This window comes from Squalius cephalus (genome assembly GCF_949319135.1).
Source record: "Squalius cephalus genome assembly, chromosome: 10".
NCBI lineage: Eukaryota > Metazoa > Chordata > Actinopteri > Cypriniformes > Leuciscidae > Squalius > Squalius cephalus.
Window position 1 is genome coordinate 37,356,917 of NC_137131.1, and position 59,779 is coordinate 37,416,695.

General features: G+C 38.1%; 3 protein-coding genes across 5 annotated transcripts; all 3 read left to right on the forward strand.

Annotated features, from left to right (window-relative positions):
• The first annotated feature begins 8,513 nt into the window (after positions 1-8,513).
• Positions 8,514-23,022, forward strand: cyp27c1 (cytochrome P450, family 27, subfamily C, polypeptide 1). 2 transcript variants are annotated; one of them, XM_079884747.1, is made up of 9 exons: positions 8,514-9,011; positions 12,548-12,738; positions 14,053-14,252; positions 16,012-16,221; positions 16,333-16,496; positions 18,311-18,474; positions 18,635-18,713; positions 19,058-19,261; positions 19,805-23,022. In XM_079884747.1, exons 1-9 carry the CDS (start codon positions 8,718-8,720, stop codon positions 19,919-19,921), a joined length of 1,623 nt encoding a protein of 540 aa, XP_079740873.1. In that variant the 5' UTR covers positions 8,514-8,717; the 3' UTR covers positions 19,922-23,022. The 2 variants fall into 2 exon arrangements, with proteins under 2 accessions (XP_079740873.1, XP_079740874.1); XM_079884748.1 differs by lacking the exon at positions 8,514-9,011 and adding an exon at positions 10,970-10,990.
• A 3,424-nt stretch (positions 23,023-26,446) lies between these two features.
• On the forward strand, positions 26,447-39,445 carry map3k2 (mitogen-activated protein kinase kinase kinase 2). 2 transcript variants are annotated; one of them, XM_079884781.1, is made up of 17 exons: positions 26,447-26,482; positions 27,931-28,003; positions 28,346-28,461; positions 30,373-30,413; positions 32,019-32,118; positions 32,236-32,349; positions 32,466-32,562; positions 33,192-33,322; positions 33,432-33,511; positions 34,318-34,385; positions 34,483-34,575; positions 34,688-34,906; positions 35,798-35,946; positions 36,035-36,166; positions 36,595-36,724; positions 38,460-38,637; positions 38,783-39,445. In XM_079884781.1, the coding sequence occupies exons 2-17, from the start codon at positions 28,000-28,002 to the stop codon at positions 39,000-39,002; spliced, it is 1,872 nt and encodes a 623-aa protein (XP_079740907.1). In that variant the 5' UTR covers positions 26,447-26,482; positions 27,931-27,999; the 3' UTR covers positions 39,003-39,445. The 2 variants fall into 2 exon arrangements, with proteins under 2 accessions (XP_079740907.1, XP_079740906.1); XM_079884780.1 differs by having other exon boundaries at positions 26,470-26,978.
• A 4,416-nt stretch (positions 39,446-43,861) lies between these two features.
• Positions 43,862-58,237, forward strand: cyp27a2 (cytochrome P450 family 27 subfamily A member 2). Its single transcript, XM_079884785.1, has 9 exons — positions 43,862-44,313; positions 46,415-46,605; positions 47,078-47,277; positions 47,376-47,573; positions 49,228-49,391; positions 51,433-51,599; positions 57,110-57,191; positions 57,306-57,512; positions 57,618-58,237. Exons 1-9 carry the CDS (start codon positions 44,026-44,028, stop codon positions 57,732-57,734), a joined length of 1,614 nt encoding a protein of 537 aa, XP_079740911.1. The 5' UTR covers positions 43,862-44,025; the 3' UTR covers positions 57,735-58,237.
• Positions 58,238-59,779: the final 1,542 nt, after the last annotated feature.

The window sequence follows — 59,779 nt, forward strand, 5'->3', positions numbered from 1 at the left end:
ACAATTCTTTGTTCTGTGGAACCCAAAAGATATTTTGAATAATGCTGGTAAAGTAGTTTTGGCTACCATTGACTTGTGAACACAAAAACAACAACACTAAGACATTGCTCAAAATCATACATTTTAGGAATGGTACGAGGTTAAGAAAACGAGGAGGGGAGCAAATTATTCCTTTGACATTATAGCTACTACATGGTACGTTAACTATGTTCATAGCCATATTGTAAAGTTTGCACCCGTGTTGATGGAGTGGAGTCTGTTGTGTATGTCTCGTGAATGCCGTGTTATTTCACAATGAGCTTTGTTGATGCCTGCCCACATTTGCTGAATCATATAATCCTCCTCCCGTCTCCCACACCAGGAGGACTCCGGAATCCCTATTCATCTTAAAACCTGAGTTTGTAATCTTAGCCTACATATTAGCATTTTAAAATGAATGTTCTTGCCTTGCAAATCTAAGGTGATTCATCATATATGAAATATTGCACATTACTAATGCCATCCTGCCAGAAGTTGTTTCAGGTTCAGTTCCTGTGGTTTGCCCTCAAAATTAATACATAATTCTGCCAGAAGCTAGTTATTTTTGTCAAAGTTTTAATTTTTCTTACGCAAACACATCGCTTCACTTCAGAAAGCCTTTATTTAGCCCTGGAGACGCGTGGAGCACTTTTATGATGGATAGATGCAGTTTTATCATGGATGGATGAATTTTGATGGACTTCAAAAAATATATGGCCATTCACTGCCATTATAAAGCTTGGAAGAGCCAGGACATTTTTTAATACAACTCCGATTGTATTTGTCTGAAAGAAGATCTATCCCTCTAAAAGTTGGGATAAAAAAAAAAGGATAAATGATATATACTTAATGGGGCATGGATTAAAGGCAGTGTAGGCAGGACAGATAACTGACAATTAATCATGCCTTTTCCCTGTTGTAATATTTTTATTGTTTGGTTTCATTCAGGTATGTGATATTGATGAAGCTTGGGCACAAGTATCTGTTGGTGTGCTGACTGTCATTGATGAAGAACCCCTCTCTCTAAATAAACTCTACGTTTGCCCAGTGTCTACTGCCATCATTGTTGAGAGAGGTATTGTAATGGATAATCTGCAGAACCTGCCTTAGGCAGTTTGCATCTATTTTGGTCTGTCTTATGCTTTAAATTTGGATTACCCAAAAGACATGAAAAACACTTTTAACTTCAAATGTGAGTAATCAACTGTGCAAGATTGATGATGTTTGGCATTAGATTACATTCGTTTATGACAGTGGAATTAGATTAGTTGATAGAAAAATAAAAGGGAAGCTGAGGCACTTGTTTAAAACTGTCAGCCCATTGGTTCATGAGCAAGTTAAAGGGTTAGTTCACCCAAAAATGTAAATTCTGTCATTAATTACTCACCCTCATGTCGTTCAAAACCCGTAAGACCTTCGTTCATCTTCGGAACACAAATAAAGATATTTTTTGATGAAATCTGAGAGCTTTCTGACCCTCCTTTGACCGCAATGTCATTGCAACTTTCAAGGCCCAGAAAGGTAGTAAAAACATTGTTAAAATAGTCCACGTGACTAGTTCAACCTTAATATTATGAAGCGACGAGAATACTTTTTGTGCGTAACCACCTTGAACCATCCTTTACAACTTCTACAGCATTTATTAATCTTAGTTAATATTAATTTCAACGTTTACTAATACATTATTAAAATCAAAGGTTGTATTTGTTAACATTAGTTAATGCACTATGAACTAACAATGAACAGCTGGATTTTTATTAACTAACATTAACAAATATTAATTAATACAACAGCAAATGCATTGCTCATTGTTAGTTCATGTTAGTTAATGCACTAACTAATGTTAACTAATTTTTTGGTTTGTTTGTTTTTTAATTAAAGTGACTATTTACATAAATTGTATACCCCAATGCAAACTTGTGTGGACAGTTGTTAAAGCTACACTGTGTAGGATTTTCTCCCATCTAGCGGTGAAATTGTTTATGACTACCAACTGAATACTTTCTAGCCCCTCCCATTCCGAGGGCGTTTTAACACCTACGGTGGCGTATTATTTCAAATCTGCCGGCAGTCGCGAGTAATCTCCCCCTCGCATTCGTCACGGTGCCACTGAGTGTAAAAACATGAAAAGCGAAGCTTGAATTTCCAGGTATGTCCCTCTTTGGCTAATGTATTTTCAAGATGGAGGCGCAACATGGCTGCCGCCATTCGACCGACTCGCTCGTATGTATTCTAAATGGCAGACTCTACACTTACTAGAATACTTGATTACTTGGTAGAAGTAATTACACATTAATGAGCACATACCATTTTGAAAGAACAAAGTGTTTTTTGCTAAGAATCAATTTTACACAGTGTAGCTTTAAGAAAACAAATACAATAAATTTACCTTTGAACTGTATCATTGCCTTAAATTTATTTGTCCAGTTGTAAATGTTATCTTTGTAAAATTGTGAAACCATTCTCAATGATTTATAATAGATGGCATTGATAGCAAATCCAAGTTGTATGCAGAAAACATCAGAGTTAACACAAGTAGCATAAATGAGTAGTTAGGAATACTCACAAAGCGTATTTTAAATGATTTAGTTGTTAAAAATAGTAATTCTGAGTAGTCTATAAGACAAGCACATCTAAAGTAAATGATCAAGTATACTATACAAATGAGTTTTAAGTTACTGGAACTCTATTGTAAGTGCACACTACTAGACTACATACTATTCCTATTTCACTTTACTTGTTTTTTTCAAGGCAATCGTTTTGCATGCTTTTTAAAGTAAGGTTTACTAATTGGATTTTACAGTGTACATTAATTATTTGTAGGCTGCTAATAGGCTACCTAATTTGTCATCGAAACATTATTTGGGAACTGCAAAAAAAGTTTCGTATGTATGCTATATGGTGTAAAACAAGCGTTTGAATTTTATAAACCTTCATACGTGTGTGTGTGTTTGTTGTTTGGACATCGTATCATAAGTCATGGGCCAAGTCTCATTCTTCAGATGGTATTAGAACAAATGTTTTTTTTTGCGGGCTTTTGAGTTTATGTCAGTCCATGCACTGTGAAACAAGTGTGTTGTTTGGGGCCACCTGGGGGTAAGAACCTCTATTTTACACAAATACAAATCTCATCGGAACATTCCTCAGCTCTGGGCAGGACACTGTTGGCCACTTTCCCACAGGCCTGTTTTTGAAATCCTTGAATAAAAAGGGGGGTCATCCCCTTGGAACTGCTTTGGGTTGTACTGAGAAATACAACAGAATACCAAAGAATATCCCCCCTAAATGTTCCTTCTCATACACATCTATACACTGATCCCCATCCTCCTCCTCCATCTTTTCTTGTAAGACCTTTTACATAACCATGTATTGTTCCTTTTCTTTTATTGTAACATGCATAATCTAAATACCCCATTACTTAAGTGTTTCCAACGTACATTACTTAAAGTACGCAACTTATGAAAAGACTTAAAGTCCTGCTGAATGTTTGAGGCCTTTTATTCTAGACCCTCTGTTTGATCCTCTTTGAAAGAAAAGAGAGAATCAAGCACAAGTGGAAAAAAAAAAATGTTTATGCAAGATTCTCATCTTAATAAGAATTAAACCTGAACCACCAATTAAAATTCTGTTTACTCTTTCAGAAAAGAACTTTTGCGTTGCATTACCACCTGCCTTTATTTAAATCTTTTTGACTATTGCACCTACACATGCAAACACGCAGAAGGAAAGCCTGTTGCTTATCTTTTCTAATAAATTCACATGATTTCTGGGTTAAAACTGACGACTCTGAGCCAAGTGGATATTTACTTATAAGGGAAAAGCCTCACACAACACCATCTCAGCAGAATCAATTTTCGTCCACACAATTAGTTCTCACTGAAAGACTGTTTTGCCTCTGTGTTCTAATACCAGTGTTTGGCAACCATATGCATGAGGCTTCTGACCACACTTAACCATAATCATATTAACAATTATAATCCCTTAATCTACCTTCATTGTTTTATCATGTAGCGTTTTCATTGTTATGTGCGCGTGCATGGAGCAGAATGGGCTCAGGTGCAGCGTTTCAACAAGCAGTTTAACAATCTGCATGGCACACACTAAACAGGGAAGGAAATGTGGAGGTAATGAAGTGGAGCAGGTAAGATTAATAACAAGGTAATGAGGGGGCAGAGCCTAACATGAGACCAACAGAACAGCACATGGCAAACGGCAACAAACAAAAGTGTCCCACAAACACAAGTCAAGAGAGCACATGGCAAATGAACTCCATCATCATGTGCTCAAACTGAAAACACCTCATGAGTTCACCAAGAAGGCAACACATTCCAAGCAACCAATCAGATTTGAGGGACAAGTTTATAGTTTAGATTATTCCAAGTTTAGGCTTAAAACCATGGTTAGGTGCTTCTACATCAGTGTTGTTTACCTATAATTTATATCTGATTTTAGGGATAAGTTATAGGTACTAGGGTTAGTTTAGGGGTAAAGATATGGTAAGGACTAGATTTTCAGAATGCTGTTCCATGTCTTGGGAACCCTATATATAACTGGTAGTTCTCTTGAAATATTTAACCTAATTTGTTTCAATATATGACATGAGCCCCTATATTCTGGTTTTAAACATATTTCTTGGAAAGAAATACCTTCATTTTGAATACGGAAGTAAGCTATTTTCTGTGTGTGTGCCTGAGACTTCCGTTTCATTTGCCACCACCGGTGTTTCGTTTCTCGTCTGGTGTGCAACCGGCTTAACAAAGTGCAGTAAACGGTGAAATTGTTTGCGTTAAACAGAGTGTATTACGATAATACATTAAAATAATAGGAAAACATTAACAAATACCAGTTTGAAACATTATGCAGCATGATAAACTGTTTTTGCACAGCTAAAATAACTGAAAGCGAGTTACACCGAAAGTATTGCACGTTCGAGTTTAAAATGGCCACGCCCGAATCATTTCCATCCCAGTCAGCAAATTTCTTTTGGCACAGATTTGGCCCAAATAAACCGCTGAGCTGTGGTCCAGATTAGATTGTGTTTGTTGGCCCAAATATGCCACATCTTCTTAAACTGAACCAAAGCAGTGCCATAACTCCACCAAGCATGAGCCAAATCTGCTACATCTGCTAAAATCCACTACACACCTCTCTGTTTGCTAGGAGAACAAAAAGTTTTAAGTTAGGCTACATTTTAACAGCGCTCTGATATAGCATATCAGATCAAAGAAAGCAGGTTTTACTGTTTCCAGTGCATTCAAGTCATATTGTAAAGATCATATTTTACGAGTTGAATGCACCTATAAACAAGGTGCATGGCAGTGAGAATGTCATAAAGGTAGGCTAAAATAAGCGAATTGCCTGAACTCAATATTATAACAATACAATAACAATAAAGTTTAGGGTACATAAATTAATTAAAAACATAAAAAGCAAAACACACCCGATGCTAGGGGTGTAACGATACACCAATGCCACGGTTCAGTTCATATCACGGTTTTGGAGCCACCGTTCGGTTCGGTTCGGTTCTGTTTGCTGTGGGGGCAGGGTTCATGGCAGGGCACCACCAGCAATAATAACACTAGATTCACTTTTAACTTAATAAAAACAACAACAATAATTTAACTTATTAACTTTATCTTTATTAATTTTATACATTGGCTTCACGTTTTCTTTAGAGCAGTTAACACACCTGAGTTAACTCAAATGAAATAAATGTCTCCACTGACTAGTCAGAAATAAACTGCACACCTGCCAACTTCAGAAAAGTTAAATGCGGGACAATCGTGGTTCTTTATAGGGAAATGAGGGACACTCAAAATATTTACTGTATCGCACAATGTACATCATTTCAGTGTCTGCAAACTGTAGTTAAGGTTATCAGACAAACACATTTGTATTGCTTAACCTATTTATGTACAATTTAATTCTAAAAATAATTTTAATGTCATACAAACAAAATTTCACATTACAAACAAACCACCATTCAAAATAACAGCATTTATCTGAAATAGAAAGCTTTTTTAACATTATACATAGGCCTACAGTTCAAAAGTTTGAGGTTAGTAAGATTATTTTTTTGGGAAAGAAATTAAAGAAAGTAATTGCCTACTTTTATTCAGCAAGGATGCATTACATTAATCAAAAGTGACAGTACATTTATAGTGTTACACAAGCTTTCTATTATATCTTATGATCTTTACATTTATCAAAGAATCCTGGGGGAAAAAAACAAAACAGTTTTAAACATTAATAATAATCAGAAATGTTTTTTGAGCATATTATTCCCTAAGGTAGATTACATGTTTTCTTGCGTGGCTGGATGTTAGACTCATGAACAATAATCACGTCGTTGTTTGCATTCGCCAAAATTGATTTGCCGAATTCAAAACGTGGACAGTGAAAGGGAATTACCGTTAGCGCGAGACGAGTCCGGCTTGAAGCGGAAGCGACCAGACGGCAGGCAGAGGATTATGTTCGCAAATCAAACAATGATTAAAAAAGCTGTGATATGTCATCATATTGGATGATGACAGGTGTCGGTGATCATTCTCAAGTGTCGTGATCAGCACTGCTGCTGTTGCTGCTGTATCACTATCAGTCGGTGGTTGTGAGTGACCGCCATAGATATCTATAGTGACCGGAGGGTCTGCAATCTCAATACGCCGCGGAGTTGCCATCCTGAAGTGCGTATGTAAACTCCCGAGCGTGATCGATCACCCCAATCACGTGACATGCACTTTATTTAGTAAATAATATTATAATAATATTTATTAAAACTACAGCTCTTATTAGTTGTTAAAAGTGTACTCATTAATTACTATTTAATCAAATGTCAAGGAAGAAAAAACATTTTTTGTGAAAAAGTGAAGTGAGAGTTGGGCAGCAGGGGGCGGGGCGCGTTCGGTTCGACATGAGAGTATCGCGGTTCGAACCGTGGCTTTTGTATCGCGGTTTTTCGGTTCGGTTTGAATATCGTTACACCCCCAATGCACATTCTTTGTTCATTAGAAGGGCTATAGTTTAAAACCCGAACGTGCTGTATTTTTGTGTGGTTGATTAAAGGTGTTCTAAGCGATGTCACGCGTTTTTTAGGCCGAAACATTTTTTGTCACATACAGCAAACATCTCCTCACTATCCGCTAGCTGCCTGTCCCCTGAACACACTGTAAAAAAGCGCGGCCTCTGTAGACACCTCAGGCTCCAAATGGCAACAAAAACAAACTGGCCCAGCCTGGTCGAGCTAGCCTCGATTTTGTTTGAACGAGGTCACCCAACATCGCTTAGAGAACCTTTAACAGAAACTAATATTCACTATATACAATTAAAATGAATTGTGTTAGTAGTTAATTTTAACTTCTTAATTAAATAATACCTAAATAATTAACTACCTACAGTACAGGTCAAAAGTTTGGAAACATTACATTTTTTTATATTTTTGAAAGAAGTCTCTAATGCTTATCAAGGCTGCGTTTATTTGATCAAAAATACAGAAAAAAACAGTAATATTGTGAAATATTACAACTTAAAATAATAGTTTTCTATTTGAATATAGGCTAGCCTACTTTAAAAAATAATTTATTCCTGTGATGCAAAGCTGAATTTTCAGCATCATTACTCCAGTCTTCAGTGTCACATGTGACATCCAGTCTATCACATGATCCTTTAGAAATCATTCTAATATTCTGATTTATTATGAGTGTTGGAAACAGTTCTGCTGCCTAATATATTTGATGAATAAAAGGTTAAAAAGAACTGCATTTATTCAAAATAAAAAATAAAAATTCTAATAATATAAATCTTCTTTACTATCACTTTTTATCAATTTAACACATCCTTGCTGAATAAAAGTATTGATTTATTTCAAAAAAAGAAAGAAAAAAATTACTAACCCCAAATTACTGACCAGTAGTGTATATTGTTGTTACAAAAGATTTATATTTTTTAAAAATATGCTGCTGCTTCTTTTTTTTCTTTTTTTTTTACTTTTTATTCATCAAAGTATCCTAAAAAAGTATCACAGGTTATGAAAAAATATTAAGCCGCAGAACTGTTTCCAACTTTGATAGTGAATCATCATATTAGAATGATTTCTAAAGGATCATGTGATAGACTGGAGTAATGATCCTGAAAATTCAGCTTTGCATCACAGAAATAAATGATAATTTAAAGTAGGCTATAATAAATTGAAAACCAATTATTTTAAATTGTAATAATATATCACAATATTACTTTTTTTTCTGTATTTTTGATCAAATAAATGCAGGCTTGATGAGCAGAAGAAACTTCTTTCAAAAACATTAAAAATAGTAATGTTTCCAAACTTTTGACCTGTACTGTACCTACTGTACCTAAAACAATTTCTAAAACTAATTTCACTTTGGGTTAAACGAGGCTAGAGTCTGGCTACTAATGCGGTCAGCCACAATCGATTTATGTAGCTAATATCCAAATTAATTTTGCAACAATAGAAATTCCTTCACTCCAGCTTTTCATCGCACATGTCCAATGCCTCGTGGGGACTGCTGTTCACCCCAGTGCCAAAATCCAGTGTCCAATCCCCTTCTCTGATCCCGCAGATCTCCCGTGGACCTTTTAAAAGCCGCTGAGCACCACTCATCAGTGCGCACTCACTCCAGTCTGCGAGCACTTCCACACCTACAAGAACCTCCTGACTTCAACTTGGTGGCACAGACTTTGAGATGGCTCTTCAAAGCTCTATTCTACACTTGGCCCACAAGAATCTGCTCCAGGAGTCATGCAAGCAGTTTCTCCGCCAAGCCCGCGGGCTGCACAAGTCCACGGCGAGCGGCTCTCTGGAGATCGCGGCGCACAGTCAGGCGGAACTGAAGGAAGAGAACGAGGTGAGCCCGGCCGCGGAGGCGCTGAAGGAGACCACAGTGAAGACCCTCCAGGAGATGCCCGGACCCAGCACTTTCTCGAACCTCGTTGAGTTCTTCTACCGGGATGGATTCAGCCGCATCCATGAGATCCAGGTGAGTGGAGACGGTAGATGTCAGATGGGACGCGTTTTAGTTGAAAAGAGCCCTTTGTGTGTTTGCATTTGCATTTACACCTTCAATACACGTTCAGTGGAACATACCCAGACGCAAGCATAGACTCGTATGTTTTCATTTACGAACAGGCTTTCTATTTCATTCTCTTCGTGTGCTCTGTATTAACAGTAACTTTACCCTCTGTAACGTTTTATTTTACGAGCTGGCAGAAACAGCAATTTCTGTTGCAAGAATGATACATAAACTTTGATTTGATTGGAACATAGCCAAAATTCGGGGTGTTGAATTACTTTTGGAGTTGCATAAAATAGCGAGTTGAGTCTCCACCCCACCATGAGGGACAGTTACAAAACTGATATGTTTTCCCAAACCCAGACGCATAGTAGGCTACCCCAGAGTGAAGCCTGGACTATGGGGCGGGGTGACACGTGTCGCTCCGCCTACACCCAATTTAATTGGTTTATTTTACAGCAATCTTATTGGCCTAGACGATTCAAGCCTGAGCAGCCCATTGTTTTATGTACTGTTTTTTGAATGATTTGGCCATATTAAAGAACTATTAAAATGCTAACTCTAATCGTATCTTATTATCGGTTTACCATGGTCATTTTAGTCAATCTATAACAATCTATCTATTGGCTAATATTTTATTGTACTTAAGACACAGAATAGATGAAGTTATTGTTTAAAAACGTAATATCTGTTTTTATAGGCTATATATATATTCACTTTTCAGCACTGCAGGGTTTTTAATTCCAACTGTATGCAAAAAACAACAACAAAACAACAACAACAATGGCCAGGGCTTGTATCATTTGGTAGCCTTGTCTTATTTGCCACGTGTGGTTTAAAATAAAATAAAACACACTTTCGGAACTGTGTCTTACTGAAATACAGTGAATTATCATCATTTGTGTAAAATCCTGAGTTTGTTTTTATTCACCGATCCTAATGGAAAAATGAAGAAGCATAAATTAATGATGTAAAATTACGGAGCCCTGCATGACATTCGGAAAATATTGTCTACCATCAGCCTAATAGGCTTTCTTTGGGCAGTGAGAAAAATCAGATCGCTGAGGAGACACAGAGGTGCCTTTGTACTGTTTTAGTAGGAATGGTACCGGGCAGGCGACTTGAGAAGGGGGTGAAATTGGGCAAGCTCACATTGAAGGCTGTATTTGCAAACAGCTTCAAGTATTTGCAAATGGGCCATCTATACCAGGAAATGTCTTCCCATGCACACTGAACAGTTGGCGAATAGCCATACGGTCTTTGAGATATTGTCAGTCAGGAAATGACTAGTGTGAAATGGGAAAATATATTTTAATGCTGTATCACGGTTGTGTTGTCTCCCATATAGCTGTTCTTATTTCACTAATGCATTTAGAGATTAAAGGAAAGCCAGCATTAGAGTACATAAAGTACATCAGTAACAGTAAGTAATCAAACTGATCTAAACAAATGACCGTTAGGACCCAATTACAACTCTTTGCTCTCTACTTTCACTATTTCTGTGACAAGGTTCAAAGTGTGGAAGGAAGAAGACAGGGTCAGCATGTATGGAACTCATGCTTTTATTTATCTCCAAACAAAACAAAAATGGCACACACTGTGCATTTACCTTAGTCTACTACAGCACACAGATACAAAGTCCAATAATGACTGCAGTCAGTCCTCCCGGGCAGCACGAGTTCCCAGTCCTCTCTCTCTCTTTCTTCCATCTCTCTGGTGGTATTTATGCGACTGATGTACAGCATCGGCCGTTCCTCACCCCCCACCTCCTGAGACAGGACTGCTCTAAGCCCCTTGTCCGACACGTCCGTCTGCAATAAAAAGGGGAGAGAAAAGTCAGGAGAATGCAAGAGCGGCCCGCCACACAGAGCAGCCTTTAACTGGGTGAAAGCCTGCTGGCACTGCTCCGTCCACTGGATCGGATCTGGCGCTTCCTTTTTAGTGAGGTCAGTCAGCGGGCTGGTGAGGTCCGAATAATTAGGTACAAACGTTCTATAATATCCCGCCAGCCCCAGGAACTGCCTCACCTCCTTTTTGGTCTTCGGTCTCGGACAGGTTGCAACTGCTGTCGTCTTGTCCGTGCCCCAAGTGGAAGCCCAGATACCTGACCTCCACACGCCCGACCGCACACTTTTTCAGGTTGGCCGTTAATCTGGCCCCTCTCAGCGACCCCAGAACCGCCAGTCATTACTATAGATGATAATGTCATCTAAATAGGCAGCGGCATATTCAGCGTGGGGCCGGAGAATCCGGTCCATGAGGTGCTGAAAAGTGGTAATCCTTGATTATCCTTGAGCCTCGAACAACCCGAAAGGAAGAGTAACGAATTAGTGTAATCCAAATGGTGTTGTGAAAGCTGTTTTTTCTTTAATAAAGTAGATAATGGGATCTGCCAATATCCTTTCGTTAAATCCAGTGTCGAGTAAAATCGAGCAGTACCCAGCCGATCAAGCAATTCGTCAATCCGCGGCATTGGATATGCACCGAATTTCGACACAGCATTTACCTTGCGATAATCCCCCCAGAATCGGATCGAGCTGTCCGTTTTAGGTACCAAAACTATCGGGCTCGCCCAATCACTGTTGGATTCCTCCATTACTCCCATCTCTAGCATCGCCTATAATTCAGACTGAACTACCTTTTTTTTGTGTTCAGGTAATCGTGCACTACCACACCCGGCTCTGTCTCAATGTGGTGCTGAATGAGGTCCGTTCGACCTGGCAGGGGCGAGAACACATCTGCAAATTCTGCTTGCAACTTGGCTACATCAGTGAGCTGGGAGGGCGAGAGGTGATCTCCTCCCGGGGCCAGAGCAAGAGATTGGTTCTTGGTGCTCACTTCTGGCCCGAGATCCTCCTCTCACCGCCATCGCCAGCATCACTGACTCCGCCTCATTCCAGTTTTTTAAGGAGATTGAGATGGTAAATCGAATGTGCCCTGCTCCTGTCTGTTCGTACCACCTCATAATTGAGACTTCCAACTCGCCGTGTGACCTCGAAGGGTCCTTGCCACTTCGCGAGTAATTTTGAACTAGAGGTTGGGAGTAATACAAGCACTTTATCTCCCGGTGCAAACTTGCGTAATCTGGTTCCCTGGTTGTATAGCTGGCTTTGTTTGTCCTGAGCCTGTAACAAATTCTCCATGGAGAGCTGCCCCAAAGTGTGGAGTTTTGTTCTCGGTTCCAGGACATACTGAATTTCGTTTTTTACTGTCCGAAGGTCCGTCCTCCCAAGCCTCTCTCAGGACGTATAACACCCCGCGGGGCTGACGCCCATAGAGAAGCTCGAAAGGGGAAAACACCGTGGAGGCTTGCGGGACCTCGCGCACAGCAACAAGAGGGGTTCCAGCCATTTGTCCCACTCGCCACAGTGTCTAATGTAGATTAGCCTAAACTCAGCCTTTAAAAAAAAATCCACTGGAAGTAAAAAAAAACATTTAAATGACTAGTGCAAGCTATAAATGATTCAGATCCATGCTAATCAAGTTTACAAATCTTCTTGTAGACGGAGCATTCGCAGAAGTATGGGAAGATCTTTAAATCTCGATTTGGACCTCAGCTGGTGGTGTCCATCGCTGACAGAGACTTGGTGGCACATGTTCTCAGGTCTGAAGGTGTGACTCCTCAGAGAGGCAACATGGAGTCCTGGAAGGAGTACAGAGATATGAGGGGAAGATCCACTGGACTCATCTCAGCGTAAGTACAGACTGCTTTCTCAACGGTAGAGGTTCAAATCTGGGCTAGTAAACGTTTGTCACTTTGGATTAAAATGTTACACTCCATTCAAAAGTTTCAATAAGACTTTTGATACTTTTATTCAGAAAGGACAGATTAAATTGATCCAAGTTGGCAGTAAAAACTTTTACATTGTTACAAAAAAAAATCTATTCCAGTAAATGCTGTTCTTTTGAACTTTCTATTCGTCAACGAATCCTTAAATAAAAGACCACAACTTTAATAATAATAAGAAATGTTTCTTGAGCACTTAATCAGGACATTAGATTGATTTCTGAAGGATCATATGAGACAGAAGACTGGAGTAACGATGCTGAAAATTCAGCTTTGCATCACAGGAATAAATTGTTTAGCTAACAGGGAACGTTGTGGCAAGGTTCTCTAAAAGTTAGGAACAAACGTTTTTCCAGTAATATTAAGAAAACATTTGTTCAAAGTTATCTGGCCTTAAATAATGTTCTCAAAAAGGTGTCACGCAAACATTTTTTTGGTCACAGGCAAAATGTAGATTAGGGTCCAGTTCTCACTATTAACTAACTATTAACTATGACTTTTGCCTCAATAAACTCCTAATTACTGCTTATTAATAGTTAGTAAGGTAGTTGTTAAGTTTAGATTTTGGGTAGGATTAAGGGTTGTTGAATATGGTCATGCAGAATAAGGCATTAAAATTTGCTTTATAAATACTAATAAACAGCCAAAATCTTAGTAATAGGCATGCTAATAAGCAACTAGTTAATTATGAGAATTAACTAACACCTTAAACTAAAGTGTTACCCTTTTTTTTTACATTGTTCATGGATTGTTTTTACCTGAAACATTAGGTTGGGTGAATGTTTTTTAAATGTTATTAGTTTCTAAATGTTAAGAGAACACAGACAATGGAATGTTCCCTTAACGTTTGCATAACCAAGAAAAAAACAGTTTTTAAAATATTTAAAAAACTGGATATTTTAAAGAAATAACATTTTTATAACTTAATGGGAACGTTAGCAAAACGTTCTTAGAACATATTTTTGTTAGCTGTATGGGTACATTTTAAATTACATTAAAATACAAAATAGTTATTTTAAATTGTGATAATGTCACAATATTACTGTTATTACTGTATTTTTAATCAAATAAATGCAGGAGATTTCTTTTAGAAACATTAAACATTCTTACAGACCCCAAACTTTTAGATGGTATTATAGGTAAATGACACATTAGTAATGTCAATATGTTCATTTTGATTCCTGTCTGTGCTAACAAATATCTGATGATTTCTCTGTCCAGCGAGGGTGATGAGTGGCTGAAGATGCGCAGTGTTCTGCGACAGCTGATTATGCGGCCCAAAGATGTGTATGTTTTCTCATCTGATGTTAATGATGTGGTGGTCGACCTGGTGAAGAGAGTGAAGACACTGCGCAGCCAGCAGGATGATGGCCAGACTGTCCTTAACATCAATGACCTGTTCTTTAAATATGCCATGGAAGGTGAGCTTGAGGGCATTGTGTGTGTGTGTGTGTGTTTTTGTGGAAAAATCTAGTTGTTATGTACTAAAGGTGCCCTGGTCTGATATATTACATTTTACACTCATGATTTGATTAGAGCACAGGATTTGGATTTCAGTCAACATCAAGGTTTTCCTTTCATAGGGGTTTGATTTCCGTTACCCTTAACTTGGGGATTTTTTTTTTAATTAAGAGGAGAGTCAGGTATCATAGTGGCCTTTCTAGAAAGGAATATGAGGGCTTTGTATAAATGAAATTAGATCCAGCTAAGGAGTTTGAGTCTTGGGGCCCAATTTTAATGGTCTAAGCGCATGGTCTAAAGCGCAGGGCGCAAGTTCACTTAGGGCGTGTCCGAATCCACTTTTGCTAGTTTAACGACGGGAAAAATGGTCGGCGCACCAGGCACATTGTCCCTATTCTTTTAATGAGTAATGGGTTTGTTTTGGGATTTACGTGCGTTAAACCAATCAGAGTCTCATCTCCCATTCCCTTTAAATGCCAGTTGCGCTCGCCCATGGCAGATGATTGCTATTTACATGACGGAATTTGATAGTGGAAAGACCAAAGCCGTCTCCAGAGCGCAAATGGATCTGCTCGTGCGCGAGGTTAAAGTGCGCAAGCAGACCATCTATGGACAAGCCGGATTCCGCCATATCTTTATGTGCACTATAATAATCTTTTACATTGTAATCCTTTTAATTTTAATATTTGCCATGTTTGTGTGCTGCTGTGCGTCCCTGTGTGCTTAATAAGCAGAATGTACGCACTTTGTGGACCCGCCTATAGGCGCACATTACTAACACGCTCTTTAAATAACAACAAAAAATATTGCACCATTGACTTTAGACCAGGTTTTAGTTGGTCAATGGCGCAGTCTATTTCAGTTGCCTCAAAATAGCAACGTGCCAACAATGCGCCAGAACACACCGCACAGATGCATTTGCTATTTAAACAACATGGCACAGGACGTGAAAATGATAACTGCGTCAGACTAAAACTAGCAAAAAAACCACTTGCATCGCGCTTGGCCCTGCATTGCGCTGGGTGTAAGATAGGGCCCTTGGTGTTAATCAGATGTTCCACCAGATGAGGGTTTTGGGATTTGGAATACAGTATTTTTTTGTCATATTTTCACATTTATTTAAATAGTGCTTTATACAATAAACAGTGTAAAATAACCGTCAGTGTTGCAAAGTTAATCGATGATAAAAATAATAATAAAGCAGCTCTACAAAAGACAATAGTGTAAGGGGTTTTACAGTCAAAGACCCAGAACCAGATATGATGAATGAAGACCTGGAGTCAGAATTATAAATTAAAGAAAAGTTTACTGAAGATAGTTTGCAGTTTCATCAGCAGAAGTCAGCTTCAAGACTCACACAGGAGTTCGTAGGCCGCCCCGCTTACAGTTACAAAGATCACAGCAGTTCAACTTCAATTTACAATAGTGTCATTATTGCATTCTGAATATTAATGGTCTTTTATTTGTCTTTTGTTGTTGTTAAAAAACCGCCAACTAAATTCTCACATAGCCCTCTGATCAGCCCTCTCTAGTTTGAGAATTTGTAGATTTCACCAAAACAGTAGACTGAAGATTCAGGTCAGATTCAGATTAACGCATGAAAACCTTAGCAAGTAATTGATTTTAATTGTAGGTGATCATTTTCAATAGGCAAAGCACATACATGTGAAGCAATATGATACAAAACCCACCCAGTTTAAATGTTTAACTCTTTCCTAGGTGTTGCAACCATTTTGTACGAGACTCGCCTGGGCTGCTTGGAGAATGAAATTCCCACGATGAGTCAAGAGTACATTGCTGCACTGCACCTCATGTTCAGCTCTTTTAAGACCACCATGTATGCCGGTGCCATTCCTAAATGGCTGCGTCCCATAATTCCCAAACCCTGGGAGGAATTCTGCAGCTCATGGGACGGACTCTTTAAATTCAGTAAGAGCAGAGGGAACCGTGGTGGGGTTCAGTGTCATTGTGACAAAGTTGGTCTTCTACAACTCTGTTCACTATATTTTTTTAAAAAGTTTGTACAAATGTGTGTTTTAGGCCAGATCCACGTGGACAAGAGGCTTTCAGAGATCAAAAAGAAGATGAATAAAGGCGAAGAGATTAAAGGAGGGTTGCTGACTCACATGCTGGTCACCAGAGAGATGAATCTAGAGGAGATCTACGCAAACATGACTGAAATGCTTCTGGCTGGAGTGGACACGGTAAGAACCTGTCCAAGGGCCGTTGGGAAGGGGATAAGACGTCAGCGCTTCTCAGCTTGTGGTTCATGACTCATATTTTGGGGCATACAAAACTTTTTACTTCTGGCTTTTTAAAATCAAAAACTGTTGTTAGTAACAGAGCTTATTTTCTGCAATAATCCAAAAAGCTAATGGAAAAATTCTATTGGGTTTTTGTTGAGGGAACTTCCGGGTTTGCCTACAAAAATATGCCATCACTAGGCTACTATGTCACACTCATCTGATACTTGGTAGACACTTAGTTCCAGTGTTAGCTAGCCAAATTAATCAAGTTATACACTGTTTCTCATGCCTTCAGTAAAGTAATGCTGCAATATCTCCAAGCAGTGAATGTGTGTGTGGTGATCCAGAACACTGTGTTTTGAGACAGCTGGAAAAACGGTTGAATTTAATTTGGATGATAAACAAACCTTCTCAAGAGTCTTAGGCGCCTCTTCCTCTTCCCGTGAACTCTTTTCAAATGGTCAGATCGTAACGGGTGTCCAAGGTCTCCATGGAAACCTCAGTGTTCACCTGACCTCACGCTGACCTCTCCCCATTCGTCTCACCCACAATAAACAAGACCCGCCAAGACTCTCCCATTTCGCTGACGTGTCTGCTGGCGTCCTCTTCCCTTTGATCTTTCCCTATCTTTTTCTTTCAGCCGTAGGATCAGATTAGCAATCGTGAGCCAAAACCTGTCATGTAATAGTTCCCTTTCTGCCTGTCTGTCTCTCTGTTCACCTCTATGAGGCAAGGTGCCTGTTATGGGTTAATGCTTAATAAAGGAACCAGTCACCCAAAAAGAAAAGGGTGAGGTTTGTGATCACTAGAGCTGAACAACATGACAGCAGCATTTTTAAGCATTTTTAATGATGAATGGAGGGAAGCATGGCAGGTGTTTCATTACAGGATGAAGGAGTGTGTGTGTGTGTGTGTGTTAGGGGTTATGGTATCAGTGGTACATTTACCTTTTTAAGAGTCCTTTTTAACATTTTTTTTTAACAGTCACAATGTCTTATTATTCTAATTGAATGTTAACAATCAAATGAAACCAGCATCAACAAATTCCATCTTTGCACTGCCAGATGTAAAGTGGCAAAGAAGCTGCATCTGAATTGGCATTTAGATGAATTTTCACTCCAATTACAATTTCATAATAAGTAATGTTATGAGGTGAATGTATTAAATATAAAATTGTGAATTAAGAAATATGAAATTATGGGAAATAATATATGGGGAAATTAAACTAAAACTGCCCATACGTGGTCTTAATGAGTGAGTCATTGAATCATTCATTCAACCAATTTGTTTAAAATGGCTGATTCATTCTATTAGGAACAATGCAAGTGTGAGACATTAAATCAGTCATTAAACTGATTTGATGAAAAAAATTAATTAATTCAGTAAAGAAACACTGTGCAATAGACGTGAAACAGTGCTACTGTAGCTTTGGAACTATTTTAGTTGCTGAAATAGAGCAAAAACAAGCAATATTCTTGTTTATTGAACTCATGTATAAATCAATATCACATGTGCATCTTGCTCATACTGAGGAAAAACAACAAGCTTATCATATGTTATAAATAAAACAATAACTAAATACAGGGGCATTTTCCCCCATATCTTGAATTATGGGGGGATTTTTATGAAGTTTGATGGCATTTTGCACCAAGCCCCTGTTAATTTCCGACCCTGTAGTAGAGACATTCTTCAGCAGATAAAGGAATTACATAGAGTTGATATTACTATTCCCTAATAAGTCTTGAAATTTTGTACTCTCTTACCCTCTGCAGACCTCTTTCACACTGTCATGGAGCACATACCTTCTGGCAAGACATCCCACAATACAGCAGGAGATTTTTGAGGAAGTGGACAGAGTGCTGGGTGGGCGCGTCCCAACTGGAGAGGATGTTGCTTATCTGCCCCTTATTAGAGGGCTTGTCAAAGAGACGCTTAGGTAATCTATGCCCACCACTGTTAAAAGGCCCAAAAATAAAAATTCTGGTCATTTATATAGTAATCAAGAAATTAACACTATCAGATCAAGAGATCTGCAGAACGCATGGTGTTGTTACATAAACACTTTTTTAACCCCTCCGTCTCTTTAACACATGCAGGCTTTTCCCTGTTCTCCCTGGAAACGGACGTGTTACACAGGATGATCTGATCGTCGGAGGTTATTTCATCCCTAAAGGGGTAAGAGCATGTATCATTTGACTGGATGTGTATGCATATTTTTATATGCCCGTGCCATAAACATGTCAAAACTTGCCCCTGTAAAGTAGAGAACTGCTTCATGCCTTCATGTGTTTCCTGCAGTTCTAGATTTATAAATTACCTTGACCTAGATAGGATGTGCCTAGAAAAAACACACACACTTGACTTGTATTTCACTGTGTTAATCGCGTTAAAAAGATGACACGGTTGTTCTACAATAAGTGAATAACCCACTAGGGGGCCTAAAATTACAAACTATCAATACAATAGCTATTAAATCATTAAACAAAAATCTTTAACCAACAACTTCCTTTGTTTCGCAGACTCAGCTGGCTCTGTGTCATTACTCCACCTCAATGGATGAGGAGAACTTTGTCCGTCCCGGAGAATTCCGTCCAGATCGGTGGATCCGCAAGGATGCCTCTGACCGTGTCGACAACTTCGGCTCCATCCCGTTTGGCTACGGCATCCGCAGCTGCATCGGGAGGAGAATAGCTGAGCTTGAGATGCATCTGGCTCTCACACAGGTGTGTGTGTGTTTGTAAATGTGTCTCAAGCCAACATTAAGCAAGATCCAAACCATAACAGTACTATTGTTCATGGACCTCACCAAAAGAAGGGGGGCGGGGGGTATTTTTAAGTCTATTCATAAATGTCTAAAATGTTACAATTAGTCTATTTTTTTTTTTTTATTAATAAAATGAATTCATAATCTGTGTTTATATCTATAAACTTTTATCCCAGTACTTCTGTTATTATTTGATGTTTGCAACACAGAAATAGCAATATAGTAGTTGAAGCTGTTTGTGAAGCTGCTCCAGACATCTTACATGACCACTACTCTCTCTGGCTCAGTGGTAGCGCAAAAGCAGTTTAAATATTTCGGTGTGATCGTAATTTCCAAGGTTTAATATACATACTGAAGCGGAATCATTGTCATTTAGGAATAAGATCGCATGTGTGTTTGAATCGAGATCGCAATCTTTTAATTTTTAATTATTAACTCCTGTCACATATGTGAATTGTAATTCCCTTGTCTAATGGTGTACTGATGTTCTTCTCTATCACAGCTCCTGCAGAAGTTCCACATTGAGGTGTCTTCCCAGACCACTGATGTGCGTGCTAAGACTCATGGCCTGCTCTGTCCAGGAGCACCCATCAACCTTAGATTTGTGGACCGAAAGTAATCTGTCATTACACTATGTATTTGTCACGGTGACACAACCATCTATCAGCCCATCGTCACCAGATCAGCACGCTCCGCCCACTCGTTCACTCTCCCCGGACTACTCCCACTGCGCAATGTGACGTCGGAGTGACGTCTTTTCTATGTAATTTTTGGACGTCCAATTTCGGTCCACTGAAGGGGTTGTTTTGTAACGCCGGGCGACGTCTTTTTTCGACGTCTACCGCACGTCTAATGTTGATGTTCGTAGGACCTCCGTGTAAGGGTTATTTATAGTCCAAATGTGGTCGTTTGTGGACGCCTTTTCAACATCAAATTTAGACTAATTTTAGATGTCGTTTTTATACAACTTCTATAACTGTAGCCTCATGTTTCAAAAGGGTGGAGGACATGTTTTCTGTACCATGTATTTACATTTACGTTGCAAGCGTTAACGCTCTACTGTTTGAGCTACAGCATTACACCTTTGTATGCGTCTCCAGTTATCACCTGCTGCTGAGACAGTAGTCTCAGTTTTTGGAAAATGATCTTAAATAATTATGAATAATCTGTATTCATATGTATTAATCATGTTGATAACAACAATGTTGATATTTGTAAATAAAAAAATATTACATATTAATCATGTACATTTCCTGCACCTGTCATAGACGTCCAAATGACGTCCAAAAAAATGACCCAGTTCAAAGGTCAAATGTTGTACGTCAATATGACGTCCAAGTTGGGTCATGGTTGGATGTCCAAATAGTGGATCTAGTTTGGACGTCGAAATAGATGTCCAGAATTGGTCATGGACCGACGGACCCAGTATAGACATGATCTGCACGTCTATCAGAAGTCCAATATTTAGTGGGCTGATTCAACGCACCTGCACCTCCTCATCAACCTGCACTATATATATACCACACACAACCTGCACACCATTGTCTGGTTTCGTCTAACCACGTACAGACTCATCTCTTGCTACAACTCCCGTTACCAGCCTAAAACTTACCTGCCTGACTACCCGTCTTTGGATGCCCGTCTTCTGTCGTCTGATCCCGAGCCGTTGTGTGTGTTCAGCCTGTACCATCCTTCAACCACTTGATAAAACAAGATTAGAATACAAGCCAGGCTTATTTTGGTTAGTCATACTTATTGTCGGTGGATCCGTTTCATAAAGCAAACTTAAAATAGTTCAAACTCAGTTACTCTGGCAACTTATGCTGGGAAACTAACCTGGTCCGGGGCAGGCTAACTGTCAGGCTAAGTCTGAGTTGATGCTTAACCAGAATACCGTTAACACTGACCCGCTTGGAATGTGATGACATTACATCGGACACTCTGGCATGCTGCCATTTTATTTCATGTAACCACTATCAGTCCAAAAATGAAAGCAAATGCACTTTAATAATAAATGTAATCAATTTGAACATACAAAAAGTGTAACAAATGTAAAGAAGTAAAGTTACATTTGTTTAGTTGGTGTGATTTTTGTAATGAATCAATTAAATGTCTATAAATAGGGAGCTCAACCCATATGTGTCGGACGCATAATCATGGCGTGTACTTTCATTGATGAGGTGGTGGATGAGGGAGTGATAATCATACGCAGGGCATTTCAAAGAGAACGTACTTTGCATGAGCGGTAGGCCTGTAGATTCTCGAGGGAAGGGATAGCATTTATTTACAGATTACTGAGCCCACACATCGCAAATAGCACACGACGCAATAAACCGCAGACTGTGTGCATTGCACTTCGCTTTTTTGCCAGCGGAACATTTTTGTACACAGTTGGAGATGCAAAGAATATCAGCAAAGCATTGGTTTACCGCTCTTTACGAATTGTGTACCTGTCTTTAAAAAAAAGTGTTCATCACCTTCCCTGGCCACAGAGCGATTCGTACTATTAAACAGGGCTTTTAAGCCAGTTAAGACCGTAAGCCCGCTCTTGTGTCGGCTTGCTGCGCCATTCCCCTCCTATGGACTGGATCCGTGCGCCATTCTTGCTCCAGTTGAGTTCCCCTTTAGCCAAACCCTGTTGAGTTCCTCCACACCCCTTCGGCACTGGACATGGCGGAGCGTCCGATGCTAGGCCTACCACTCATATGCACTGGTGGAACTTGTACTAGGCTGGGTCCATATGTTGCGATCCCTATGGCGATCCCATATGTGTATTCTCCACGGTACGGCACCCTGAGACGAGCCCGTGTCTTTCCCTTGGTAGAGCTTGCCCTGCCATCGCTGGCGGTTGAGTCTCCCCCCGTTATAGGCTGGAGCCACCTCAGTGACATTCCATACGTTGTACTGCCCGGTAATTCGCCCAGTCCATATGTGTATCCTCCACATGTTACCTCCCTACGGGCTGGATGTGGCTTCCATAGCATCCCTCCTTCCATCGAAAGGGCACGCTTTCCCAGTGTTATCCAAGTCTAACTGAGTGGGTCTTGCGGAACATCTGTGACTTCCCTGGCCTAGCCCTGTCCTATCTCCACCTCAATAATGTGTGGGGTCAGGAGGCTTTTGTCTAGGCAATGGAAGGTGGCAGCACTAGTGGCGTTTTAATGGGGATCCAGTCAGTAAAGTACGTCCGACTACGTCGAACGTGACCGAACTGAAAGGGAACGTCTCAGTTACGTATGTAACCCTCGTTCCCTGAATGAGTGAATGAAGACGTAGTCCTGTCGCCACTACTGCTGGACCACCACTGACTCCGGGCTCTGCTCAGCTCCTCAGCGAAAAACAAGTGCTGTGCATCCGCTTCTGTGTTTATACCCACACTGTGGGGCGGAGCGCGAAATGCAAATCTCGCACGGCAGTGTGCATTGGCTCATTTTATCAATACTCGAAGACGACAGGCTCCCTAAGCGTGATCCCTAATTGATCCCAATCAGTACGGTACGTCCGACTACGTCTCCTTTCCTTCCTTCAGGGAACGAAGAAAGTCAGGTGTTGGACTTCAATCTCCACTTTTCTAAGTGGCCTTTATTGAACAACCCTCTGCACCAGTGATCATCATATTACACCAAGCTAAGTCACAGTGCAACTGCTTGAATTTCACGTTCACCCTTCCATCGACCAGTGTTTGTTCCCTGTATCCTATTAATAAACGTTGTTTATATGATCACCTGTCTGTTCTCTTTTGTTGTGTGACAGTATTCATGTAAACCATAATTCACACTTTGCTTCTTGAAGTCCAAAGATGTCATTGTGTATAATAGTGCCTCTTCTAGCTTTTATCTAACAAACAATGTTTTTTTTTTTGTGTGGAGTACCTCTAAGAACTTTTTATTAGATTATTGTTAGTTTTCTTGTTTGAATATTTATAGCCAATCAGTTGACCAAATATTTTTTAAATATTTAAAGAGACACTATTTTATGGAGTCGGATCAATACGAATTACTTGGAGAATTTTCTTCATAGCCTATGCATTTACATCATACTAGCAGTGTAACTTTTTCTTGTATTTTTTTTGTTTCACTCCGCCTTAAAAATAATTGTGAAATATGGTTAAAAAGACTTTGTGTATAGTTGTTTTACTATTAAATTAGCTTTAGTGCTAAGCTCATTATTTAACATTGTACACTTATGTACAGTCAAAGACTTCTAGCTTACAAGCAGGAAATTCCTAAAGCAAACATGAGTGAGTAAATCCTATTACCAGGGCCGGCCCTGACCAATTTGCTGCCCTATATAGGCAAGATTTTACCTGGTGCCCCATGCATCACAGCCCATTTCACCCCGTCATTGTGTTCATGATTATTTAGCATATATATATATATATATATATATATATATATATATATATATATATATATATATATATATATATATATATATATACACACACACACACATATTACAGCCTAAACACAAATACCAAGAGCATTACATAGCATTCAAGTCAAGTCCCCATTATCTTTTATAGCACGTTTTACAATACAGATTTAATGTGAACTTTGCTATTTTGAATAAACCTGTAAATAAATATCATTACTAATTTTGGCAAATAAATTTTAAAAATGCCATATAGTACAGGCCAAAAGTTTGGAAACATTACTATTTTAATGTTTTTGAAAGAAATTTCTTCTGCTCATCAAGCCTGCATTTATTTGATCAAAAATTTATTTTACAAAATTTATTTCTGTGATGTAAAGCTGAATTTTCAGGATCATTACTCCAGTCTATCACATGATCCTTTAGAAATCATTCTAATATGATAATTCATTATCAAAGTTGGAAACAGTTCTGCTGCTTAATATTTTTTCATAACCTGTGATACTTTTTAGGATACTTTGATGAATAAAAAAAAAAAATAAAAAAAAAAAGAAGAAAATGTTTTAAAAATATAAATCTTTTGTAACAACAATAATATACTCTACTGGTCAGTAATTTGGGGTCAGTAATTTTTTTCTTTCTTTTTTTGAAATAAATCAATACTTTTATTCAGCAAGGATGAGTTAATTTGATAAAAAGTGATAGTAAAAATGATTTATATAATTAGAAAATATTTTTTATTTATTTTGAATAAATGCAGTTCTTTTTAACATTTTATTCATCAAATATATTAGGCAGCAGAACTGTTTCCAACACTCATAATAAATCAGAATATTAGAATGATTTCTAAAGGATCATGTGATAGACCGGATGTCACATGTGACACTGAAGACTGGAGTAATGATGCTAAAAATTCAGCATGAAAACCAATTATTTTAAATTGTAATAATATATCACAATATTTATAATTTTTTTCTGTATTTTTGATCAAATAAATGCAGGCTTGATGAGCAGAAGAAACTTCTTTCAAAAACATTAAAAATAGTAATGTTTCCAAACTTTTTGCCTGTACTGTATCCCCCCAAAACTGCACAACTGTAGAGTAAAACATTAATAAAAAAAGTGATAATGAAAAATGCGTCTTAAAACTGACATGATTGTTACAAAATCACACAGTCTGGGGACTCTGGATAACTCAGAACAACTGCTAACATTAAGTTTAAGGTAAAAATAACTGCCATGAAATTATAGTATCTTACTTCTATGCAATAAATTGTTCATTCACTACATCACTTTACCTCTGTCTTTATCCCCTTTTATCCTCTTCTCTTCTTTTTGGCACTGTATCGCAGACTATGCTCATTTATAATGTGTCATGTAAATTCGGCCATCCGTCACAATCAGGAAACTTTCACCGTGTCTAGAACTGGCGCGAGCTGCCAGGCCCGTTTCTACGAGCTGTGTGTGTGTTAACAAAATCAATGCTGTCTACATTGGATGCGGCGTCGCGCACGCTACACAACAAATTACCAACAACTGATCGCGCGCGCGCTCTGTTTCTGACGCACTTCAAGCACTCGATGGGCGGGGGAAGATTGATGAGCCGGACTTTTTTTGCTTTATTTGGTAGTATTTCGAATTAATGGTTTTAAAATAGTATTATAAAAAAAAAAAAAAAAAAATGCACCCGTTCACTCATTCTGGCGCCCCTATGGATGAGTGGCGCCCCGAGCATTTGCCTATTCCGCCTATGCTGCAGGCCGGCCCTTCCTATTACAACTACAAAGCTACTTTAGCAGATCATGCTAATCCTGTCCAGTGGATACTAATATTAAATATTGTTTAAAGAAAACACATCTAATCACAACAATGCCCATCTTTATTTCAGTGTGGTTATCTAATTTGATTTTCAAGAGTGATGATTTTGTGTTGGTTCCACTAAAACTCTGTGATGGAAAAGATTGTAATGCCAAATGCAAAATTGTGCCTTTTTTGTGCACTAGCCTTATAGGCAACAAATGGATAATGGGACATGCTAAAAATGAAAAATTTTGGTTAACATGAATATTGGTTGGTTGTGAAGTACTACATTGTGTGAAATTTGGAAGTTTTTGATATGTGGAAACAAGCTTTTGAATAAGATACTGAAATCTGTATGAATAAATTACACTTAACTGATTCATATGTTGTTTGTTCTGTTCAAAACAAAAACATAATCTGTCACGACTTACCTGAACTAAAGTGCCTCTCAGAAACTTAACACTAAAATACTGTATAGAACTTTTGAGTCAATAAAGATGATCTTTTTTGACCTTCTAATCGAGAATTAATTAATTTACTTAAAATTTGATATTACTGGTGATGACACATGACTCTTCAAAGTCAAACACAAAAAGTAAAAAAAAGTTCCCCATTTATACAACTCTATGTAATCTTCATCTTTATCCACCAGATGGCATAATGGTTTGATTAACATGAAAACGAATGAGAAGGTCAAATAATTAGCATTTATATACAGACTTAAAGTCGTTCAAAATGCGACGTTTGTCGTTTTGTCATAAAGACTGAATTATCAATATTACAAATTACCAAATTAAATATGCCAAAGGCAAGCGAGGAGGTGCACTCGCGCACGCAGCAAACATGTGCCTGTAAATCAAATGGGAGTTATTATTTGAGCATTCATTGTTCTGATTGGTCGAGAACAAGCGAACCACGTTCTCTGATTGGCTACAACTTGACACTGGCGAGTCTCTGGCCATGCGAAGTATTAGATGACAGTCGACAGATGGCGCTGTGGAGACACGTGAGTTGATTGAGTCAAAGGATCGCGGTGCTGTTCCAAAGTAGTGTGTGTCTGCGTGTGCACTGTGTAGTGTTTTTAAGTGTACTTAATACGAAGCATATTTAGCTAAATGTGTCGTTACGCTCTTTTGGATTAATTTTCTGAACAGACCTTCTCAGTTTGTGCATTTGTATCGTCCTAGTTCGTCATTCTCAAAATTCTTCTCAGTCTAATTGACAACAGTTGATCTTAGTCAGGTCCAGCGCGTAGAACCCAATGTAAACAAACCCCGGTCCGCGGTCGAAGATTAGCTGTTTTTATCCGCAAGTTCGCCTGGAATCATCGTCAGTGGCTTTCACTGGCCTTTAAAGTGTGTTGGAGTCAGCGCGAGATGATTTGGCCGCTTTGCCAGGCCTTGGACTGAAGTTAAAGCCATTTATTTGAGTGTCAGAGTGTCAGATTCGTATCGAGGCCTCATATCTGTGGATGAGGAAGTGAACGGACCGAGCTCACCCAGGTGATTAAATGCTCTTTATTTATATGTTTTATTAGGTGACTGCATAACAAAGACATTTTAATCAGATAAGTCTGTAAGATTCTCTCTCTGTCAGCTGTTAAAGCGCGAAGCGGTTCGTTAGCATCCTGGCGCAATGCTAATTTGGCCTAGAGAGCTAAGCGGCTAACTGTGTGTTTATACATATAATATAAGTTCTTCTTAACATTGTGTCGTGCTCCAGACAAGGCTAAATCGGATGCCTAAATGCCATTGTGATCTTAATTATATATCAGCATGTCATCGCATTTGGTTACGTTACTTTGACCTGCCATAGTTTTGACAGGTAACGTTATGCATGCTATCTAACGTTAGTTAGCTTGGTTATTAGCTTTGCGTGCCGTTAGAGTTTTAACTGACTGATTTCCTTTTTACTGTTTGTCATATTATGTATATATTTTTTGGAGCTGCTAATATGTTTTACTCAAATTATCATACATAGTCATAAATGTGGTAAGACAGTCTCTTGACTTATGACATGCACTGATAAGCTATTTATCTAAGCTATTGATGTTTAACTTATTTGCACTTTAGTTGTCTTGAATTTAGGAGTTAAATATAGATATTTATGTGTGTGTAAACGCCTCAGTGTCAGACAAGCTGCTGCCATCCTGTCCTATTCAGTTCAGATTTTGACAGCTGCCTGCTGAAGGACACTAGCTGGGTCTTTTAATGAGAGATTGCGCATATTGAACAATTGTAATTTCTTGTCCTAGACTAAAGCATTGGTTTCTAATGTGCTGCTATATAAAGATTTTTGCTGTTTTGTGGAAACAAAGAACAATATAGTGCCAGTGGTTTCACCAGTCTTAATAGATCGGCAATGGTTTATTGTCACTTAGCACAAATATTTGAATTAATTCATTATTAATTAATGCATTTATTTATGTAATAAATGGATTGTTCTCTTGTACAGGAGAAAGGATCCCATTTCATGGGAGAATCCTCTTTCCTTTACTCCTGGGTGAACCGGTGAACTGTCAAAATGGGTATGTACTCTGTTTGTAAATATTAGAAAAAATACAGTTTTTTTTATTTGTTAGTATTACAAATTATGTAATGTCTTTAACTGCTATATATTTGCATCTACTTATTATGTTCATATTTTACTGCAAAAAAGGTTATGGACATGGTTATGGTTAGGTTTAAGGGTGGGTAATCTGTAATTACAAGTAGGAATTTTTAAATATATATGCAATGTAAAACACAAGTGCATTGCATCAAATGATTAATTTAAATATTAGTACAAAGTAGTTAAAGACAATAACTATAAAGTGGGAGCATAAATAATACTTATGAGAATTTGTAATACTTTTACTAATATGTTGCAGATGAACAGGAGGCCTTGAATTCCATCATGCAAGACCTGGTGGTGCTGCATCGGTCCAGTCGACCATCTGGTCTGTCTGACCTGAGCAAACCCAAGGCCTCTTCTCCAAAGAACCAGGTTTGCATTGCTTCTTTTGTAATTCACATCAGCACCAGCTGCTTACAGTGTTTTTTCCCCCAGAGAAATTAGTTGGAGCTAAACTTCAACTAAACATTGCCTAATAAGTCATTACTATTCTCTTATGTCACTTGCACACATGCAAAAGTAAAGATGAAAAACCGCACTCTCAGGTTCTATTTTCATACATTTATTATTACCATGTCCTCACAGACGCGTTTCGGCCTAAGCCATTATCAGTGTGTACTATGAAACACCGAAAAGATTGTTTTTTAAAAAGAAACACCTCACAGGTGAACCTCATTCCGCAAATCATCAGCACCTTCAGGTGCATCAAGTTACCAACATTGTGGAAACACCAGGAATAACACAACATACCATATGTAATATCCACTTGCACACATGCAAACAGAGCATGTACTGTAAATGTGACCACAGCTGAATTAGGGTGGTGATGATATCAGTCAGTGTAAACTGCCAAACCACTTACACATACTATAGCATAGGGTTAAGCCTGGTTTATACTCGCCACGTCCGCATGAGCATATGGTGTGCACTGCAAAAATGACGTCATTGCGGTGTGCGCACGTTGAGTGCACGAGACCCCATTTCACGTGGCACGTGGATGCCATTTTTTTGCATCTTTGTGCGTGGCTCCGCTTCTGAAGATGCACGACATCGAGTCGATTCTGGCCGAGCAAGTGTTTATTATAAGGGGGCAGAATCCAAATCTCATCTCATTACTTTTATATAAGCTACTCTTTTACTCTTTCCTTTGGACAAGTATTTTTTACTCTACTCGCACTACTAATGGTACTTTTACTTGAGTATATTTTTTCAGTGCTCTTTCCACCCCTGAATATCCTCCACAACTGACTGCAAAGTGGCATTCAGATCTGCTTCCAGTTAGTTAACGACACCCAACTTCCTGCGAGACAATCAATAAGTCCCACCCTACGTTTTTCTCATTCCAGAAGCTGTTTCACTCATATACTTCACTATAAGGAGGAAAAGACTATGCCAAATTCCATTTCTTGCTGACTTTAAAATGTCTGTAATTTTCAGCTTTTAAAAAATATGCAATGGTTTTCTCAATATTTATGTACTTTTTTCCATCTGAGGAACTTTTCATTTGAATCAAACGGACTGTGTTGAACAGCCTAAGTAGATTCAAAATGTTTAATGTAAGATGTAAAATACTGAAAATAAATTCAGCAACACAAATTTAATCATTCTGTTCTAATTACACAAACCGGTACAAATCATGGTACTGAACTCGTGATATGAAACTAACTTTTTTATTATGATTACTTTATTGTTCTTAAAGTATTTTTATTATTGTTATTATTTTATTATTGTCAGTGCCCACAAATATTACCCCATTGCATTATTTTACATTATATTCAATATTATAGATAGTAGTTTAATAGAAGGACAGAAATCGAGACACATCGTCGCATTTTATATCGTGATGTCTTGATATAACAGTGTATCATTACACCCTACGACCCTATTCTGTTTCAATCATAATATCCTCTATATATATATATATATATATATATATATATATATTCACCAATTTGAAGTGGCAAATTATCTGATTCTTTTTTTTATTTTAAGTATACTTTTTACAAAAACAAACATTTTAATAATATACCACATAGACATGGACAATTCAAACTGATTTGTGGAAGTTACCTACTTTAATCCCCTTTTTATTCTGAAGTTTCAATAAGAGGCATCATTAAAACATCTTTGTATTTACAGAATTACGGAGTTGTGAGAAAAGGAAGGAATGTGAAACTAATCTAATGATGTAGTCGCAGTGGCTTTCCCAGTTCTATACAGACTGTTGTGAATATGATTAATGTGCATTGAGATGCGTGTAAAACTGTGTTTGCTTCTCCACAGAATGACGTGCGGGTGAAGTTTGAGTACAGAGGAGAGAAGAGGTAATAACCAAGTCCTGCTTCTGCTTTTCTGCTCTCCACTTCCTATTTTTATCACTTCCCTCTTGGGGTTTCTCTTAATTAAACCTGTCCGACCATGCCCTGCAGTCTCTGTGTAATGGATGTTGTTTTAGTTTGTCCAAACCTGCGTTTTTATTCCCAGTCCTTGAGGATCACTTCACACAAGAAGTGTTTTGCTCTAAGCCAAATGAACTAAGGAAATTAGTGATGTAGTTTGATTTTTTCATGTGGTTGTGTGCATCTGGGTTGGTGTATACAAAGGCTAAGAACCTAAAACTGGCAGAAAAGACTCCTTGAGTTGGAATATGAATTATTATACTACAGGGCTGTTGAATGCTTGAATCTGATTGGTTGAAGAACGTTCTAAGGTGTGCATTATTTTCAGGGAAACGCACAGCTAAAGTAGTTCCAGGCAGGTCTTGACCGCATTACAGTTCCATATCACTTCGCGTAGTTAACGGTAATAACGGAAAATAGGATACAATTCATAACAAGAAATAACATGCAGCCCCATGCGCTTGATCTGGAATTTTCAATGTCTAGCTTCACAATCAATGGAAACATGCAGTTTAATTTTAATAAATAAAGTATATAGTCCTAGGCTATCTATAATCAATAGAAAATTAAACTGAAAATAGGCTAAATAAATGGATAGTCCTGCAGCACGAATTTTTATATATAACAAATAAATAATTATTGATAGGTCTACTTGTTAAAGGGGCTTTGTGTTTCATTTATTTGGCTAGTCTACTGTCATCTGTCAATAATAGAAAAAAGAATGAACAAATTAATTATAACGAATTGAATTAATAAATAAATAATAATATTGACGCACATGCTTTTCTGTCTCATTTTTGCAACATCTCTCTATAATAACTGCATTAATAACTGCATAAAGCCGGGGACACACTTTAAGGCCGGTTATGAATGTAATTTGATACTTATGACTGATCATGACCAAACGCGTGTTCAGCGCGTTCAGTCTGTGTTCAAAGTCGGTGTTTAAAATCTGCTGCAGTCGATGAAAACAGTCAGAGAATGTGTCAGCTAGTCGTGTGTCCCAGCATGAGTCTGCTATCAGCGGCTCAAACCTCCGTTACTAACTCTAAAATGACGTTTTGGAATTAGCAACGGAGGCATTGACTAGATGCGTAAGAAATTAGACCTACATACAAGAGCGTTTTAATGACAAAAACTTTACAAACGTCTTGAAATACATAATCTGAACAATGTTTCGAGGTGTGGTAACTGTAGTATAAGCGGAATAATTGACTTCAGGCCGTTGAATTATTAGAAAAATAATGCACACCCGAGGTGAACGGCCACTCCGCTTCGCGTCGTGACCGCATTACCACCTCGGGTGTGCATTATTTTTCTAATAATTCAACGGCCTGTCGTCAATTATTCCTTACATAATGTTCTTTTTTTTTTTCTTTGGAATTCTCACGTAATCACTAAAACTTCAATGCAATGCTAATGATGTAATTATTATAATTACAGAATGCATTTGAAGGAACTTTTTTATTTATTCTGTTAAAGTCGCATATGAGGGTGTGATGATTTATAATTTATTATCTGTTACTCAAGGATCCTGCAGTTCCCTCGACCTGTCAGTCTGGAAGATCTGAGCGCCAAAGCTAAAGTAGCGTTTGGGCAGAGCATGGACCTGCATTACACCAATAATGAGGTAACAGAATCAACAGCTTTATCACATTTAAAATATACTGTATTTATTCGAATATTTTGATATGTGGCTGCCACAGTTCTTGTTTTCCTGACGATTTACCTTTTCTCTTTCCTGTAGCTTGTGATTCCATTGCGTACTCAGGATGATCTGGATAAAGCTGTGGAGCTGTTGGATCGTTCAGTGCATATGAAGAGCCTAAAAATCTTGCTGGTGCTCCCCTCTTGCACTCAGGTCAGTGATCATTATACACCATGCTCAGAGAGAAAGTGTTAGTCTGAGACCTGTGATCTAATATAAAAGCTAAATGCCTTAAATGTAATATAGATGTTTACTACTTGCGCTTTTAGAATTCTGTCTCCAGTAAGGACCTGTTGCCTGCTCATGAGAACTTGGACAACACAGACTTCAGTGCTGCAGATAAAAAGAGCATGCTGGCACTCATAGGTGGGTTGCATTCAGTTTTTCTGAATTGCATCCTTGTCATGAAGTCAACATAAAATCGAAATTTACTTTCTTCATTTTATGTTCTTGCCTTTTGTGCACAATTTATTGGTGAATTTTATTCTGAAGGAAAAAAATGATCCTTTTCTCAGTCAACATAAAATCACAATTGACAATAAAAATTAAGTTCATGTGCCCTCTTAATCAGTAATAATCAAAATTCTCTTCTCTGATGACGTTTTCTGGCTTGAGGGCGGGGCAGCCTGTCACTCACGTGAGATCGCTGCGGTAGCAAACCACACCAATCCAATGAATGATCCAATCATATCCTGATGGACAAAATCAAATCCCGTACTACATTCTTTTCTTTTTTTTTTTTTCTTGGTCGACAAGCGGTGTCACTTGTATATACGTCACAATAGGAAAGAAAAGACTGTTGCAACTTGCGTTTAATGATGACTTAAAAAATCTTTTTTCAAAATATACTGGACTGATACTTTTTCAGTCCCACTGCTCCAAATAACAAAGTATTCTGTTCAGATCATTAAACTACACAAGGTGTTTCTTCAAATAGAACCACAACATAAATTACATTTTCAACAGCATTCTGTCTTTGTCCTCTCCCTCTTCAGGTTCTCAGTCAACCGATCGTAGTTCTCCTCCTCCAGGCTATATTCCTGATGCTCTGCAGCAGGTGGCCAGAAACGGCTCTTTCACCAGCATCAACAGTGAGGGCGAGTTCATACCAGAGAGCATGGACCAGGTACGTAGTCTGATAACACGTCTGGTTCAGTTGATGTGGGTGCACTAAAGCAATAGCATAATCAGTGTCCTGATGGCTTGTTTATCGTTTTCTGTCTTTCTCTCTTTAGATGCTGGACCCTCTGTCTATGAGCAGTCCTGAGAATTCAGCATCAGGCAGCTGTCCTTCCCTGGACAGTCCACTTGATAGGTAAACGACTAACTGATACGTGCCTGCAGCCATAATCAAATTGTTGCAGAAATCAGTGCCTTGTCGATAGGCGTCTTGTATAGGTGCATTACTGTGAATGCAATTTGTGCTTGTTTACAAACTCAAGGATGAGTTAATGTATTTTCGGTGAAATTTTGTTGGTAGATTTGAACTTGTATTAATAGCATTCTTTTAACCTGTGTCAGGATGCCACATGACATGACCAGGCATCCAGTGACAATCACAGAAACTTTTGATCTCACAGACATACCCTACCATTCAAAAGTTTGTGGTCAGTAAGATTTTTTTTTTTTTTTTTTAAGAAATGTATGCTTTTATTCAGCCTAGGTGCATGAAATTGTTCAAAAGTAATAGTTCTACTTATAATGTTACAAAAGATTTCTATTTCAAATAAATGATGTTATTTTTTTAAATGTATCGTGGTTTCCAAAAAAAAAAAAAAAAATTAGCTGCACAACTGATTTCAACATTGATAATTATAAGAAATGTTTCTTAAGCACCAAATCATTATATTAGAATGATTTCTGAAGGATCGTGTGACGCTGCTGAAAATTCAGCTTTGCAATTGCAAATTTTGATATATATTAAAATATTATTTATTTAGAGTTATTTTAAATTGTAATAATATTTCACAATTCTACTGGTTTACTGTATTTTTAATGAAATAAATTCAGGCCACAATCTCACTGACCCCAAATTTTTGAACGGTAGTGTGCAGTTCACATATGTACTTGGATTAATAATACTGAGAATACTGAGTGACTCTTTCACTGCATCTCTTACAGTGAAACCTATCCCAAATCTCGTATGCCTCGAGCCCTGAGCTACCCAGATAACCATCAAGAGTTCCCTGGTAAGCTCTTGCTGACCATTCTGCTTTGATGTCACATGAGAGCTTATGTTAGTTTGAATTCCTCAATCTATCGTGTTTCTGTGCTGCTGTTTCACAGAATACGATATACCAGTGTTTGAAAAAACAGGGAAGGGAGGAACCTATCCTAGGCGATATCACATCTCGTTTGGTTTGCAGGACTACAGCGATGGTGAGGTTATATTGTATAAATGGATGCTTTAGTCGTCTTTCTAAAAAGCAAAACCATGCATCTTCGAACTTGCATGGGCTGTTCCTAAATTAGATCTTCTTTCTCCACTCAGGACGGAAGACCTTTCCAAGGGCGCGGCGGACACAGGCTCATGGTTTCCGTTCTCCGGTGAGCTTCAGTCCTACAGAGCAGCAGAGCCCCAGCACTAGCAGTGGAAGCAGCATCTTCACCCCTGAGCTAGAGGAACCAGGGCGCAGACGCCGTGGCAGCGATATAGAGCCCAGCTCTAACCCTACTCTATCAGTCATGGACATCAGCCCTCCCAGCCGCTGTGAGTGGATTTAGGGCTGAAAGGATTTAGGGCACAGATTGTGTTGTACCAGTTTGCTTTGTATTAACATTGTTCCCATGGTGTTTACATGCTTGAACTTGTCGGCCTGTGATCACAGAGTGATGTTTTTTATAAGCAGATGAAACTTATTCTAGTTCTGATTTGTCAAATGTGACATTACTAATTCTCCTTGAAACACATTTTGCATTTATAATTTGATCAGGAGCAAATTTATTTTGCTTTCCAATAACCCAATCATTTAATGTCTTCTTGTGCACAATGTATACACTCCTATTAAAAAATGTGTGGTCAGTAAGATTTTTTTCAGCAAGGACGCATTAAATTGAACAGTAAAGACATTTGTTCCAAATATTTCTATTTCAAATTAATGCTGTTCTTTTGAGATTTCTATGAATCAGAAAAAAAATATAATGTTAGAAAAATATTTTGTCAAAGTATCATGGGTTTCCACAAATGTACAGCTCTTTGAAATGGAGCAAAATAGTTATTTTAGATTTAAAAAAGAAAAAATCACAATATTGTGTTGTTTTTTTTTTTTTTTTTGCTGCATTTTTGGTCAGCATAAAAGAGACTTCTTCCAAAAAGATTAAAGACATCTTACCAACCCCAAACGTTTTAAATGTGGTGTACATGTGCAACCAACCAGTAATAACTTTGCCTACTTTTTTAGTCCTGTCCTACAAAATTTCTTAACCTACTGTATCAGCTACAAATTACTTTTTGAAAATGTATAGTCTTTTATAAATTACAAATCCAGTAAGCATGGAGAGCTAGAAAAGTCATTTAACTTTTATTTGGTTAAAAAACGGAGGGGAAATATATGTATAGTGTGTTGTTCTTGGTTTAATCTTCTCTCCTCTCTGTGTTTAGCCCCTCGGGCTCCTACAAACTGGCGTCTAGGGAAGCTTTTGGGGCAAGGAGCGTTCGGGCGAGTGTTTCTATGCTACGATGCGGACACAGGCAGAGAACTGGCTGTTAAACAGGTTCAGTTTGACCCGGATAGTCCAGAAACCAGCAAGGTGAACAGTTTTTTCAGGCTTTGTAAGAAAGACACCTTTAAATTTGGTCTCTAGTGAACTTTTGCACTTTGTCTGTGTGTGTGTTCAGGAGGTGAGTGCTCTGGAGTGTGAGATTCAGCTGCTGAAAAATCTTTTCCATGAGCGCATTGTTCAGTACTATGGATGTTTGCGGGACACGCATGAAAGAACGCTTTCTATCTTTATGGAGTACATGCCTGGGGTAAGTTTATGTTAATTCACTGACTTGGAACACACATTCTTGAGCGCTGATTGTTTCCCCTAGAGTTTTTGCCATGTGGAAGCTCCTAAGCTAAACAATATATTTTTAAAATGAAAATATAATTTTGAATGTTTATGTGTAACTATATTAGTGCCTAATTACAATGTTGTTAATCTCAAAAACAGTAAATATACATAACACACTGACAGCTCTTGGTTCTTCACAAGTCGGACATGACTGAAAAGATCAGTAAATGAGATGTTAATTTAACTGCCCCAATAGATTCAGTGAGTTCATTTAGTGAAGGATTTGTGCAACCAGCCAGCCTGTCAAAAACATTTTTTTGTGAGAGAAAGTTTGAAAAGTTACAGTCAGGATGCTAGTAGATACTTTGTCTTATTTATGGAATGTTGAATATTTGTCCATAGGGCTCCATTAAAGACCAGCTAAAGTCGTACGGGGCTCTGACGGAGAATGTCACACGAAAATATACACGGCAGATACTAGAAGGCGTGTGCTACCTGCACAGTAACATGATTGTACATAGAGACATCAAAGGTGAGCCAACTGCATGCCCTGCTGTTGTGAGTTATGACAAGCTGAATTGCATATTCTGCAATAATGAAAATGGTTTCTGCAATAATGAAAGTATAGCACTCAATCTTGTTTTTAACTAACTAACTAAACTTTCTTTTAATGTTTCAATCTTCCAGTGCTTCTACATTGTACATTAGCAGAATATTCAAAATAATTTTAAAGGGGACCTATTATGCTAAATTAATTTTTATATTGTTTTTGAACATATTTATGAGTCCGCAGTGTGTACACACTACCACCCTATTGGAAAAATCCATCCACTCAGTTTTTTTATTTTCCCCATAAATCTGAAACAAAAATACGACGCTTAAAGTTCAAAGCAAAGGGAGACACTTTCTTTTAAAGAAATTGCTTTTTAAGGACTGCAACAAACGACTGGTAGGGAATACAATGAGCTTCTTAACGAGTTAGTGACATCACTAACCCTAAAATTTACATAAACCCTGCCCCCGAGAACACACAACACTGTTCTATCTTCATGGAGCATATATTCTCTGGCTCTGTATGCATCTTACAACAGTTCCCACACAAGCGATTTACTGATTATCATGACAGAATATGCTAATCAAAGACTTGAAGATAGTTAACTCCACATCAGCAACATAAATTCATCAACTAACCATTCAGAAATGTCCTGTTGCAGCCTACATGTTGTCACTTCTTGAGTCTCTCCATCTTTGTCCGATTTCGGTTTGATCGTAAAAGGCAAAACGTTTTTGAAATTTTCCGTGTCACACAAGCTTTTGAAGCTCCGCCCTCTGTGCCTGGAGCAACAGCTCATTTGCATTTAAAGGGACACACACAAAAACGGCACGTGTTTGCTCACCCTCAAAAAGTGACAATTTTAATATGCTATAAAAACTGATCTGTGGGGTATTTTGAGCTAAAACTTCAAATACACACTCTGGGGACATCAGAGACTTATTTTACATCTTGTAAAAAGGGGCATTATAGAACCCCTTTAAAGCTACTTAAGTTATTCAGTCAAGAGCAGTGAGTGATTTTCTGTTTTTCTTCTGTTGTTCGAGTCATATTAACAGCATGTATAGCTGTAGGTACTGTACATTCGACTGCTGCCACTTTAATACACAGATCTAATATACACATGCATTTATTTCCCTGCTGTTTACGTTCACATACATGACCGACTGTGTTTGTGAACTTTGTGTGTTTTTGACATGGCCTTGTGTGTATTTGACAATTTGAGCACAATAAGACGCAAAAGAAAAATTTGTTTAATACTCACGGGATGCGGCGTCTGACAGCCAGCTTTCTGTGCACTCATAAAACCATATATCAGAAGTTAAATTTAAATGGCATTAAAACGCATAAACTTTCATGATGAAGAACTGCAAAGTCACGTGGCTGCGATAGAGATTATTATCAAAACCAAACGGATGTTTTGTTACTATTTGGCCGAGTATCCAGGCACGAGGTGTAATGGCACGGGGTGGAGAGCAGCAGCTCATTTGCATTTAAAGATTTTTGCTTTCACTGAAAAAGGTGCATTTGCAACATGGTATAATAAATTATTTGTGGGTTATTTGGGTCACATTCTGGAGGCACCTGAGACTTAGGCCTATATTACATCTTGTAACGGTACTTTTGACATTCTTATAAATATTATATAGTCAGGTCAAGATAACCCCACCCCCCCATAATGATTTTTTTTTCCCCTGTTCTTTTATTCATGTAGGTGCCAATATCCTTCGGGACTCTGCAGGTAATGTGAAGCTGGGTGACTTTGGAGCGAGTCGGCGTCTTCAGACCATCTGCCTGTCCGGTACGGGCATCAAGTCAGTGACAGGTACACCGTACTGGATGAGCCCTGAGGTCATCAGCGGAGAGGGGTATGGCAGGAAAGCTGATATCTGGTAAGCCCTTAAAGTGTGCATGAAAATTCCTCCACATTGTGTTTTCTTTTTCTTTTTTTTAAATGTTATTGTAAACAATTCATCAATACACCTTTCATCTTTTGTGCGTCTCATGTTAATGATGGTAATTCTGCCCTGATTCCAGGAGCATCGGCTGCACCGTGGTGGAGATGTTGACCCAGCGGCCGCCCTGGGCGGAGTACGAAGCAATGGCAGCCATTTTTAAAATTGCCACACAGCCCACCAACCCCACTCTGCCGCCTCACGTGTCGGACCACTGCCGCGATTTCCTTAAACGGATTTTTGTGGAGTCTAAACAGCGTCCCGCTGCTGAGGACCTATTGCGGCACACTTTTGTCTACTAGCCACTCCACCTTCCATCTCTGACCAATCAGAGACTTCCATATAAGTGTCTGTAGGAGCATTACCCTTTTGAGACTCCTCCCAGCAGGCCTAAGAGCCCCCACTGGACCAGAGCGCATAGCGAAGAGGGCAATGGCCTGATCTCACACCTCTGCTGGGGCAGGACGGTGATTTGGAGCAGCTTGATTCCGTACGAAAACATTGCACCTTAATTTCACTCTGGGGTAAGTACCCCTAAGACTAATGGATATCGGTACCCCAAAAGACTAAAGGATGTTGTCTTTTTAAAGACTCTCATTTCTTTGTTTTTAATGTTTTAAAATCCCCCTTGATTGTGAGCCTTGGCTCTGGGGAGTATGGTTGGGTTCTGGATGCACTGGGTTAATGCAGGATGATCTCGGAATGTCAACCCCAGAACAGGTACGCCAATACGCTGCTAAAGGGTAAAAAAAAAAAAAAAAAAAAATGAAATGAAACAGAATAGATGACAGGATGAATGGGACTCTCCTGCTCAGCTTTCATGGCTCCTAAAAGTTCTCATTTTCTTGCACAGTCCTCCTAGAACCTACACACATGAACTCTGATCGAAGATCTTACTGTAGAATATTTACTCACTATGCTGTAAAAACATTTACATTTGCTGAACTCTCTCTCACCTTCCGATAGCAACCACATATACCGGAGTGTATTCACTCTCTCCAGCTCTAGAATTCGTCAGGATCTCTTGTACCCGTTCCTTTCTACCTTCTGCTTCGTTTCTGTTTTTACTGTGTGCCTTTTTACAAACATCTCCTTCCTTTTTTTTTTTTTTTTTTTTTGGTATTCTGCTCTGTCTTAAGTGTCCAATCATTTTTCTAGAATTTTCTAGGTTTAATGCACAGCTACTCACAAGTCTTTCTGACTTTTGGTCTGTACAGGAATTATTTAGAACAGCTCGGCTCTTCATACTGTTTCTAGATCAGCATAAGCAGCTCCGCTCTGCCTTTTCCCCTTTTGGTCCCTCTGCTGGCAAACTGATCTCGGGTCAGATTCACCTGTGCATTCTTTCAACACAGTGCCGTACACTTCAATCTGATCAGGTAGGCAGGTTGAATACACACACACACACACACACACACACACACACACACACACACACACACACACACACACACACACACACACACACTCACCAAAGCGAAAAACCTGAACCACACAGGCAGGGTTTAGTGCCTGGACATTAGTTCACCAACATTTTACAGTACAGTATGAATCGCTCTGATTCCACTATAAATCTCAAGAACATAGAGCGTTAGATTGGAATAGAGAAATGGATTGAAAGTTGAAACTGCAAGTGCACTTCCAGTCAACACAACACAACGTGGATCCTTTCTGCTGATACTTTCCATGCAAGAAGTCTGATGTTGTAATTCATCAGCAGTGTTGTTCTCTTCAGAGTTTCTCACTCTAATGTATTTCTGCAGGTTTCAGAATGTGCAGAATTTCACAGATCATCACAACACTCAGCACTTGACAGTACTTAAAGGTTTGCCTGTAAATTAACCTCGCTATCCCACGATGCCTTGGGACTTGTGAAGCACTTGGTTACACACTCTCTGCTAGTGCATTTAAGTGAGCAGTCACGTTGCTGTTCAAGATCTCTCCTTCACGTAGTGCTGTAGTGCCTGCCTTCATGTAGGTGAATACATGCATTTTTGGGGTTACCCTTGCTCCTCCCATAATCCATTGGGTTTGTCTTCTTTATTCCTCGTCACAAACTGCCGTTCCTATTTCAAAGGTTATAGATTTCCCCTCTCATAAATATGAGAGTATGGTACTTGTAATTTAACATGCGCGTCTGTTAATTTAATCGTCGTCGAACATTTAAAGTTCAAGCAGTGATTTCACATTGCTTGCTCGTAGTGACCTAAGTATGAAAACAAAAACAAGCTCCGTACTTACATGACCCGTTCGAACAGGATACGCTCTTGTGTGTAAATCATTGGTCAAACTTACACATTTGGTTCAGTGACATACGCCATATATTACATTAGCACATACTGTGATGAGAATATTTTCTGAATTAAAATGATTTTGATATATATTTTTTGGAGAATACTATCAAATATGTCAGGGTGGTACAACTATCACATTAAAATAAATGCTTCACTGCTTTTTTAATATTTGAACGGTTGTTCAACGGCTAAATCAAAGTCGTGCTGAAATCAACATGCGCAAAATAAGGAAAGGATATCATGTAGAGGGAGATTTGCCATTTGACCCATGTGTCCACGGATCATTGTTAGTTTTAAAACAATGGACCAATGAGCATGTCTTAAAACACATTCTGTTGTTTTAACACAAGAACGTGTCCTGTATGAACATGAGAGAAACTAGCTTTGCTGTCAGCGGGTACAGCTATAGTAACGGGACTCTGAATTACACTCCAAGCAAACGTTTACAGTTTTGTTTTCTATTGGTGACAAGAGAGTCTACCTCCATAGTGTCGAGTTCATTTGGAATGGTTTCATGCGGCTGTTCCAGATCGTGATATCTGGGAACGAAAAACATGGAAGACCCCCTCACACAATAGACAGCTGAATTAGCAGTTCTCTATTCGAGTCCAGACTTTGGCCTACAGCCATTTAAAAAGGGGCAGGCCCACTTTGTAAGCCCCGTGCAGCTCTTCTTTTTCTCTCTTTCGGTTTTCTTTTATGATGCCATGTGATGCCATGTGTTGCCAACCTTGGGTTGCTGTGGCAGTATTTGAAGGAATTTCTCCGCACCCAGTATAATGAGCAAAATCTCTGCTCTGTATAGGTTTAAAGTGCCAGTTCGTAGAACTAAATCCACATTTATTTTCATTTAAGCAGCGAAAGCATTACTATTTCAAATGGTGTACAGACATACTACAAGAAAAGTAGGCAAGTGTATGTTTGTAATGTATGTACTGTTAATTTCTTTTGATGCTGAAATGTTTGCACATTTTGAGACCATGATTTTTACACTGATTTTAATACTTTTGCCAGTGTTCGTCAGTCATTTTGCGTGTGTGAGTCTGAATGCTTGTTTTCTGTTCAAGAGAATCTGAGAAAACGGTTGCCCTGGTTACCAGCTTTGTTGGCTAAGTTGGTCACATGGTCACTCTCTGATGCTCACGTTTGGCACTTGTCTGTGGTGAACTCATTGCCACCGTAATGCCATTACCCGTTCCACATGCACACACGGTGTCTGGTTCTTTTATGAATTCAGATTTAAATAATGAGAGCCAAATGTCTAAATGCTGACCAGTGCCAAAGAAACTGACTTAGACCAACATGACTGGTACCCTGGTCAGAGGATGGTTTAATGCAAATCGGGAATCTTCCTACTGGAATGTAATGTCAGATTTTTTCCCCACCACTAGGTGGCATCATATGACTATTTCCCTGTATATAAAATGTTGGATTTTTTTTTTTTTCTTCAAAATATCTCTGGACTTAATAGAGTTCCGTAGCTGCAGAATGCATTCTGTTTAATTTATGATAATAAGTAATTACGGGAAGTTCTCCGTCAACTCAAACACGCCACTGCTGCCACTCCAGGGTCATGAATGCACTTTGTATTTGTTTGTGTGGGTGTTATATTGTCTGAGTGTGTGTTTGTCTGTGTTTCAAAGAGACTCCTTTTCTGTGTGCCGATTGAGTGAGATTATTGCCAGCGCACTCAATGCCTTGCGCCTTGTACAACTGATGACAGAAAAGTTATTAAAAAAAAAAGAGAAAAAAAAAAGAAATACAAAAGAAGATAAGAACTCTGAAATGTACGTTTTTGTAGACGGTACACTTATCTGGTACAGAACTTGTATCTGTTGTTTGTTCTCTTTGTCTATTGTATGAGAAAAGCCATGTTTATAATTCAATTTGGTTTGTGACCAATAAGCCTGTTTATATCAAATCTGTATATCAGTGGTACGCATATTTTTTTTATATATATATTTTTATTTTCTCTTTTTTTAACTCAAATTCTACGCATGATTGGCATCTCTGTGGTCTGCTGATGGCAGCACTGATCGGGGTATTTGCAGGATGACATTATGAGATTGTCTATGACGGCTGGCACTTTGTAAAGTGTTGCTAATGATGATGAAAATAAATAATAAAAGATATTTATTTCACATTTCATGGTGCTACATTGATGTTGGTCTTAAGATTATACTGTGCGCTGTGTCTCAATACAATTATTAAGTTTAGTTCTCAATGAAGGGCATGTTTTTGTGCATGTTTCAGCTGTGATGTATTTTTACAGCAAAAAAAACTGTTCAAAAGTTCAGTGAGATATATTTAAAATGTTTTTGAAAAGTCTCATGCTAACACAGGCTGCATTTATTTGATCAAAGATACAGTAAAAACAGTCAAATATTATTACAATTTAAAATAACTATTTTCTGTATTCATATATTTTAAGGTTGAATTATTTTCCTGTGATGCGAAGCTGAATTTTCAGCATCATTACTCTCAGATGTCAGATTACAGTCACATGATCCTTCAGAAATCATTATAATATGCTGATTTGCTGCTCAAGATAGCCTACTGCTTAATATATTTTTTTCTGGAAGCCTTGATACATCTTTTAGGATTCTTTGATGAATAGAAAGTTTCAAAGAACAGCATTTGTTTGAAACATATATATTTTTGTAACACTATACATGTCTTTCCTCTCATTTTTGACCACATTATTCTACGTCATTGATTAAAGAAGTGTTAATTTCTTTTTCTTTTTTTAAACTTACTAGCCGTAAGCAAATATACCTTAGTAGAGTAAACGTCAAACAGTTACGCCTCCAGGTTCTTCATTTTTGGCAGTCACTTACATTGTGTCAGACTCTGTGTTTGTGATCTGGGACTGTCCCAAAACCTAGTGAACTACAACTACCTACTTGGATAACGCGCCTATGATGTCCAAAAACCCTCAAGATGTTGTCTAGGTAGGCAGCTCACTAGGTTTTGAGCCACAGCTGAAAAAAAGAAATCCCGCCCAGTGTTTTGACATGAACTATGTGCTGGTATGCGGTCGACCAGTTTCATATCGCCTTTGCAACACACGCCAAACATGTTGTCTTCTGCGCTAGTTAAAGCTGATCGCATCGCAGTTCATGTTGGTAGAAAATATGCGCCATTTCAGGAACTGATCGCACGGACCATTAAGTCTCAAACAGGCGATGTAGACTTGCAGAGCGCAACAGCTGTGACGGGAAAATACAAAACCATCGATGATCTACCGGGACCCAGTCTGGCCACTACCGCCTACTGGCTCTTCGTTAAAGGATACGCGGATAAAAGTCATGCAATGCAGGTAAAATATTTGTGTGTGTGTGTGTGCAAAATTTGTATGCATTTGTTTTGAATTTGCAAGTAGTTTCGCTCAAACAGCTGCTTAATGTGAACAGATGTTTCTGTGGGGGATGTTTTTAATATGTAAACAGTTATTAATAGATCGAATGTTCATTTTATGAATATTAAATTAGCCTATATAAAGCCAAATAACTGCACAATTACTAGAAATGTGTACCTTGATATTATACAATTTGCATATACAACATTTGTGAAAAAATACACATTTTTTTCACCTCTGACTTTGAACCAATTCTGTAGAATGGCTTTTAATTGTGGTGCCTCAGGAAATCCTGTCTGATACTGACAGCTGATATCCGTGGAAGGAGAAGACATTATGGAAAGCCCTTTAAACATGTATTCCTTAAAACAAACTAATAGACCCATCTAAATTTGTTGCTAGTAGGCTCTTTTTATTTTACCACTAGTAAGTAATCTAAAAGTGATTAGTTACTTTTCCAGTTTCAAATACTAGTAATTATTTAGACAGTCCTAGTATTTAATAATTTCATAGGCTTCTGTGCTTTTGATATCAGCTATTAACATTGCTGGGTAGTAACTGATTATGTAATATGGATTACCAGATTCCAAAAACAAGTGCTTGTAATAAGATTATATTACATTCTAAAATAGGCTACTCATAATCAGACTACAGGTACTTTTTTAGTAATTACACAATTACTTCTTATTCACCAAATGCCAGCAAATTAGTCAGAATTCATTGATTCTCTCCAATTCTTAATTTTTCATCTTTTAAATTAGTTTCTAAAAAAAACTATTACTATCTAAACTATTACTATCTAAACTATTTGAATAGTTACTGGTAGGTATAAAGGCATAAACAAAAGTACTTATCGTTTAATTTAATTCAATGGTGCCTAATATTTAATTTGTCTGTAGTAGCAAAGAAATAAGTTCCAGTATAGTCTGGATTACTTGTTATAGGAATTTAAAAGGTAGTAGTAACATAAAATTAGTAGTTAGTTTTAAGGAATAAAGGTTAAAACAGCTTGCCATAAAGATTACATTTATAGGTAAGATGTTGTATTCAGGCTTGTATTCCAAAGGTTGATTTAAGCTCTGAATTACCACTGGGTCCAATTACCAACTACAGAGCACTCCCAAGTTTCTTTAACGGTTGTTTTCTGAATGCCATTGAACGGATAGAACGTCCCCACTTCCAGATACAAATCACTGTAACAGAGTTTCTGTGAAATGTCCCTTTGTCTCTGTGTGTCAGCCCCTGTAAACAGCAAAAAGAATCTGAATGCGACCCACAGGATTTGGCCAATCAGGAAACTGTTCTGTCAAAACATTGCTTTCTTTGTGGCGTGAGTTCAGGGCACATGCCTGTTTGTAATTTCAACATTCCCTTACATTTGGATGGTACTTGAAATCTTAGTAAAGACGATCAACAACTGGATATTGGATGAAAAAAAAAAGGAGAAACAGAAATTGCATAAAAAAAAAGCAGAAAAGACATACAATGCAATGTTGCAATATAATGTTAGCTGTTACATAAATAACCCACATGTCATTCTAAAGCCATAAGCCTGTTTCATATCAAACCTGAGCAGTTTCTATCCCTCCATTGAAAGGACAGTTAATAAAAACTTAAAGTTAATCCATATTATTTGAGTGGATTTGTCCAAGTCTCGTGAAGAGATATAATCGATTTATATGAAGATGATCTAATTTGATTACTTTTGTTTACATCTAAACAATGATTGACACACACACATACACTCTTAACAATAAAGATTCCAAATGGAGGTTTTCACAGCGATGCCATAAAATAAACCTTTTTGGTTCCCCAAAGAATATTATCATTTTGTCTTAAAACAAGCATTAAAAGTAATTTTAAGTCATCTTGAAGCCCCCTTGGGCATTTGCTGAGTTGGGAACCACTGCATTAAATGGAAAATGGCTATTTAAACATTTTACAGAATGACACACATCATACAGGGGGATTGTCCCTGTATTATTTGTAGCTAAATGTGTATGATAAACAATTGCTGATGTACACACACAATGATCACCCCCCCCCCCCATCTATTATGCAGGTGGAGCATAAGCGCCTGTATGGTCCGATCTGGCGCTCACGCTTTGGGCCGTTTGATGTGGTAAATGTGGCGACGGCAGAACTGCTTGCACAGGTGATCCGACAGGAGGGACGATACCCAGTGCGTACTGATCTGCCTCACTGGAAAGAATACAGAGACATGAGAGGACAAGCATATGGAATTCATGTAGAGTAAGCACACATTGTCTTTCTCTAGACTTTTTCATGGAACACAAAAGGAAAATATATGCAAAAACACCATACCAGTATGATAAAAGTGGTCCATTAGCACCACATCCTCCTAGCGATACAATACCTCTGTGTGCCAAATAGTACAAAGAAACATTATTCACTGATGAGACCTGGATCAGTTCTATTCATGAACAAATCATTCAGTAGTGTTGTGAACCGCATCAGATGATTCATTGAAAAGATTTGACTCCAAACTATTTCTGTCATGACTCTCATAAACTGTGGATCTCAATAATAACAAAATAATTTTTTGGTTTGTTCCTTGCACAAAGCTCTCTTACGACTTTAAAAGATTTTTGAGTTTGACAGCTTCAGTCCCCAAAAAGTTACATTTTTGGGGTGAACTACACTACCGTTCAAAAGTTTGGGGTGAGTAAAGGGGTTTTTAAAAACATTTTTTTTTGTATTTCAGCACAGGCCCTGAGTGGTATCGTATTCGTAGTGCCCTGAACCCTAAGATGCTTAAACTGAAGGAAGTAACGGCATACGCACCCATCATTCACGAGGTTGTGTCTGATCTCCTACAGCGCGTGGAACTCCTGCGTCTGCGCAGTCAAGACCAGGCCACCGTCACTGACCTCGCCTCTGAGCTCTACAAATTTGGCTTTGAGGGTTTGTATGGATGTAAATGGGATACAATATCCTGGAGCTATTCACAGTGACATGTGAGCAAACAGCAGCGTAGTGATTTTGTCTTCCTCACTATGCAGGAATCTCCTCTATCCTGTTCGAAACAAGGCTAGGCTGTTTACAGGAGGAAATTCCCACAGAAACTCTGCGGTTCATATCTGCCGTTAATGACATGTTGGCGCTCTCAGAGACGGTTCTTTTTTTCCCTCGCTGGACCCGTCACATCTTCCCGTTCTGGAAACGGTTTGTCCAGGCTTGGGATGACTTGTATGACGTAGGTATGCTGAAGTTAAATGTCTGCATTTGGGATGCACAATATACAGTGGATATGAAAAGTCTTCACACCCCTTTTTTATGTAAAAAGTTTTATTTAACATAAAAATATGTGTGTATATATATATTAACTCTATCTATCTATCTATCTATCTATCTATATATATATTCAAAATGATTATTGCAAATCAGGTTTATTGGCAAAATTTACAGACTTTAAGCTGTTTGCAATAAGCAAATCAAACCAAAGTAATTGGAAGCTCAACACAGCAAATGTTTCAAGTGGTTTCCTCAAATTCAACTGGAAATTCAACTTTTAATGACTTCTGCAGTCTCAAAATTATTCAACCCCCTGAATAGAATCTTTCACAACAGCACAAATCTGGAAAAACAGGTGTTGTCTCAAACACTATTGATGCAACTAATCAAGGTCTTCATTAGTTGCACCAGGTGTGCTTGAGTACACATGGTACACAATGGTCCAAAAAGTTAAGAGAAGATATCATTGCCCTTCATAAACAAGGAACAGGATTAAAAAATAGCAAAGTCACTAAATGTTCCTAGAGACAGTTGGAAACATAGTTCGCAAGTTCAAAGTTAAAGGAACAGTGGTTACACTGCCTGGACGGGGCAGAAAAAGGAAGCTATCAACGGCTAAATCCAGATTTCTGAGAAGGCATGTTCAGAAAAATCCTCGAGTGACTGCAAAAGTTCTGCCGTAAGACTTGGTGGCAACAGGCACTGAGGTTTCAGCTGCACAGTAAGGAACGTACTTAACGCATACCAGAACTCCGATACGTACACCACTACTGACCCAAATGCACAAGAAAAGTAGGCTCCAGTTTGCTCAAAATCATATGAATAAGCCACAGAAGTTTTGGGATTCTGTTCTGTGGAGCAATGAAACAAAACTGGAACTTTTCGAGCCCTATAGATCAGCGATATGTCTGGAGAAAGAAGAATGAAGCATTTGCTGAAAAGAACATTGCCTACAGTTAAGCATGGTGGGGCTCGTGATGCTCTGGGGCTGCTTTGCATCCTCTGGCACTGGAAATCTGCAGTATGTGGGAGGCAAGATGGATTCATTTTAGTATATCAGGAAATCCTAGGAGAAAATGTCATGCCGTCAGCGAGGAAGCTTAAACTTGGGCATCATTGGACCTTCCAACAGGACAATGATCTCAAGCTTACCTCAAATTCCACCAAGGCTTGTTTGCTGAAGAAGTTGTCCAATCAATGTCCAATCTCTGGTGGAATTTGAAGGTGGCGGTTGCAGCACGCATACCCAAGAGCATTACTGAACTGGAGGCCATTGCTCATGGGGAATGGGCTGAGATTCCAGAAGCTGGTGTCTGGTTATACATCTCATTTGCAGAAGTTCATGACAGCAAAAGTGTGTTCTAATAAGTACTAAAGATGCTTGCCATGAACGGGTTGGAAATTTTGAGATAGCAGAAGCATTTTCAGTTGAATTTGTGGAAACCACTTGAAACATTTCAATTCACAGCTATTTCAATAACTTTTGTTTGATTTCGGTGCGCCTGTAGTCTCTGTCTGACATTTATCTGATATGGTGGAGTTGCTGGACATAAATTATTTTTTGAAACGACAGCGTAACTGATTGGCCTTTCTGTCTGTGTCTGTTGTTCTTTTGTCCAGCCCGACATCTGATTGATAAGAAGGTGAAGCAGATCCATGATCAGGTTGAGCGTGGAGAGGAAGTGGAGGGCATGTATCTCACCTACCTGTTGTCCAGCGATAAACTCAGCTTAGGAGAGGTGTACATCAGCCTCACTGAACTTCTGCTGGGAGGCGTGGACACAGTAAGAATATGTTTATTTGGAACCAGTCAGACAGGAAGTAGATTAAACAATATGATTTGCTATTAGTCAAAAGTTATATTCAGTTGAGGATTTACTATTCAGAAGTTGATTATGTTACAGAAACAATAACCTGCACCACTGGTTCAGCTGTTGTGATAAGGGAGTGTTTTCTATATCTACCTGTCGAAAACAAGAGAGAAATTAAGTTCCTGTAAAAATAAGAAACAAGAGACAAACACACAGGCACAAACTTGAAACTGAATGAAACTATTTATTAACCATACCAGAATTTTAATATTGGTGCATCCCTAGGTGATACTTCCCTTGTGAAAAAGTACACTAGCATACTTTTAAAGAGTGCTTATTACAGAAATATTTTTCAAAAATATTTTTTTCAGACACTTAAATTAAAATGTATTATAGTTTAAAATTGTATGCAATTAGCTGAACTTTACAGTGTTTTTTGACTCCATTAAGTAGGACCGAAGTACATCTTTATATGTCATTTCACAATGATTTCTGTTGTCTTCAAAATATGGTTAAAATGCTGAATGTACTGACAAGCATTTATGGTAAACTTAAATATATTTGGTTACACTTTATTTTAAGGTGATGTTGTTACATTGTACTTACTCAAATAAGTACTGAGTAATTTTAATTAACTACACGTACTTAGTATAGAGTTAGGGTTTGGTTTGAGGTTAGTTACTTAGTTACCATGTTGTAACGCATAATAATTCAGTACATTTAAAATGTTAACTAATGTAATATCAAATGAATCATACAGTTAAAATGATAATAAAGTACTTAACATGTGTTAGCATGTTAGTCAACACATTAAAACAAGTGTACTTTTTAAAATTCTGACAAAAGACTATTAAAACATAATGATTTAAAATGTACTTTAAAGCAAAGCTTTTAATTTTACATTATTACAACCTGTACTTAAGCGTGTTGAGAAACGTAGTCATGAAAGTGTAACCTCTTCAAGACCCTTAAGTGGCCTTTTATTTAATTAAAATGATATTGTCTGTAAGTAAAGTTCTTAAAAATATACTGTTAAGATTTGAAGTGCACTAGAAGTGTACAATAAGGTGGTTTGTCTGAGTAACTAGTCGTTCTTAAGGAAGGCCTGAATGATTAGGGTCCTCCAGACTCAGATCCGATTTCTTAGTGGTGTTCACGCATTTTGAAACGCGTACTTCACTTTTGTGATCCATCTTTGTAGTTACTTTTAATCAGTTGGGGTCAAGGTGAGTTCACACAGGTGTCCTTGCTGAGTAACCTTCACATTAATCACATTAACCATGAACTTACAACAAGAACGTGTTGACCATCCTGCCCATCCCTAACTGATACAATAATGACCTTTAACATGCTGTACTATGCTCCTAATCTCTGTGTAAATGTCTGTCAAGGCTACCGTTTATCGGATTTCCAGAGCTATCTGCTAAATTTTGTCCCACTTTTAGCACCAGACAGGGTTGATAACCTGTGTAGCAGCATTCTTTGCTGATGTCTGATCTGTTTCAGCGACACATAGCTGAGGATTCAGGGTACATTTACATGACAACAATGTACTAAAAAGTTTTTCACGTACAGATGACAATGTTGTCAAAACGATCCCCGTTCACATGGATCTGCAAAAAGGATTAAAAATGCTGTATTATTCATGCCAGGCCAGTAGTTGGTGATGTCACTTTGTAAAGAAACACTACGCACCTATAGACTGAACTCGTGAGACACATTCGCATGATGCCCCCGGTTTCACAAATTTGCGTTTTTGTAGTTAACACGTAGACGATAACGGTATAATTTTCAAAATCTGATCCAAAAAAAAAAACGCTGTTGTCGTGTAAATGAATGGCCAAAATGTATAAGTTTTCCGTTTTTAAAAGGAGAGCACTCTAGCCCACTCTCACCCTCTGGACATAATTAACTTAGCCAATCAGGTGTCTCTATCATAACATCAGCTGAGATCTATGAATGCATTATTGGATAAGATTAAAGTCAATCTTTCTTTTTTCTTTGTCCTTGACAGACGTCTAACACACTATCATGGACCTTGTACCACCTTGCACGTGATGCAGAGGCACAGAACCACCTCTATAACGAGATCGCATCTGTTTGTCCTAATAAAGAGCAGCCGAACGCTGAACACCTGACCAGGATGCCCTACATGAAGGCTGTCATCAAAGAAATTCTCAGGTAGGGGAAATGTGCATTAGGCCAGCCCTGAACACTTTTTGTGGGAAAAACAGTACTAATTTATTGTTCATGCATCTTGAAAGGGGTGAAAGAGACCAGCTGGTTTCTCCATTATGCAGGAGTGGCCGAACATTATTCAGTTTATGCTGAGCACAATAACCTTTGCACAGCCCTTATGTAAACAGTTCAACATCAATAATCTCCTCCACAGTGATTAAACACAGAGACTTCTTCTGGAGAAACAATCAACTTGCAATGAACTTGATACTCAGTCTTTGGAAATGAGTGTGGGTTAGCTTTAGTTAACTCCTTCCCCGCCGTCAATTGTAAGACAATGCTTCCTCGGCGCCATTAATGGAAATTTCCTGTTTTCACTATTATATGCAGTAAGGCCAGGGACAGATTTACCTCATATTGTGACAGGCAAAAGCACATGTTTGCTTTTTTAAAACAGTGATGTCAAATCTGATATTGTGGCTTTATATGTGATCATATACTTGCATGTGTCATTATATTATTAACACTTTACCAAAATCAAGCTCAAATGAATTTAGGAAGTTTTTGTCCAGGGAATGTCATGTTTTTCATCATTAGAACGGCTACATCTTAGGGCAGTCGATCCTCACATCTCGTTTTCATCATCTTAAAGGTTATGAAGATTATTGAAGCTATGTGGGCGCTCGTTATTTTTCCTTTCTTTTTTCTGTAATTTGGCCAAAATCTCACATTATAATGAAGCGCTAAGCAAAGGGTATTTTTGCTGTGACTCAACGACAAATGCAAGACGCTCTTCACCACTCCTCAAATACTTTTATATATAAAAAGAATAAGTACAGCGTTTTCTTTACTTAAGAAACAAAGGAACAGTTCTTTATTTACCCTTGTCTTGCATCGTAAATAAGCAGAGATGCTCCAACTGCTTGTGGCACTTCATTCACGATAGAGATGGGGCGGAGTTATGAGGTTTGACAGACAGTTTGAGGATATGGCAAGCCGTTTTAGCTTAAATTGTACCCAGCGTTACTCGTCGTAATTGCATTTTTACTAGTAAGAATTAAATTTGAGAGCTCTCTAATTCAGTTATTACTAGTAAAAATTACAATTACGGAGCTCTACAATTGAATTGTTACTAGTAACAATTACAATTAGAGAGCTCTCTAATTAAATTCTTACTAGTACTAGTAAGAATTGAATTAAAGAGCTCTGCAATTGCATTCTTAGTAGTAACAATTGAAATAGACAGCTCTATGGCAAGCCGTTTTAGCTTAAATTGTACCCAGCGTTACTCGTCATAATTGCATTTTTACTAGTAAGAATTCAATTAGAGAGCTCTACAATTCATTTCTTACTAGTAGCAATTACAATTTGTAGAGCTCTCTAATTCAATTATAACTAGTAAGAATTACAATTACAGAGCTCTCTAATTCAATTCTTACTAGTAACAATTCCAATTAGAGAGCTCTACAAATGAATTTTTACTAGTCATATGTCTCCATTGACTTCCATTCATTTTTAATTACGGAGCTGTACAATTGAATTGTTACTAGTAAGAATGCAATTGCAGAGCTCTTTAATTTAATTCTTACTAGTAACAATTTAAATAGAGAGCTCTCTAATCCAACTATTACTAGTAACAATTCCAATGAGAGAACTCTCTAATTCAGTTGTTACTAGTAAGAATGTAATTGCAGAGCTCTTTAATTCAATTACAGAGCTCTGCAAATATACATATCTTTAATTTGTTTTTTTTACTAGTAAAAATTCAATTGCATTCTTACTAGTAAGAACTGAATTAGAGAGCTCTCTAATTGTAATTGTTACTAGTAATAATTGAATTGTAGAGCTCTCTAATTGGAATTGTTACAAGTAAGAATTTAATTGTACAGCTCCGTAATTAAAAATGAATGGAAGTCAATGGAGACATATGACTAGTAAAAATTCATTTGTAGAGCTCTCTAATTGGAATTGTTACTAGTAAGAATTGAATTAGAGAGCTCTGTAAATGTAATTCTTACTAGTAATAATTAAATTGTAGAGCTCTCTAATTGTAATTGCTACTAGTAAGAATTGAATTGTAGAGCTCTTGCAATTACGACGAGTAACGCTGGGTACATGCAATTAGTAATGCAATTACGACGAGTAACGCTGGGTACAATTTAAGCTAAAACGGCTTGCCATACTGCTCTCTAATTGTAATTCTTACTAGTAACAATTCAATTGTAGAGCTCCGTAATTAAAAATGAATGGAAGTCAGTGGAGACATATGACTAGTAAAAATTCATTTGTAGAGCTCTCTAATTGTAATTGCTACTAGTAAGAATTGAATTGTAGAGCACTCTAATTGAATTCTTACTAGTAAAAATGCAATTACGACGAGTAACGCTGGGTACAATTTAAGCTAAAACGGCTTTGCCATATGAGGAGGCAATGGAGTTATGAGATTTGGTCACAAGCTCTTTTTAATACTTCTCATTGGTTAAATATTTGCAAAAACCACAGACAGACGTAAAGAGTGACCATAGTAATGATTTATGTTAATATTACGATATTTTAAATTGCTATTACGCATTGTAAGAAACTTTTTCCTTCGTCCAAGCAGAGACCAGGAGACGTTGGGATCGCGTTCAAACAAAAGTTATTCTTTTATTGAGAACTTCACTGTGCGTTGCTGCAGTTCGTCCAACAATCTAACTCAAACAGTATATATTGTAGTTTATATACCTTCCAAGGGGGCGGGACTTTTGGAGGTGGAGACAAATCCAAACAAAGCATGCAAATGTAGGGATGATTTGATTCTATCAAGCGAAAACCGGTTAGGCAGGTTATCTGGCTTGCTCAACAATTCTTCCCAATCATCATAACACTATCATTCAAATGATCCAATCAGCCTCAGGAGGTGCATACAGATAAATGCTAAATTCAGTAACCTAAATTAAACATTTAATAAATTTGTAATCCTACAGCATCTTCTGACAGATTACTGAATCTCCTGTTCAAAACTCAGGCGAAGAAAAAGCAGAAACAAGGGATATCATATGTAAAATAACACGATGATTATCAATAAGCAGCATATAAAACAAAACTGCCTAACGTTACTGAATGAAATGTCGACCCAGGACGAGCTATTGTGAAGCTTTGGGGGTGTTGATGGACTCCATCTCTGTGTTTTGATCATCGTTTTGAATCCCATCCAGACTTAGTCTATGACAAAACGCGTTTTTCTCAGCTTTTCGCTCAAAGTTGCTTTCTTATGAAACTCCCACATTCAAGTGTTGATAAAAAAGGAATGCATGAAGCTACAACCCGAATTCCGGAAAAGTTGGGACGTTTTTTAAATTTGAATAAAATGAAAACTAAAGGAATTTCAAATCACATGAGCCAGTATTTTATTCACAATAGAACATAGATAACATAGCAAATGTTTAAACTGAGAAATTTTACAATTTTATGCACAAAATGAGCTCATTTCAAATTTGATTTCTGCTACAGGTCTCAAAATAGTTGGGACGGGACATGTTTACCATGGCATAGCATCTCCTTTTCTTTTCAAAACAGTTTGAAGACGTCTGGGCATTGAGGCTATGAGTTGCTGGAGTTTCGGTGTTGGAATTTGGTCCCATTCTTGTCTTATATAGATTTCCAGCTGCTGAAGAGTTTGCGGTCGTCTTTGACGTATTTTTCGTTTAATGATGCGCCAAATGTTCTCTATAGGTGAAAGATCTGGACTGCAGGCAGGCCAGTTCAGCACCCGGACTCTTCTACGACGAAGCCATGCTGTTGTAATAGCTGCAGTATGTGGTTTTGCATTGTCCTGCTGAAGTATACAAGGCCTTCCCTGAAATAGACGTCATTTGGAGGGAAGCATATGTTGCTCTAAAACCTTTATATACCTTTCAGCATTCACAGAGCCTTCCAAAACATGCAAGCCACCCATACTGTATGCACTTATGCACCCCCATACCATCAGAGATGCTGGCTTTTGAACTGAACGCTGATAACATGCTGGAAGGTCTCCCTCCTCTTTAGCCCGAAGGACACGGCGTCCATGATTTCCAACAAGAATGTCAAATTTGGACTCGTCTGACCATAGAACACTATTCCACTTTGAAATAGTCCATTTTAAATGAGCCTTGGCCCACAGGACACGACGGCGCTTCTGGACCATGTTCACATATGGCTTCCTTTTTGCATGATAGAGCTTTAGTTGGCATCTGCTGATGGCACGGCGGATTGTGTTTACCGACAGTGGTTTCTGGAAGTATTCCTGGGCCCATTTAGTAATGTAATTGACACAATCATGCCGATGAGTGATGCAGTGTCGTCTGAGGGCCCGAAGACCACGGGCATCCAATAAAGGTCTCCGGCCTTGTCCCTTACGCACAGAGATTTCTCCAGTTTCTCTGAATCTTTTGATGAGGTTATGCACTGTAGATGATGAGATTTGCAAAGCCTTTGCAATTTGACGTTGAGGAACATTGTTTTTAAAGTATTCCACAATCTTTTTACGCAGTCTTTCACAGATTGGAGAGCCTCTGCCCATCTTTACTTCTGAGAGACTCTGCTTCTCTAAGACATACCTTTTATAGCTAATCATGTTACAGACCTGATATCAATTAACTTAATTAGTCACTAGATGTTCTCCCAGCTGAATCTTTTCAAAACTGCTTGCTTTTTTAGCCATTTGTTGCCCCCGTGCCAACTTTTTTGAGACCTGTAGCAGGCATTAAATTTTAAATGAGCTAATTAAGTGGATAAAAGTGTAAAATTTCTCAGTTTAAACATTTGCTATGTTATCTATGTTCTATTGTGAATAAAATATTGGCTCATGTGATTTGAAATTCCTTTAGTTTTCATTTTATTCAAATTTAAAAAACGTCCCAACTTTTCTGGAATTCGGGTTGTAGAATAAAACAGTTTTTTTGATAAGAGCAGAGGGTCTGTTATTTCTGATATGCATGTTCAGATATTCATACAACAAAGTATTCTGGGGGCCATGAAACTTTTGTGAAAATTATTCAAAAAAAATGCTGGTGGTGGCTGGCAGCTTTTTTCAAAAGCGCTCGCGGGAAAGAGTTAACAGTCATTATCATAAATGTCAGCACTGAAAAACAGCCCTGAAGCAGAGTTGGAAAGAGAAATGTTTTTGCTGTCATACAGGGAATATTTATCTTGGAAAGATGCCTTCTAGAGATATTTCCAGAGGAATTCTGTTATGGATTCGTTTTGGTTTGTAGCTGCCAGAAATTGGCCTATGTTTCGATCAACCACTCCTAAACTGTGGGATCCAGTCAAGTCCAGTTCAGTTGCTGCTGGCCTGTTTTTACATATAAGTCCCTATTTAAAGTCTGCATCATGTGGTGGCTTTACAATGCAGTCTGCCTTGAAATGTGCCACTAAAACTTTTCAGGCTGGACTGAAATGTTCAGCGATCTTGTTAAAAAATAAACTTCACTTACAGGATGCTCAGTTCCAAATTGAATTTCTCACAATATGATGCATTTTAATCATAGAATGTATCCTGTTGTCCCTGGTAATGGACGTCTGTCTGTGGATTCGGAAGTAATTGTGGATAAATATTGGTTCCCTAAGAAGGTACCCACACACACAGCTCAAAAATATTAAATCTCTCATTAAATATCTCCATTTAGTTAAACATCTAATAGCCTAATTCCAGTCTTTGTGTGTTTTCTCTCTATTTTTCCTCAGACACAGTTTCATCTCTGTCATTACGCTGTTAGTCACGATGAGAATAATTTCCCTGATCCGGAGCGTTTTGTTCCAGACCGCTGGCTGAGGGCCAGCCCGTCTCGCTCTCAGCATCACCCGTACAGTTCAGTCCCGTTCGGGGTTGGTGTGCGAGCCTGTGTGGGGAAGAGGGTAGCAGAGCTGGAGATGTACTTTGCTCTGAGTAGAGTGAGTTGGATGCTTTCACACTATCTGCTGCTTCAATTGCACACCCATTATATTTATACTATCGCTATCACTCTTTCTTTAACCCTTGACCCTTTTGCCCCACAGCTGATGCAACATTATGAGGTCCGAACAGAGGAGGGGTCCCCATCGATACAGCCCAAAACCCGAACACTGCTCATTCCCTCCCAACCCATCAACCTACAGTTCATCCCTCGAGCCTGACACCAGCCGTCTCCCGTCAATCTCTTTTTCTAATCAAAATGAGGACTCCTGATTCAAATCATTTTGCCTTAAATGCCCGAGGGTCCCTACCCACAAACCAGTTTCTGTGAAATACCGTGTGAGGTCATCTAGGGTAGAAGGTGGAAGGGAGTCATCATTCCAAAGAAATATCAACCGAGCTGAAATATTATAACAGATTTTTACAGCTGAGATGTTCGCGTCGTCTGGGTCGCACTGTTTAATAAGAATTTGCGAACAATCTAAAAAGTCCAAGAGAGCGCTATGTGCATTGAATCTCTGCTTTCCCTTCAAACTCTTAAAGAGCATCAGTAATTTTGCCAGAGGAGAGAGAGAGAGATGGAAACAAAGATCCTCTGTTCATGAACTGGTGGCAATGATTCTGCAGATACAAAGGATGGCTCACTAACTCTATGGCAATCAAGATTTGCATCGAGCAGAAAGAGTGTTCTTTAAAAACATGTTTTCCGACGGTATTATTTTTTTTTTAATATGCTACCTCCCGCTGTTTTTTTATTATATTAATTTAATGTTGATGTCAGGGCATTCGTCCAAACCTTGATCGAAAAGTTTTTTGGGGGGAAATCTACTCCTCCATTTTTATATATTTGTTAATTAACAGACAAAATGAGTGGATTTATGGCCCTTTTGGGCCAGGCTGAAAGCAAATGACAGAATTAACCAGAAATGCTAATTTATGTAAATACACCTGTTGCCAAACCACCCACATATTGACTTCCATCAGTGTTCTTCCTTTCGTTTCAAAAATCATAAACATTTTTACACTGTATACCATTGTAATAGACCTGGAGTTATTATAGATAACTAAAACAAAAAATAAAACCTTAAAAAATGTCATTAATAAAAAAAAAGATTTTAATGTACTAAAATAACTAAAACTGAAATAAAAAGGAATAAAATCAATATAAAAATGACAAAAAAACTTTACTAATAGTAAGAATTACTAAAACCTTAACTAAAATTAAAATGTAAAATAAAAAAACTTCAAGATAATAATAAAAACTATAATAGTTTGTCAATGATACTAATACAACACCAAATAGACCAAATGTAGATAAAGAGCGATTTTAGTGTCTCAGCTGCAGTGCACTATGTATTACAACAGTAATTCTAATCAAGTATGCGGTTCTGTTGCCCAACGGTTCATGTTCGCTTCTGAAACCACTTGGATGAGTGCAAAACTCTTGAGCAACAGATGGTGATTCCTGTCACGTTGTACCAGTGGTACATTCAATTTCACATGTACAAACCTGTGTTGTAAAGGAAGTGTATTCTATTGAAGTGTACTAGACTTTGCTCTGACCTTTCAAGGTCTGGCACTTTATTAATTATTTATATCATTATTATTTTTTTCAATGACAACTAAATTGACAGGCAGGAGGGAAGTAAAATGCTAAAACCATCGCTCAGTGAGGGATTGAGAGTTAGCTTACATGAGGATAACAACTCAGAGGTGTCTTTTCCCCATATTTAAAAATAAAATCTTGATATTTTATTATTTATGTGTGTAATATTGTATCCAGTACACCCAGAAATATTACAGCAAATAAAAGCAAGTGATACATAATGTTTAGAGCATTTTTATATAATAGTTTTACACTGCGTGCTGAAAATTTGAAAGAAATGGCTTCTATTAAAACTTGCTTAATCTTGACTCTTTAGATAAATGTGCATTCTTAAGCATTACAGTGTTGCTGCCCCCTCTTGGTCATTTTATTTACTACAGGTACATTTAAGGGTGAAGTCTTTCTACGATTTTAGCGGCACCAAACGTTATTTTGGGGTGATTCTTCAATTGGGGGCAATTTTGCCATCTTACATTTTGATGAATGAAATTTGGTTGAATTTTGTTAGAATTATGTCAAGACAATGTTTACATGCTTTGATGTAAAGATATAATAATGGCCACGACTGAGCTTAAATATAATTTGAGTATTTTATATCTATTTGCCAACTGGCACTGCAAAACGTCATTCCCATCACAACATCAAAAAGTCTCATAATGC

Bases quoted from the DNA above. Each gene is read 5' to 3' on its own strand.
- map3k2 (XM_079884781.1), top strand. The intron at 34,386-34,482 runs GTAAGCTCTTGC...GCTGTTTCACAG, and splicing joins TAACCATCAAGAGTTCCCTG to AATACGATATACCAGTGTTT. The intron at 38,638-38,782 runs GTAAGCCCTTAA...CCCTGATTCCAG, and splicing joins GGCAGGAAAGCTGATATCTG to GAGCATCGGCTGCACCGTGG.
- cyp27a2 (XM_079884785.1), top strand. From the start codon at position 44,026: ATGCGGTCGACCAGTTTCATATCGCCTTTGCAACACACGCCAAACATG. The intron at 46,606-47,077 runs GTAAGCACACAT...TTTGTATTTCAG, and splicing joins GCATATGGAATTCATGTAGA to CACAGGCCCTGAGTGGTATC. The intron at 49,392-51,432 runs GTAAGAATATGT...TGTCCTTGACAG, and splicing joins TGCTGGGAGGCGTGGACACA to ACGTCTAACACACTATCATG.
- cyp27c1 (XM_079884747.1), top strand. From the start codon at position 8,718: ATGGCTCTTCAAAGCTCTATTCTACACTTGGCCCACAAGAATCTGCTC. The intron at 16,497-18,310 runs GTAAGAACCTGT...TACCCTCTGCAG, and splicing joins TTCTGGCTGGAGTGGACACG to ACCTCTTTCACACTGTCATG. The intron at 19,262-19,804 runs GTGTGTGTGTGT...TCTCTATCACAG, and splicing joins TGCATCTGGCTCTCACACAG to CTCCTGCAGAAGTTCCACAT.